Below are 72089 nucleotides of genomic sequence, written 5' to 3'. Positions count from 1 at the left end.
TCATACTGATGTTTAGTACATGTATAGTATAGTAGTACAGTACAGTGTAGTATAGTATGGTTAAGCAATAAGCCACAAGTGCTGTATCATGAATACAGTCATAGGTAAATGGTGTTGTTCCGCCCGACGCGATAGCGGGGGGCCAGTCAACCCATTTACCTGTGACTGTATTCATGATACAGCACTGCCTCGCGTGCCTTATTGCATTTTTTATACAACAGGTGGGTCTAATCCTGAATGCTGATTTGATTTGTTAAAACCGCATTCCAACCGGTGTCTATTCAACAAGTTACCACCAGCTGAATCTATGACGTTAAAATGCCTATTTACTCTGTTCCATCTGCCTGCGCAATCCACTGTCTCATCAGGCCAGCCAGGCAATTTATAAACTTGATCTCCACTATAAAAAGCATCTAGACATTATCTCACATTTCTTTTAGACTAACATTTATTTTTCAACAGCGAAGATTTGTATAAACCTTGCTGTCTGTCTCTCCGACATTTGCAACATTTGTTCAATATTCAAATTCGATCTCCAGCGGTCCCATAGTAATGAACGTGTCAGGAGTCGGGACGAGACAGACAGGCAGGCAGCGTTTCTCAGCCAATCGAAATCATAAATCAGCTGGCATCATTTTTATGGAGATATACAAAGAAATGTAATTTGAAAAAAGGTCAAACGAAACGAAGTGCAGCTAGTTTGCGGTCTTACCAGCTTCAGTTTGATGTGATTGTGTTAGCTGTGTTGTTGGCTAGCTCCTCTGAACAAGTGTCCTGACGAGTGAGCACATTTTCTATGCCAGGCGAAATCGCGCCTCATTAGCTCATTGTTATGGATGGATCCAAATAAATGTCACTAGAAAACAGCTTAAACAAATGCAAATGCAGCTACTTTGCTGTTATTCTGGCTGCAATTTTTGATGTGACTGTAAGTTAGCCATAGTTGGCTAGCTAGCAAGCAAGGGATAAGAACGTTGCCAGCCAGTATGGCAATGGAACATTTAGAACGAACGACTGGGTCGCGCCCATAGATACAGAACAACTGGGTCGTGTCTCTGGCAACCGAACCGATAGAACGAACGACCAGCTGGCTTGGGTAGCAACTATAGATTTGTGTTGGGACTATATATTGTGGAAGGATGAAATAGTATGAATAAATTAATCAAAATAATGTTTTTAATGAAAATATGTCAATCATTATTTGAATATGTTGGTAACCCGTTTTATAAAAGTGATAATGCCTTCGAAGACGGTGTTTGGAGGATATATATTGGCAACACCAGTACCAATATATCCTCCAAACATCGGCTTCTCTGGCATTATCACTTAAATAAAACTGCTACCAATTAAAATAACAATGTATTACATATTTTCAAGTCAATTCATACATTTCATTCTTCCACCAGAAGATATAGTCCGGACAAAAATCTGGTTGTTAGTTATTTTGGTAATGTTGCTACAGACGCGACCCAGTCGTTAATTATTTTTGCATAGTTGCTATGCCTATGCAAAAGGACTGGTCGTCCGTTCTAAACAAAATGGTTGCTATGCAGGCTGGATATATAACGTTCTTGTCACTTGCTAGCTAGCTAGCCAACTTCAGCTAACTCAGTCACGTCAAACATTGAACCTGGAATGACAGTACACTAGCTGCATTTTTTTCTATTGGTATTTACTTGGATATGTCCATCATAATGACGTCGATACGCGATTTCGACTGGCTCAGAAAAAGTTGTCTCGACTGGGCACCGTTCACTCTATGTATGGTACTACAGAGATCAACATTCAAAAGTAAAACATTGTTTCCGAGGTCGGACAGGCAGACAGCGAGGCTTAAATTAACCCATGCTGTACCAAACTAAATGCTAGGCTGGAAGCAAGGGGAAATTATGTGTGAGTTGAGATAAATACAAGAGATGATTTGGACAGCAACAGATGGAACTATTAGCAGGCATACACTACCAGTCAAAATTTTGTACACACCTACTCATTCAAGGGTTTTTCTTTATTTTTACTATTTTTTTTACATTGTAGAATAATAGTGAAGACATCAAAACTATGAAATAACAAATGTAATTTTATTTAATTTTCATTTAACCTTTATTTAACTAGGCAAGTCAGTTAAGAACAAATTCTTATTTACAATGACGGCCAAACCCGGACGTCGCTGGGCCAATTGTGCGCCGCCCTATGGGACTCCCAATCACGGCCGGTTGTGATACAGTCTGGAATCTAACCAGGGGGTCTGTAGTGACGCCTCAAGCACTAAGATGCAGTGCCTTAGACCGCTGCGCCACTCGGGAGCCCATTATGGAATCATGTAGTAAACAAAAAAGTGTTAAACAAATCAAAGTATATTTTACATTTGAGAATCTTCAAATAGCCACCCTTTGCCTTGATGACAGCTTTGCACACCATTGGCATTCTCTCAACCAGCTTCACCTGGAATGCTTTTCCAACTGTCTTGAAGGAGTTCCCACATATGCCGAGCACTTGTTGGCTGGTTTTCCTTCACTCTGCGGTCCGACTCATCCCAAACCATCTCAATTGGGTTGAGGTCGGGGGATTTTGGAGGCCAGGTCATCTGATGCAGCACTCCATCACTCTCCTTCTTGGTAAAATAGCCCTTACACAGCCTGGAGGTGTGTTTTGGGTCATTGTCCTGTTGAAAAACAAATGATGGTCCCACTAAGCCCAATCCAGATGGGATTGCGTATCACTGTATAATGCTGTGGTAGCAATGCTGGTTAAGTGTGCCTTGAATTCTAAATAAATCACAGACAGTGTCACCAGCAAAGCACCCCCACAACATAACACCTCCTCCTCCATGCTTTACGGTGGGAAATCCACATGTGGAGATCATCCGTTCACCCACACTGCGTCTCACAAAGACACAGGGGTTGGAAACAAAAATCTCAAATTTGGACTCCAGACCAAATGACAAATTTCCACCGGTCTAATGTACATTGCTCGTGTTTCTTGGCCCAAGCAGGTCTCTTCTTCTTATTGGTGTCCTTTAGTGGTTTCTTTGCAGCAATTCGACCATGAAGGCCTGGTTCACACAGTCCTCTCTGAACAGTTGATGTTGAGATGTGTCTGTTACTTGAACTCTGTGAAGCATTTATTTGGGCTGGAATGTCTGAGGCTGGTAACACTAATGAACATCTGCAGCAGAGGTAACTCTGGGTCTTCCATTCCTGTCGCGGTCCTCATGAGACAGTTTCATCATAGCGTTTGATGGTTTTTGCGACTGCACTTGAAGAAAAAAAGTTATTGAAATATTCCGAATTGACTGACCTTCATGTCTTAAAGTAAGGATGGACTGTCATTTCTCTTTGCTTATTTGAGCTGTTCTTGCCATAATATGGACTTTGTATTTGACCAAATAGGGATATACTGTATACCCCCCTACCTTTTCACAACACAACTGATTGGCTCAAACGCATTAAGAAGGAAAGAAATTCCACAAATTAACATTTAAGAAGGCACACCTGTTAATTGAAATGCATTCCAGGTGACTACCTCATGAAGCTGGTTGAGAGAATGCCAAGAGTGTGCAAAGCTGTCATCAAGGCAAAGGGTGGCTAGTTGAAGAATCTCAAATATAAAATATATTTTGATTTGTTTAACACTTTTTTGGTTACCACATGATTCCATATGTGTTATTTATTAGTTCTGATGTCTTCACTATTATTCTACAATGTAGAAAATCGTAAAAATAAAGAAAAACCCTTGAATGAGTAGGTGTTCTAAAACTTTTGACCGGTAGTGTATGTGTTATTTCATAGTTTAGATGTCTTCACTATTATTATACAATGTAGAAAATAGTAAAAAATAAAGAAAAACCCTGGAATGAGTAGGTGTCCAAACTTTTGACTGGTACTGTAGGTGTGGCTGTGACGGCCAATACAGCACGGTTTGGAACGCTGCTCATCCAATCAGCATCCAGGATCCAAACAACCAGTTTTATAATATTCAATAATACACAGTGAAAGAGACATTGTGCACTATGCTATCTATCTATACATCAACGAATTACAGTCAACATTAGCAATAGGCCTGTCACATTGGCTTCTCTCACCAAAGCTATCACCCTGACAGTACCCATTCAATGTTGACGAGTACATGCCTCAAGGCCATTAAGTCACTAATATATCACCACAGCTTTGCTCCTGGAAAAATATGAATGCATCAATACTTCAATACCAAGACTGCTGAATAGGCTACTGTATATTGTTCCACCATATCAATCATGCAATGAGCCATAAAATAATGCAATTGCTATGGGCCAAATCCACAATGAAAATGTAAAACGTCATAAATCTGTATATGTCTGGCTTGACCCTGAAATAGTAATTTATCCCAGGACGCCCCACCATCACTCCTGTGAAAAAAGGAAAGATAATGAGAATATATTGTAGATTAAATAGGAGTGCGTTCAATCAAACCATGGCAGAGCCTCAATAACTTCCTATCGGCATGTAAAGTAGGAAAGATGTCTAGCTCGTGTCTCGTATTTCACTGCGATAAATAAGCAGTGGAAAGGTTATACATCTGCCTTCTTAGTTTCTCTCTAGGTAGATAAAGAGCTTGGCCTATAAAGAGGAATCAGCATCGGGGTGGATACTTCATTTAGTTTCCCAGCCTAATTTATCCAGCCTTTGCCACCAAATAAATACAGTATATAAAGCCCAGGGGCGCCTCTGCCTCATTTCTGCTCATGTTTCATTCAGATACGCTGAAGACAGAAAATAGCCAATACCAGATTAAATCCTCTCAATTCGATGCCGATGAGTTCCCGGTGTATCTAAAGGAGTCCCGACTTTATTTGAAATAATTAAAGGGGGATACATACAAACAACCTTGACTAATTTTGACAGAGACTCTGACTAGTTGTGTTCTTGCAATGACTAAAGAAGACCTTTGAGTAGAAACACTGTGCATTCCTCCCTATTTGAACATTGCTCGCCTATTTCACTATATACCAAGGGGGATGTATTATACTGTATCAGCCATGCCATAACAGGTTTTTTTCTGGATCAAAAAGGGGCTGAGGTGGTAGGCGTGGCCGGGGGCTGTGGCAGGGGGCGTGGCAATGGGCGAGGTCGGCCCGTCGGCGCGGCTGTATTTTAGAGAACATTTTAGAGGCCCCATCTTGGCGGTGTAGAGAATGTTTGCATTTTTAAGCCAATTTCCTGCAATTCTACACATTTTTGTCATGTAGCTGAGAGAAACTGTTACAGTTTTAATGCTACTTTTCTGTGATTCTACATATACTGACATGGATAATGCTGTGTTCTTTTGGAATTTTAAATTCTCCCTGACTGTGTAGCTATTATTTTGGTGATTTTTAGTTCTCAAAGATTATAGTAAAAATGTGGTTACACCCATCTAGTACCGGGTCGGACCCCCCTGAAATCTTCGGGTCATTCTACAAGGTGTCGGAAGCGGTCCACAGGGATGTTGGTCCATGCTGACACGATGGCATCACGCAGTTGCTGCAGATTGGACGGCGGTACATTCATGCTGCGAACAGCCCGTTTCATCTCATCCCAAAGATGCTCTATTGGGTTGAGGTCTGGGGACTGCGCAGGTCACTCAAGTAAACTGAATTTGCTGTCATGTTCCAGGCAATGTTTTTACACTTCTCAATTGTCCAGTGTTGGTGATCTCGTGTCCAATGGAGCCGCTTCTTCTTGTTTTTAGCTGATAGGAGTGGAACCCGGTGTGGTCGTCTGCTTCAAAAGCCCATCCGTGACAAGAATCGACGAGTTCCGAGATATTGTTCTGCACACCACTGTTGTACTGCGTCATTATTTGTCTGTTTGTGGCCCGCCTGTTAGCTTGCACAATACTTGCCATTCTCCTTCGACCTCTCTCATCAACTAGCCGTTTTCGCCCACAGGACTGCCGCTGACTGGATGTTTTTAGTTTGTCGCACCATTCTTGATGAACCCTAGACACTCGTGCGTGAAAAGCACAGGAGGGCAGCCGTTTCTGAGATACTGGATCCGGTGCCACTGGCACCGACATTTATACTGCGCGCAAAGTCGTGTAGATCACTCGTTTTGCACATTCTAACGTTCAATCGAACAGTAACTGAATGCCTCGATGCCCGTCTGCCTGCTTTATATAGCAAGCCACGGCCACGTGACTCACTGTGAGTGTATATAGGTCCATTATTTTTTCATAAACTTTATATGTGGTTTTAGTTGTTTAAGTTAAAAGTTTTTCCATCCCATTATTTATTTTGGATTTAGGCAACCCGAAGAAAAAAAACTTAGGCGGCCCGGCCAAGGATTAAAATGGCCTGCATAAACATTCCATAAAGTATCGTAGCAGGGACCTTTGCTGGTTGATCTGGGATCATCTCCTCTTAGACACCCCTGAAACTGAAAATGTATTCTCACAACTAATGTGCTTCTGGTGGAAAGCTCAGATTATCCCATAACTCTGTCTATAGCCGAAGTCTATACTGTTGGAGTAAGTCTCTCCTGTAGGGTCACTCCGCTGCCCTCAACAACATACTATTTTCCTCATGAAAGTAGAAAAGGAAATTATCAGTATTGTCACAGGCCGGCTCATAGCCTGTGGCAAAATGAGGGGACATGAACAACAGGTATAGGCCAATCAAAAGGTTCTTTATTGTAAACCAAAAACGATTAACTTTAAACAAAGAAAAAGGAATGAGGTGTGGAAATGTCATAATGTAGGGTGTAGGGAAGGTGCATGGCTGCATGAATCTGTGTGTGTGTGAACATGACTGAGTGGAAACTAAGTAAACCTACAAAGGAACAAACAAAACAGGATCATACCTGGAGGAGCAGGGAGAGAGAGAGAGAGAGTGGTTAGTGAAGCAGTTTTAAATACCCTGAGCCCAGGTGGCTCCAATCACACCAACTCCAATCACTAACGACCCTCCTCTGCCTGCAGGAGGAACCGCCCCTGCACTGCAGAGGAGGGGCCGTGACAGTATCAAAACCTCTCTCTGGGCACAATGTGTGAATTGCGACGATATACTGTCAGTGGTGTATTACTCCATCTCTGGAAAATCTCTATGGGAAATATAGGTGTGAAAGCATTCTCCACCATATGAGAGGGAGTTAGTACTTACAGTGATCAATCGATCTCTCTCTCTCTCATCTGATACTAATCAATGCACAGGAGGATTGATCATATTGCTTGCAGCCCTCACAGACACATTCTCAAAAGTTTCTCTATGAGATTTTCTCTAAGGCCAATTACATTTTCAGTTGATGCCGCCATCCATCTAAACATTGTTCACAAAAGAGGCAATTGAGTTCTATGTTTTTACTGATGCAGCCATCAATGTTCCCACCAAGGGGGTGTGTTTCATTTATTCTTCTTTGACAGAATCTGTGAAGAGTACATAATTACAGCCTACGTGCCATGATCCATGTTCCATTTGGAACAAAGAGAACAGTAATAGAATGACATGTATATTGTCATGCATATGTCCAAAAATGCAATTAGTGAGTTTGAGTTTCACAGAAACATTAACATTTATTTTCTCACACCGAGAGCAGTATTGAAAAGTAACAAGTATAGAAACATCAGAAACATTTACATTTACATTTTAGTCATTTAGCAGACGCTCTTATCCAGAGCGACTTACAGTAATTCTTTTTCAAACAAAATGGAACCCTAATTCTATATCAGATAATAAGTGTGGTACCTGTTCATTTGACAGATATTAGAATAGAATGCTTTGAAAAAACATGAGGTTGACGAATGAAGAAAATAAATAGCATTTTGGTCTTGAGACACACATAGCGGCACTAGCGCCTATCCTTTACGCAGCCTCCGTTTTCTCTCCCAATTATGGTCAAATGCCCAACCAGGTTTTTTGTTCTGTCTATATATATAGTTCTATTATGATCAATGTGGCAGGTAGCTTAGTGGTTAAGAGCTTAGTGCCAGCAACCGAAAGGTCGCTGGTTCTAATCCCCGAGCCGACTAGGTGAAAAATCTGTCGATGTGCCCTTGAGCAAGGCACTTAACCCTAATTGCTCCTGTAAGTCGCTCTGGATAAGAGCGTCTGCTAAATGACTAAAATGTAAATGTAATGTGTTTTTGATGAAGAATTATCTTTTAAATGTGTATATGTTTTACAGTGTTCGCAAGAGGCTGTAAGAGAATGGTAGATAACATTTGATATTTCAACTGTCAACTTTCCATTGTTGGACTAACATTAGTCCAACACCAAATTAGCCTTTCATTTACATAGGAACTTTCTGTTTACAATATGAACAGTGTTATTCTATGTACAGTTGAAGTCGGAAGTTTACATACACTTAGGTTGGAGTCATTAAAACTCATTTTTCAACCACTCCACAAATTTCTTGTTAACATTTTACATTTTAGTCATTTAGCAGACGCTCTTATCCAGAGCGACTTACAGTTAGTGAGTGCATACATACTTTTTTATTTTTCATACTGGCCCCCCGTGGGAATCAAAACCACAACCCTGGCGTTGCAAACGCCATGCTCTACCAACTGAGCTACATCCCTGACGGCCATTCCCTCCCCTACCCTGGACGACGCTGGACGACGCTGGACCAATTGTGCGCCACCCCATGGGTCTCCCGGTCGCGGCCGGCTCCGACAGAGCCTGGAGCCGAACCAGGATCTCTAATGGCACAGCTAGCACTGCGATGCAGTGCCTTAGATCAATGCGCCACTCGGGAGACAAGTTTACAAACTATAGTTTTGGCAAGTCGGTTAGGACATCTACTTTGTGCATGACACAAGTAATACAGACAGATTATTTCACTTGTAATTCACTGTATCACAATTCCAGTGGGTCAGAAGTTTACATACACTAAGTTAACTGTGCCTTTAAACAGCTTGGAAAATTCCAGGAAATGATGTCATGGCTTTAGAAGCTTCTGATAGGCTAATTGACATAATTTGAGTCAATTGGAGATGTACCTGTGGATGTATTTCAAGGCCTACCTTCAAACTCAGTGCCTCTTTGCTTGACATCATGGGAAAATCAAAAGAAATCAGCCAAGACCTTAGAAAGAAAATTGTAGACCTCCACAAGTCTGGTTCATCCTTGGGAGCAATTTCCAAACGCCTGAAGATACCACGTTAATCTGTACAAACAATAGTATGCAAGTATAAACACCATGGGACCACGCAGCCGTCATACCGCTCAGGAAGGAGACGCGTTCTGTCTCCTAGAGTTCAATGTACTTTAGTGTGTAAAGTGCAAAACAATCCCAGAACAACAGCAAAATACTTTGTGAAGATGCTGGAGGAAACAGGTACAAAAGTATCTATATCCACAGTAAAACGAGTCCTATATCGACATAACCTGAAAAGCCGCTCAGCAAGGAAGAAGCCACTGCTCCAAAACCGCCATAAAAAAGCCAGACTACAGTTTGCAACTGCACATGGGGACAAAGATCGTACTTTTTGGAGAAATATCCTCTGGTCTGATGAAACAGAAATAGAACTGTTATGCCATAATGACCATCGTTATGTTTGGAGGAAAAAGGGGGGACTTGCAAGCCGAAGAACACCATCCCAACCGTGAAGCACGGGGGTGGCAGCATCATGCTGTGGGGGTGCTTTGATGCAGGAGGGACTGGTGCACTTCACAAAATAGATGGCATCATGAGGAAGGAAAATTATGTGGATATATTGAAGCAACATCTCAAGACATCAGTCAGGAAGTTAAAGCTTGGTCGCAAATGGGTCTTCCAAATGGACAATGACCCCAAGCATACTTCCAAAGTTGTGGCAAAATGGCTTAAGGACAACAAAGTCAAGGTATTGGAGTTGTCATCACAAAGTCCTGAACTTCAATCCTATAGAACATTTGTGGGACTGAAAAAGCATGTGCGAGCAAGGAGGCCTACAAACCTGACTCAGTTACACCAGCTCTGTCAGGAGGAATGGGCCAAAATTCACCCAACTTATTGTGGGAAGCTTGTGGAAGGCTACCCGAAACGTTTGTCCCAAGTTAAACAATTTAAAGGCAATGCTACCAAATACTAATTGAGTGTATGTAAACTTCTGACCCACTGGGAATGTGATGAAAGAAATAAAAGCTGAAAGAAATCATTCTCTGTACTATTATTCTGACATTTCACATTCTTAAAATAAAGTGGCGATCCTAACTGACCTAAGACAGGGAATTCTTACTAGGATTAAATGTCAGGAATTGTGAAAAACTGAGTTTAAATGTATTTGGCTAAGGTGTATGTAAACTTCCGACTGTACGATGCAGGGTACTTTATGTCTTTTAATGACAGCATGGGTAGTAGAACTCATTCTGTTGTTCCTTCCTCACCATGAGAGTTCATTCGCCCACATAGTTGTGATAAGCAGTGAAAAGCGAGACGGGCAGGGCTCAAAGACACCCCCTTCTCACCTTTCTGACGCTTGTTTTGTCTCTGGATTACCTCCTGACTGCAGAGGCACAGGAATCTAAATTGGCTCTCAGTGACCCTTTAACTCAAGGCACAGTGATTTCCTTTTAATCTAGACATGCTTTGTGTTGCTGGGGCCTGGTGCCCAATCCCCTGCTCTATCAGGTGGTTTTAGGGAATACTTTCTATTAACAGGGAGCACTGACTATTAACAATAGAAAGATTATTAGAATGGGTGAAGCATTGATTTTTGACGTGTTGTAAATGGTTAATTAAAAATACACCAATATATTCCAGTAAACAGACACAGCTGCTCTGTGCCGTTACAGGTTTCTCATTGTTCTGGATCCCAATTCAAAGTTGTGGACTTAAGGACTAATCAGAGGATTGCTTTCTGGACCTTCGGGAGAGGTGGAGAGATGCTGAGGTGAATAGGCTTTGACCTGTGTCAATAGAGGAGAGAGGGTTTCACCTGTGTTGAGTGCACAGTCTCACAATCCTTTTTCAGGAACAAAGAATATGTCTCAAAGCACACTTCAACTAATCAGCACCTCATAGCCAATTGGAATGTCTTCCTCTGTCAGTCTCTATAGAATCAGAACAGTGGCTGGGTGAAACAGCAGGTATTCTGAACACAGTGCAAGCCCAGGCTCATACACTCACAGATACCAGGGCTCACATGGATGAGAAGGGGAGGAGAGGAGGAGTGGAGGAATGGAGTGCTTTTGGCAAAGTGCACTTCTTAGTTACTGTGCAAACATATGTAGGTCTAGAAGCTCTTTTTACAAATATAGAATAACTATTAATCTATGCACAGCACAGAGTTTCAGTATTCAACAGAGGTCGATTAGCTCATATGTTATGTGTTTCCTCTTCAACTGCATACTGCATATTCATAAGCCAAATGGCAGAAAAGGGAGAAAGAACCTTGGTCTGGTATCTTTGTCTGTGTCTTCCACTATGGTTGCACTAACAAGTAATGTTCTAATGTTCTGATTAGGCCCAGAGTGTCTGAGGGAGAAAAGTGCATCCCATTATGACCTGCTGTTATGCCATCTCTCCTCTGCTATTACTGAGAGTTCCATTACACCACGTCAGGGAGAAGAGACAGATAAACACAGGTTTCTAACAGCCCCCCTGCCAGACAGCCCAACATGACTCACTATACCAAACCCTCTTAGGAGAATAATTTTGGCCTGAAAGTTTTGATACCCTTTCCGTGCTATTTTGAAAGTTTGTCAATAGAATAGGGCATTCATTTCTATCTTGGTAACTACTCAACTGTGAATAATGTACTTTGCAGTCATAGTCATTTTCCCATCAGTATTTTCCCATCAGTATGAGGACAAGAAAGTGAAAGGCAAGCTTAAACAAACATTTAAGAGGACTTTAGACTACAGTACATAATCTGCATGATATTCAATGTGTGTTTTCTAAAGTAAACTTGCAATTGGTTTGTGATTGTGGTCTCTGCTCTACAAAATATAAAATTGACCTTTTTGCATTAATATCCCAGCTTGCCAACAACATCTAACAAGGACTGATAACAAGGAAACCACACAGTCTCTCTCCACACACACACACACACACACACACACACACACACACACACACACAAATCATACTCACTGAGGCCGGGTGACCCTCATTTCCCCAGGAAGAGACAGCCCATTTGTATTCCAGCCACCGCATCTTGAAATCTGCATCCAAATGGGGAGTGAAATATTTATGCTGTAAAATGATGGCACTCTTCATTGTCAATTTACTTGGACATTAAAGTGCATTAGATGGATGGTGCATTCCTGTTCGGGCGAGTCAGAACAGACTCACTCAATGAGGCATCAGATTCCCATCAGTAGCTGGGAGAAAGAGAGGGGGGAGAGAGAGGGGAGAGAAGGGGGGAAATGAGGGGCGCGAGAAAGAAGGGAGAAAGATTGGAGAGAGAGGGGATAGAGATGAGGAGAGAGATTGGGGAGAATGCAGCAGCAGGGGTCCAGGCTGAAGACTGCCTACAGGCAGCCTAAAGGGCAGTGCCCCCATTACCCCAGCCCTAAAACAAATCTAAACACCATTATAAACCCCAAACCTAAAACTAAATGTCAAATGACTCCAAACCAAATACCATGCTTAGACACAGCCAGGCAGGCCTCTATGATGTTACTAATTATTCCTGATTGGACTTGTCTAATGATGACGGTGTGGTTTTGGATTAGGTCTTCACTATTCAAGCCTGACATAAAGGAAGACTTGTTTGAATATTCAGATATCATGTATTGTCCTTTCATGAGAAAGATTGTTGTCACAGCCTCTGTAGCTCAATTGGTAGAGCATGGCGCTTGTAACGCCAGGGTAGTGGGTTCGATCCCCGGGACCACCCATACGTAAAAATGTATGCACACATGACTGTAAGTCGCTTTGGATAAAAGCGTCTGCTAAATGGCATATTATTATATTATTATTATGCAGGGCAAGCTCAAATTGTTTTAAAAAACATTAAACTACAGCAAATCACTGATTGCATAACTATCATGTTGGTATGCATTCTTAAGTATCTAAAAGAGCTAGACACATTTTTGACACAGTGCAGTTTAAGATATCAGCATGTTGATTTGGCTTCAGTGTGAGAGGCTTTACATAAGCCAATCTCAGTCACTGCCTGAAGGGCTCTGCTGACATTCCTTCCTGACTGTGGCATGTTCAGACACCGCCTTTACTTAGGAGCGAGCTGCCTTCAGGGAGGGAGCATGGCAGTGCTGAAATCCACCATCTCATCTCTCACATCTGTTTCTCGCTCTGTCTTTCTGTCTCTCACACAAACAAACACACCTCTCGGTCTCTGACTCTCTCTCTATCTTTGTCTCTCTCTCACTCTCTGTGGGTCAGTGCTCTCCCCAAAACAACTGAATCCTGGTTGTTCCTTGAAGAGATAGATACAAGCCACCCAAACACTGAACACCGTTGCTAAGACACTTCAGGGTACGGTCACACACCGGCATGTATCACTATTACTAAAGACACTTCAGGGCATGGTCACACCCATGTTCTATTGACCAAGATGTCAACTAGTTCTGAATCATTACTCAGAAACAACGTGTCCTCCTCACCACCCTTCTCCAGGTGCTATCAATGGCTGTGTTCCTTTCCCATTGACCTTGCTGTTCTATGGAAATTGAGAGGCTTTAAAAAGAGGCTTTAAAAAGTAAAGGAGAGGCTTTAAAAAGTAAACAACTCCCTATATAAAACAGATTTTCTCTGGGAACACTGATGGACGTAGGAGTTTATAGAGGGTTGGACCTATGTGATCGATACTCAATTTGGTCTATTCTGTGGTACTTGGAGTCAAAGGTTAATAAAAGAACAAAGAGCTGATGACACCTTGGGTTTAACTCTTGACCCGTATGTCACTTCAGTCTGTGGTAGGATATTTACCTAAGCATGGAGTAATGTCTATCTACTGTTATTAGCCTCACAGCTCACAAACAGGAGTGGGTTCAACCCAATGGGATTGTTTAAACAGCCAAACCATCTCAATCTAAACACCGACCTTCTACTTTAGGTGACTATGCAGCACAACTTAATGTGTGATGTTACACGCCACATTATTCGCCATGGGGTTGATCTGAAAGCAGGATTTGAACTTTTACTCATATTTTTTGCTTATCCATAATATGCAGATCATGAAAATGTCAAATCCTTTAGCACACATTGCAATATGTTATGCAACCCTTCTTTTCAAAATTCTCTGTTCCTGCTATAGGCAACACTGTTCTGCTGACATTTCTAAATACAGATGTGGTATTTTTATTTGACCAGTTTCTCAAGGCAGGAAAATAATCCTGCATTTTTGTAGGTGTTAAAAACATTTTGGGTTAGGGCAGTGGAAATTACAAACTTTAGAAGCTTTTTTAAACCTTGAATACACTACAAGTATGCATTTCCTGCTGTGTAATGTCTCCACAACTACTGTTACTCACCTTAGCCTGCCTCCACCCCCTCTCCCTTTTGTTAAATGTCTATAGTAACACCTGATTTCATCTGAGGGGTGACTCCCCAAAGTTATGCCCTGGGGCTATCTGAAGAGAGGGACAGCAAAGCCCCACCCCAGTGTCCACTGAGCAATGGCTTCTCTACAGCATGCAGGTCGGTTGTGCTGTGAACTCTTTGTTCCTGTGGTAAAAAGCGAGACCGAGCCATCTCTAATCTAAGAGCTTTTACAGGCTCGTTTTTCACCTGTCACTTCCCCCTCGCTCCTCAAGATTACCCTGAAGAAACCCCAGTATACTGTACGTCCCAAATGGCACCTTATTCCCTACACAGTGCACTACTTTTGACCAGGCCCTCAGGGTTCTGGTCAAAAGTAGTGCACTACATAGGGAATAGGGTGTGATTTGGGACGCAGAGCCCCAGTGTATGTCCAGGGCTATCAGGCCCACACACAACCCAGAGTAAAATACAATATGTCTGTCTGAGGAGCACAACAGCAGCTCATAACTCAAAGATGTTGGTGTCCTTGTCAATAAAATCACATAAAAATAAGATTGGTCTCAAATGAATGTGCTCTCTCAAGAGAAATATATTGTCAGGTGAGGCTAGGTGCATATAGACCTCAGGAATGTCTTAGAAATGTCCCCCTCCTCCTCTTCCCTCCTTCCTGTCCCATCGCCCTGTTCCCTCCATTGTCTGGGGGTGAAATTCCTTTCAGGGAGCCACAGCCCTTTCAGAGTGAGGGACATCGGGTGTTGCCCCTTTTCAATAAAGTTGAGAGGAGTCTATACATTAAGTTACGGAGCTGTGAAGTTTGAAATGTCACAGTGAAGTGACCAGAATGCTATATTTCTATCAAGTTGGTTGCTGCTGAAATTAAAAAGCTATAATACTGTACATTACAATAAAGACTGCATGAAAAATAACTATTGTTGAATTATTATGTTAATATCTAATTTCCATGTGGATTATAGTAATTCTAGGGGATAAATGGCACTAAGCGCTTGAACATTCATGGTTGTCGCTAATTACGACGACACAAATTATTCCTTTTCACAAACTCTATGCAATTATCGCGGCAATATTTCTTTTAGAATTGATACAAGAGCAGAGAGGCTCTGGATTACAACACAAATGAACCAGTTTAATGAGGAGAGTGATATCCTCTGATGGGAAGGAGCAGGATGAGCAGTGCCTTCAGCAGCACATTACTACGATGAACAGAGCTCTATGTTACTACGATGAACAGAGCTCTATGTTACTACGATGTACAGAGCTCTATGTTACTACGATGAACAGAGCTCTATGTTACTACGATGAACAGAGCTCTATGTTACTACGATGAACAGAGCTCTACATTACTACGATGAACAGAGCTCTACATTACTACGATGAGCAGAGCTCTACATTACTAAGATGAACAGAGCTCTACATTACTACGATGAACAGAGCTCTACGTTACTACGATGAACAGAGCTCTACGTTACTACGATGAACAGAGCTCTACATTACTACGATGAACAGAGCTCTACGTTACTACGATGAACAGAGCTCTATGTTACTACGATGAACAGAGCTCTACGTTACTACGATGAGCAGAGCTCTACATTACTACGATGAGCAGAGCTCTACATTACTAAGATGAACAGAGCTCTACATTAGTACGATGAGTAGAGCTCTACATTAGTACGATGAGTAGAGCTCTACATTACTACGATGAGTAGAGCTCTACATTACTACGATGAGTAGAGCTCTACATTACTACGATGAGTAGAGCTCTACATTACTACGATGAGCAGAGCTCTACATTAGTACGATGAGTAGAGCTCTACATTAGTACGATGAGTAGAGCTCTACATTAGTACGATGAGTAGAGCTCTACATTACTACGATGAGTAGAGCTCTACATTACTACGATGAGTAGAGCTCTACATTACTACGATGAGTAGAGCTCTACATTAGTACGATGAGTAGAGCTCTACATTAGTACGATGAGTAGAGCTCTACATTACTACGATGAGTAGAGCTCTACATTACTACGATGAGTAGAGCTCTACATTACTACGATGAGCAGAGCTCTACATTACTACGATGAGTAGAGCTCTACATTACTACGATGAGCAGAGCTCTACATTACTAAGATGAACAGAGCTCTACATTACTACGATGAGTAGAGCTCTACATTACTACGATGAACAGAGCTCTACGTTACTACGATGAACAGAACTCTACATTACTACGATGAACAGAGCTCTACGTTACTACGATGAACAGAGCTCTATGTTACTACGATGAACAGAGCTCTACGTTACTACGATGAGCAGAGCTCTACATTACTACGATGAGCAGAGCTCTACATTACTAAGATGAACAGAGCTCTACATTAGTACGATGAGTAGAGCTCTACATTAGTACGATGAGTAGAGCTCTACATTACTATGATGAGTAGAGCTCTACATTACTACGATGAGTAGAGCTCTACATTACTACGATGAGTAGAGCTCTACATTACTACGATGAGCAGAGCTCTACATTAGTACGATGAGCAGAGCTCTACATTAGTACGATGAACAAACCAAACTGATCAAATATATGGCCCCCAGGCCCGAAGCAAAGGTACTATTCGTTAAACGTTAGTCTCACGTTTCCCATTTTCAGTTAAAGATTCCTAAAATCCAGAGGTGTAGCTAATGTTCAGAGTTTAGGCTGTAAAACAACACCACATAGACGGGTGTGGCTCCTGTATACCATGGAGAGGGGGGTAGAGAGGTAGGCCTTTTTTGGGTGGCTCCCATTGGTCGACGCTGGGCCTCTAAAATAGCATTACCTGAGTCAGGTAGAAAAGTAAAGTCAGTCTGAAGAAAGTTAGGATCGTGTTCTGTTGGTAACGTCAGTCTGCAAGGTACAACATTTTCTATTTGCATCTGTTTGTGAGAAGACATTTGGCAGTTCTGTTTTTCACATCTGCATTTCTCTTCAGAAGGTGGAGAACTAAAAGGCCAACAAGGTGAGTGAGGTGAGTAAAATATCTATATTAATTAGCAATGCCGAAAGTGATGTCTTAAAAGTTCCTCCATGCTTTGGTATTTTCAATTTTGAAATGTTTTTTGGGCGCTGAGTTGGAAAGTAATTTGTTTGCAGAGATCTTCATCATAGCAGGATCATGGACTTCATGCAATTCAATTCTGTGGAGAAAAAACTTGGCGCCAACAACATATTTTAAAGGAATAATAGCTAATTAGAAAACAGAAAGGAGGCAACTGAAAACAGAATAAGAACCTAATAAAAATGAGGAACTATTTTAAAAATCCCCATGTAACCAACAACGATACAGTACAACCTGGGGAGGAGTTGTTCATCATGTAAGTGTGTGTGTGTCTGTGTCTGGGTCTGGGTCAGTATCAAAGCTCCTAAGCAGGTTTGTGGAGCAGTAGAGTGACGGTGTTGAGGGGTGTTTGGTTTCTTCAGGAGGGGGCTCTGAGGCAGCAGTGGAGAAGTAGAGGGGAGTGCCATGGAGGTGGCAAGGCTTTGTGAGTGAAGACAGAGCCAGCCAGAGCAAGCACTCAGGCAGGCCTGTGATTGTGTCCCAGAGAGAGGCCAAGTTCTCCTACCTGCCTGGAGCTATGGAGTAGTTATAGGGCAGCACAGGCTGAGAGGGAGAGGCCAAGTTACACTCCCTGCTCTGCTCCACACCCTGTCCCTGCCACCCCCTCACCCTCCCTCACCTACTAACTGGAGTCATAAATTACATAGAGCAGTGTAGAAGCTCCCAGTTGCCAGGCCAACTTCTCCTTCCCTCTATACTCAGGTCGAAACTGTTAAAAGCACTTAGTAGTTCTTCATAAACACCATACAGCGAGAAAGGGTGTGTTGCTGCCTAAAACAGACACTCAGCCATTTTGTTCTCCACGGAGGGAGAAAAGGAGGCATACATTTCATTATTTAACTAAAGTTCCATAATCATGTTTGCTTATTTGACCCAACTTTTGTTTCAGATAGAAGATGGTCTGCTGGAGCCCTGCTGTATCGGCCAGAACTTTCTATGGATTCTATCCTTCATTCCACCGGAGTCTGTGTCTTTATCCAACCAGATTTCTGTGAAGTGAAGTGTAAGAGACATGGAGCTCGAGCTTTGCAACCTAACTGAGCAATGGAGTCCATTTCCAAAGTGTTGTTGCAAGCAATGCTTAGTAATTTGTCTAATAATTTACACCAAACAATATCAATAGAAAATCTGTATTCTGTATAGTTGATATTGCCCTGGAAGGAATGTCATCACACTTTACAACTGCTGATGTAAAAGAGGCTTTATAAATACATTTGATTGATTGATTGCTAATTTCAAATTCATCATAAAATCAAATGTGAAAATGTAAATGTTTTGTAATCTGATTAAAATTCTTATTTAATCTCTGCGTTTGCTTGCACTGTGCCTGTAGATCAATGCTACTCTAGTCTAGATAACTATATGCTGAATTACCTAAATACAGTTGAAGTCAGAAGTTTACATACACTTAGGTTGGAGTCATTAACATTTGTTTTTCAACCACACCACAAATTTCTTGTTAACAAACTATAGTTTTGGCAAGTCGGTTAGGACATCTACTTTGTGCATGACACAAGTAATCTTTCCAACAATTGTTTAGAGACAGATTATTTCACTTATAATTCACTGTATCACAATTCCAGTGGGTCAGAAGTTTACATACACTAAGTTGACGGTGCCTTTAAAGAGCTTGGAAAATTCCAGAAAATTATGTCATGGCTTTAGAAGCTTCTGATAGGCTAATTGACATCATTTGAGTCAATTGGAGGTGTACCTGTGGATGTATTTCAAGGCCTACCTTCAAACTCAGTGCCTCTTTGCTTGATATCATGGGAAAATCAAAAGAAATCAGCCAAGACCTCAGAAAAAATATTGTAGACCTCCACAAGTATGGTTCATCCTTCGGAGCAATTTCCAAACGCCTGAAGGTACCACGTTCATCTGTACAAACAATAGTACGCAAGTATAAACACCTTGTGAAGATGCTGGAGGAAACAGGTACAAAAGTATCTATATCCACAGTAAAACAAGTACTATATCGACATAACCTGAAAGGCCGCTCAGCAAGGAAGAAGCCACTGCTCCAAAACCGCCATAATTAAAGCCAGACTACGGTTTGCAACTGCACATGGGGACAAAGATCGTACTTTTTGGAGAAATGTCTTCTGGTCTGATGAAACAAAAATAGAACTCTTTGGCCATAATGACTATCGTTATGTTTGGAGGAAAAAGGGGGACTTGCAAGCCGAAGAACCCCATCCCAACCGTGAAGCACGGGGGTGGCAGCATCATGCTGTGGGGGTGCTTTGCTGCAGGAGGGACTGGTGCACTTCACAAAATAGATGGCATTATGAGGAAGGAAAATGATGTGGATATATTGAAGCAACATCTCAAGACATCAGTCAGGAAGTTAAAGTTTGGTAGCAAATGGGTCTTCCAAATGGACAATGACCCCAAGCATACTTCCAAAGTTGTGGCAAAATGGCTTAAGGACAACAAAGTCAAGGTATTGGATTGGCCATCACAAAGCCCTGACCTCAATCCAATAGAACATTTGTGGGCAGAACTGAAAAAGCGTGTGCGAGCAAGGAGGCCTACAAACCTGACTCAGTTACACCAGCTCTGTCAGGAGGAATGGCCCAAAATTCACCCAACTTATTGTGGGAAGCTTGTGGAAGGCTACCCGAAACGTTTGACCCAAGTTAAACAATTTAAAGGCAATGCTACCAAATACTATTGAGTGTATGTAAACTTCTGACCCACTGGGAATGTGATGAAAGAAATAAAAGCTGAAATAAATCATTCTATCTACAATTATTCTGACATTTCACATTCTTAAAATAAAGTGCTGATCCTAACGGACCTAAGACAGGGAATTTTTACTTGGATTAAATGTCAGGAATTGTGAAAAACTGAGTTTAAATGGATTTGGCTAAGGTGTATGTAAACTTCCGATTTCTACTGTATATTCTGTCTCTGACCCTGTCCTTTGTGCAAGAGCTATCCTTGTCCTATCTTTTGTGCAAGAGCTGTTCAAAAACTAAACAACATTTCCACAAATTTACATTCAGCGATTTACAGCAACCACACCCTTTGGTGTAACTCGGGCTGGCACAATTACCGTATAACCGTGTTACGGATGAAGACGGTCATGAAAATAAAATCCCCTTAACCGTTTAAAAAATATATATTAATTTTTTTCCTTTGGTCAAACGAATAGCTGATGGAATGATCACAATGCAACAGCAACACACATAGAAATAGAATGAATAGAACAGGCTTGGAATCTCTAACCCTGGCAATTTGACTGGTAAACTCATTGGTACACTCGCAATGGCTGCCTGGTATTGTGATGCAATACTTTCCATGGTAATGTAGAATGTTCATTCAAATGATGTTAACTTATGTGGCTCATGCAATGGAATGTATTTTTTGTGATGTCAGTTGAGTTTAATAAACAAATCACAGCACATATTTTACTTCCTGCTTTGCATTGACTTGAATGGGGACGCCCATTCCGTTCTATTCATTCTATTTCTATTGCGGCACATGCAGTCAGGAGCAGAGGAGAGGAGAAAATGTGCGTCATTTCAGAATGTGCCCCCACACTAACCTCCCCGTAAAACAATGATTACAAATGTAGCGCTACTTCAAATCAAATCAAATGTTATTGGTCGCATACACATATTTAGAAAATGTTATTGCGGGTGTAACGAAATGCTTGTGAGTCAGGTGCATCTCTGGTGCATGCTTGGCCTGGGCGGCACATCTCTTACCAGTAATACATTATAGAGTGTGTGTCCCAAATGGCACCCTATGCCTTACATAGTGCACTATATAGGGGATAGGGTGCCATTTGGGACATACCCAGAGAATTTAAGTAGAACACAACCGTTTAACATCCTATGACCCCCTGGTGTATTGTGGGTAGCAGCATCTCTCCCTGTTGCTGTTTGTCTTTTGATTATTCTATTTCAAACCCAATCAAAATGTGTCTTTATATACTGAACTAGAGAGGAACAAGTTTAATATGTCACCTTTTGTCTTTCAAAGAGTAATGTGTTCTCTAACATCGAGGCTCAACGTCACTGCTGCAGGTTTTACCAGGCCTGGTCAGGTTAAAGCTTTTATGTTCAATAGTATTCTGGATGAAGCAAAGCAAAGCATTACAATCTTTTTTTTTTTTTCCCCTGTGCACTTTGCTAGTGGCATTTGCTTGTTTTGGTTGCCCTTTAACCAATTCCCCTTTGGAGAGGTTTTAAAAGGTCCAATGCAGCCGTTTTTTAAAATCTCAATATCAAGTCATTTCTGGGTCACAATTAAATACCTTACTGTGATTGTTTTCAATTAAAATGGTCAAAAAGAAACCAAAATTGCTTCTTAGCAAAGAGCAATTTCTCATGCAATAATTTTGCTAGGACTGTCTGGGAGTGGTCTGAGTGGGGAGGGGGGAACTGAAAACTAGCTGTTATTGGCAGAGAGGTTTGAAACTCTTTCTTATTGGTCTATTAACTAATTCATTTAACTTCAGGCGGTCTTTTGAAACAGCTCTTACACTAAAAGGGCATTATCATCATTTTCACAATTTCACAGTATTTTTCAACCTCATATTGTGGAAATATATATAAAACACAGGAAAATCACATTTTTGACTGCACTGGGCCTTTAAAGTAAAAAATGAAACAACGAATCCAAAAAGCAAAGGGTTATGCCTGTGGCTCCTCTTATATGCAGTGCATTCAGAAACTCCTTGACTTATTCCACATTTTGTTACGTTACAGCCTTATTCAAAAATGGATTAAATTGTGTTTTTTTCCTCATCAATCTACACACAATACCCCATAATTACAAAGCAAAACCAGGTATTTAGAAATGTGTGCAAATGTTTTACAATATATAAAATATCGGAAGTATCACATTTACATAAGTATTCAGACCCTTTACTCAGTACTTTGTTGAAGCACCTTTGGCAGCGATTACAGCCTCGAGTCTTCTTAGGTATGATGCTACAAGCTTGGCACACCTGTATTTGGGGAGTTTCTCCCATTCTTCTCTGCAGATCCTCTCAAGCTCTGTCAGGTTGGATGGGGAGCGTCGCTGCACAGCTATTTTCAGGTCTCTCCAGAGATGTTCGATCGGGTTCAAGTCCGGGTTCTGGCTGGGCCACTCAAGGACATTCAGAGACCTTTCCTAAAGCCACTCTGCGTTGTCTTGGCTATGTGCTTAGGGTCATTATCCTGTTGGAAGGTGAACCTTTGCCCCAGTCAGAGGTCCTGAGCGCTCTGGAGCAGGTTTTCATCAAGGATCTCTGTGTACTTTGCTCCGCTCATCTTTCCCTCGATCATGACTAGTCTCCCAGTACCTGCCGCTGAAATACATCCCCACAGCATGATGCTGCCACCACCACGCTTCACCGTAGGGATGGTGCCAGGTTTCCTCCAGACGTGACGCTTGGCATTCAGACCAAAGAGTTAAATATTGGTTTCATCAGACCAGATAATCTTTAGGTGCCTTTTGGCAAACTCCAAGCAGGCTGTTAGGTGCCTTTTACTGAGGAGTGACTTCCGTCTGGCCACTACCATAAAGGCCTGATTGGTAGAGTGCTGCAGAGATGGTTGTCCTTCTGGAAGGTTCTACAATCTCCACAGAGGAACTCTGGAGCTCTTTCAGAGTGACCATCGGGTTCTTGGTCACCTCCCTGACCAAGGCCCTTCTCCCCCGATTGTTCAGTTTGATCGGGCGGCCAGCTCTAGGAAGAGTCTTGGTGGTTCCACTGTGTTCTTGGGGACCTTCAATGCTGCAGACATTTTTTGGTACCCTTCCCCAGATCTGTGATGCGACACAATCCTGTCTCGGAGCTCTACGGACAATTCCTTCGACCTCATGGCTTGGTTTTTGCTCTAACATGTACTGTCAACTGTGGGAACTTAAATAGACAGGTGTGTGCCTTTCCAAATTATGTCCAATCAATTGAATTTACCACAGGTGGACTCCAATCAAGTTGTAGAAACATCTCAAGGATGATCCATGGAAACAGGATGCACCTGAGCTCAATTTCGAGTCTCATTACAAAGGGTCTGAATTCTTATGTAAATAAGGTATTTCTGTTCTTTATTTGTAATACATTCGCAAAACCTGTGTAGATTGATGAGGGAAAAAATCTTCCATTTTTGAATAAGGCTGTAACGTAAGAAAGTGTGGAAAAAGTCAAGGGGTCTGGATTCTTTCTGAATGCACTGTACAACCATAAATGCACCCTCCTGCTTCCATTAGCATGGAAGCATTTTCTGCAGGCCTCAAACAGTGTTTAAGCAACAAAACGACGACAGGTTTTCATGTACAATGTTATTGTACACAGAGATAGCAACGCTAGGCTGTCAAACACACAAAAACCCACAGAAGAGGAGGAGAGTCCTGGCATTGCTGAAGCAGGGAGGGATATGATTGGTAAAGTAATCTACTGCCTGTCTTCCTGTCTAACGCGGAGGTGGACACCAAACCACAACAAAACATGAATAGCCTAATTGTCAGTGTTGTAAACCAAATGCCAATAACCACTGACATACTTAAAGACATCTTTCTCTCATACAGTGTTGAACAGTTCCAACATAGAACAGAGAATGTTACTCACTGTTCCGTTGTCTTATGACTCTATTTGTTCCGGAGCACTGCAGTGTTTTGAAAAATTACTTCTACTGTAGCCAGGGAGCACCTCCTGCAGAGTGGACTGGACACTGGTACTGCTACAGTAGTCATGCCAGTCATGGGAGCTCCCTCACTTCTGTTTCTGCTCCTCCTGAGCCCGAGCCTGGGGGAAGACACAGGTGAGAACCTAAATGTTCCACACAGCTGATACCGTGCTAATCTGTTGGAAAACTCATCTTCACGTATAATGAATCTGGGGTTTGCAGGTTTCTCCACCTGTTGTGTGAAATGAGTTATTTGAGTTTATTGTCAAAGAAAGGAAAATGGTTCTCATCACACATACAGTACTTACTAATAACTAGATCATGTGATACCCCTTCCTGGGATGCTTTAGCACTAGTCACCTTACTCATACCTCTTCCTGTAATGACAGCCATAAGCTTTGCCACAGTGATTACAATCATAGCATAGCGTATTAATGCTAACACTGTGCCCTCCTATCCACTCCTATGCACCTCCACAGTGGCGGAGGACATGGGTGTTCACCAGCTAGGTCGTCTGGTGGAGCTGCTGACCTCCAGGGAGTGTGAGGACCTCCTCTCTGCCCTGTCCCACCCAGAGGAGAACATCTTCCAGCAGCTGGACCATCTCTCACTGGAGAACAACCAACTGGACCTCCAGAAGAGAGTCAAGAGAGACACTGGTACTGCAACGCTGACAGTACATCACGACCAATAGCTCATTCATTACACTGTGCAAACTCAGCTGGGTCTGCACCATACATTTACTGTACTTCTACACATATGTTGATGTATAGAGAGCAATGCAACAATCAATCAAAAGGGCCTAGCTAGCTGTCCTAGCTATCTGAATATACAAAATGCTCTGCTTTAACTAAACACTATATAATGGATATATTATAGTGAGGCATTCAATGTGATTGTTTATTATCCCAGTCTGTGAGGACTCAGAGGAGAGTGAGCGGTCTGTTCCCACATGTCATGTTCTGTTTGCCTCTCCCTAGTTAGCTGCAGCAGCGTGGCTGGGCCTGCTGTCTGAGGGCCATATGCTGTATGTTTATCAGACAGGAACAGCGAGGCTCAGTGCCGGACAGCTCTGACAGACTGGCTGCTGAAGCATGGAGAACAGACATACTACGACAGGCTGTCTCGCGCCCTGCAACACATCGGAAGGACAGACATTGCCATAGGTCAGACAGAGAGATACAGTGCATACATACACACACACTCACACACACACATACTCCCGCAAACACGCACGCTCGCACACACACAGCACTGGTGACGTCTCATTGAACGTAGTCATCAAAAATATGGGATTCAGCTGCCAGGGAACAACACGATAAGTTAACTTGAACACATTTTATTTTGACATTATTTCAGTGCACAAGGCTACTACACAAGGCTTCAATAGCATTGTCTACATAATTACCTCATTACAACAAGATCCATTTTAATTGGAATTTCAAAAATGGCATATTTTGCGCAATGCCTGTCTCTGGCATGTGGTGGGGTCTAGTGTAGAAGAGACTCCACAGTTGAGTGGCGATGGATCTGAGGTGTAAATGATCTGACAGAGGACTCAGTGGAGCTCACACCACATTCACTACAAACCATCTGGTCCTTTCATCATCAGAGATGGAGAAAAGGGGGGGGGGGGTAGAGAGAGTGGGGGTAGAGAGAGAGAGAGAGATATGGGTAGAGAGACAGAGATAGAGAGGGGGGGTAGAGAGAGAAAGAGTGAGAGAGGGGGGCAGGAAGAGACAGACAGAGAGAAATGACAAAAGAGTGACAACACAAGAACATCCCTTCAGTCAATACTGTGTATGAAAGCTATTTATTTTTCGATCAGAATGAATGTGTGGAATATGTGGATACAAAACACCAATTATTCAGGACCTGATTGCAATTAGGAATAAATCCACTTTTACACAACAACTTAGTCTGTTTACTTTATTTTTGTAAGTAAAAGTGAGAGCAGTTGCTGTACTGCTTAGTTCAAGTCCATTAACTTATGGAGGGTACCCAACACGTTATCCAGTGTCTCTCGGTCTCTCTTTCCCAATGCATAGTTAGGTGAAATCAAAAGCTTTTTTTGACCAAGTTACACTTCTGAAAAGGAAGTGGTGGAACGACCCAGATAGTCCTATAGGTATAGACCATTTTGAGTAGCCATTCACAGTACCAATGTTCTGATGTTCTTCCAGAGGTGGGGAAAAATATCAACCAGGACAAAACCCTGAGTATGAAGAAGTATGTGGAGGAGTACCACCAGAGAGTCAGCTCCATAGAGTCTCCACTGGTCCAGTCAGAGACAGAGGAACATCATGTAGATAGAAAGCCCCAAGCAAGACATGGTAAAGTATAGAGCCCCAGGCTAGATAATGGACACATAATTAAGCAATAAGGCCTGAGGGGGTGTGGTATATGGCCAATATACCAATTACATTGGTAACCAGTTTCTAATAGCAGTAAGGCACCTCGTGGGTTTGTGGTGTATGGCCAATATATCACAGCTAAGGGCTGTTCTCCGCAATGCGGAGTGCCTGGATACAGCCCTAAGCCGTGGTATATTGGCCATATACCACAAACCTACAAGGTGCCTTATTGCTATTAGAAACTGGTTACCAACGTAATTAGAGCAGTAAAAATAAATGTTTTATCATACCCGTGTTATGATAAAACATATATACCACGGCTGTCAGCCAATCAGAATTCAGTGCTCGAACCACCCAGTTTATAATGTATTATAAAGATAATGTGATGGTGCACGTAATCTCTACACTGTACTGTGAAGGAAAGCCATTGAAATAAAGATTTGGTTGCACTAGCTGGGCAGTGAGCCATCGAATGTATTACTAACCATCAGCATCAACTCGTCACTTTGAGGAACTATTTTTCCCAGGACAACTGAAAATTCAAAGATGCAATTATCACCTGTCAAAAAGCCACGTTTTCTCATGGGCACGGAGACCAAGTAAAAAAAAAAAGAAAACAGGTGTCTGATTCTCCTCTGATTTGGCTGGACTCTCCTTCTGTCCTTTTGTTGAGTGGTTGTTTGTCTCTGTCAGTAAAGGAATCTGTTGTTGTGCTTTTGTTGAATGTTGGCAGTAAGAGATCTGCTGTTGTGCTGTTGTTAATTGGTTGACAGTAAGGAATATACCAGTGAAGGAGCTGATATGGAGTGACCTGGAGCTTGTGGTGGAGAGAGATCCTGTCCAGCCGTACCAACGACGCCTACTGGACGGGGCGTGGCCCCTGGTCTACGGAGTCATGCTAGGCTTTGCCGGGACCTTCCTCATGGGGGTGCCCATCCTCCTCTTCCTCCTGTACATCTCCCGGGGCGACCAGAAGAAGCTACTCCGCCGCTCCTACAAAACCAGGGGTCCGTCATCATCATCACATGGTCGCTACCGTCGCTCCAGACAGAAACCCATTGCTGGGGCTGGAGATGTGGCATCAGCAGAAATGGCTCCTCAAAACCCATTACGTCACATGGAAAGGTCAAGGGATTCAAGCCTGGGGCTGTATTCCCTCTCTCCAAGTCAAGACAGTGATCCACTGGGGGTACACATAAAGAACAAATGAGAATATGTGAAAAATACTCACACTAGATTCCTAAAGATAGTCTACAACATTTTGTCCCCTCTGTGCTCTGATGGCTTCATTTCTCATCTATACACTATGCTGCATATTCAATTAACAGGCTCAATGTTCAGGTTAATGCTGTAGGGCCACAGTGTTTATTAAAGCAACTCTGACTCAACAGCAATGACATTTCATTATTTCATTACGCCATTGACAATAAGTAATGTAATCCAAGCACTGCTATCCCCTGTATCCAGCCAGCCCCTCGCCCTCCAACCTTCCCAATGCAGCTGGACAATGGGCTTTGTAATAGACCACTCCTAATTATGATACAAGACGATAGTAATAATACCCTTTCTGATAAACTAATAATAATCCATGCTGTGTTTGGTGGGGTAATAAGCATTACCATTTTGCCAGTGGCTAGATGAGATGAGTGGTGTGACTGTGACAGATGCGTTGGAACCGTTGGAACCCAGCCCTCACACCAAAGGTTGTTCCAGTGTTCCTATGACAGACACGCCACTTCCCATCTCCCTCCCGATGACTGCACTGTGCCCGTCTCTACCTCCCGGTGGTGGTGACGGCGGTGTGCCCGTCTGGCGATGAGGAGCAACTAATTACCCAGCCTGCCGCCTGCTCCCTGGAGCCTGGAGCCTGTCTGCATGCCCATACCTCCACAGGCAGTCCCATCCCACACTAATAACAATGCTGCTAGTAGACAATGAGACACAGGCTTGGCAGTGACAACGGCATGTCATCCTCAGACAGAGAGACAGAGTCCAAATGGAAAATAAGAAACTAGCCACTAGGCCAACAGAAAGAACAATTGTATGTGTAGGTGTCTAAACTGTACAGTAGCTGGGACCTAGATGTTGCAAAGCTGAGCATGACATGGACTATTTCATAGAAATGTCTCGTAAAGTAGTGATGACATAAACTCATACTCCATGGCAGTATGCTATTATCTTGAAGCAACAATTCTAATTCATTACATGCAATGTAACATGCTTGCACCTTTCACATACAGAACATTGATGAGACAAACACTATCAAATAGCCCAGCAGGACCCTCGCAGCACTGAAGTACTTTAGTGCTCTCCATCTTTCTTTACTCTCCTTTCCCTCTTATCCCTACTTTCTAGTTCTTCTATAATTTAGCTAATTACTTCAATATACAAATGTGTCCTAATGTGCTTCAGGAAGCACGCAGCTCAGATTAATACTGCTGCTAAGCAGCAATTAGAGTCAATTAGATTATAAATCAACATCTAAACAAATTATAGACCAAGCTACAGTGGGAGTTGCGTGTGTGTGCAGAGAGAGGCCAAGAGGGTATGAAAGTTGAACATATTGCAGAAGTCAAAGGGAGAACGTTGAAGTCTGACAACAGTTATCACAAGTAGTTTAACTGTACGTGAGGAGACTCCATTTTAAACACGTTTTCGTATTTTGGGAATCGAAATAATAATCAAGTTCTTTTGATTAACTAAAAAGGAATTGCATTTTCCACATATTTCCAAACATTTGTACACTAACTTTACTTTCAAACAAAAAGATGGAACACTAGACCCCTAGGAGGCAAAATTCCTGACAAAAGTAGGCTACACTTCTTCTTCTCTCTATTCCCCTGAAGAATGGTTAGACCCTGGTACTGTTGACTATGACAGGCTCAGTGCCCGCTGTGGGCTCACCTGTGTTGCAGTAACCATGGGAGAGGAGAGCTGGTGTTCTCTATGCCTGAGTGACCCACACATAAAAGACAACATCCCACCTGGGGCCTGTCTCTCACAGTAAAAGACACCCAGACAGTACAGACAGTGTGTTGTTGTCACACCAGGGTACAATAGCTCTCAGGTGGTGGCGGAGCTGTGTGATATGAAAACCATGGCTGGGCCCGCTGACACATGCCAAATGGCCTGAGAGATGGAGATTTGAAGATTGTTCAATGCATTTTACCATGACATTTCAGCAAGCTCAAATGTTTCGATTGCAGTTCGGTCAATTGTACAGTATAGATTGGTATTTGGACATTTGGCTGCATTCCCTCTCTCCAAGTTCAGGCCTTGTTCCATGATGAAGTAGGCCTTACCTACATTTCTAAGTTCTCTCATTCAAAGAAGCCATAACAGAAGTCACAGTTGAAAAGAAAGGAAAATCTGACATCAAATTGACATTTACTGCTCAAGCACAGCAAAATGAGCAAGACAACGCTTTTCAGGCACATCCATCCATTCTTATGTAGATCAAATGTATTTAACAATGGTTTCTTGTGGTTATTTAACAGTCTGCAGAGCAGAGGGCTTATCAAACAGAATCCTCTATTCTCTGAGGAGAGCACATCTGTCTTCTGTCATCGGCTCTGCTCAGCAGAAGGAGTCAGAAGTGCTTGTCTGGAATAAAACTAAAGCTCGACGGGATGTGTGGCATGCGAGAGGATGCTCAGGCTGGGGCTCAGACAGAGGAGGCTGGGGTGCCCTTGATATGCTGAGTGTGGAGAGCGCCGGGTGTAGCTAGGCCTCTGGGGTGTGCTTAGTGTCATTAAAAGCTTTATCTTCCTCTCCCTTCATTTGCATCTCCAGTCATCCGCAGGCCAATGAGGTGATGCAGCACCCACTGGCCCAATCCCCCTGCTCAGCCATCAGCTTTCTGTCACTTGGCGAGTCCTCCCCCACCCCTACTACCTCCCTCCCCCTGGCTCAATACATATGGATCACAGGAAAGAAAGATCACATCTCTATGCTGTTTTAAATCGCCTCAACCTCCACTTCTGTGATTTTCTCTCTATATCGCTTACTGGTTTCCTTTGGGGGAATGAGACACTTCATCAAAGTTTCTATCCCTGATCAGACCAGCTGGTTGAGTTTACAGATAAAGCCACAGTGCCCTCCTGTGGTGATGTTTAGTCACTGCAACAGCTGAGAGAGGAGCGAAAGTTACACTGAAGCTGCGTCCTTTCTGATTCTGGAGCCATCAACAAAATATCCCATATATATCCCCTCATATTTTGATTAATCCTGAACAACAGTAAAACTCCCCAGACTAGTGTGTTGTTATCAACAACAGAGAGGTGTAAACAGAGGGAGCGGAGTGTTGGGCATTGATGAACACACACCAGTCTTGGCACTGTCTGCATGGTGCTGACTGAGCTTTGGGCCAGTAACCAAAAGGTTGCTGGCTCACAGTGGCGTGTATTCATGTCTCTGTATGTGTAGGCCATCTATCCGATGCTGTCTGGTCAAAAGGAGTATGACATTGTTGCCGCCCGTAGAATCGAATGCAAGGGAAGCAAGCAGCGAGCACTTCACCTCCCTTGATTTAAAAAAAAAGTGTAAAATAATAGCCAATCAGCGTTGAGCTAAACTGAGTGAGCTCAACTGTCTGTGAATGGTCCTGGCACACAAAAAAAAAAAAAATGTAAAGGGAAGCCAGTTTGGATTTGGCTTCACTCCTATCATATTGAGAGCATACGTCATTGACATAAATAACTTTAATTGTTGCATCTCGTTGTGTTATCTTCGGTGGCTAGCTAGCTAGCTAAAACTGTCCCTTTCCTAAATTAGCCATGGATAGAGATAGGGATTTGGACTTGTGGTTTTACTTAATTCTCCGTACTGGCCAATGACTATAATGGTGATTCTGATCCAACCATAAATGTATACATTGTGCCCTTCAACATGTAGCTAGATGTAGAAGGCTAATGTTCTTAGGCCCTGTATGAAAATGTATGCACTCACTAACTGAAAGTCGCTCTGGATAAGAGTGTCTGCTAAATGAAAAATAAAATAATAATAATATATTTTTTTTTATATCACGGTCGCAAGGCATGTGAACTAAAAGGTTATAGAACAAACAATGCAATTATCACAACACATAGGTTGTAATATGGCATTTTCTTCTGGCTTGGCTTCCCCAGTGATTTTACCCACGCACCTCTACTGGTGGTTCAAATACCCAAGCCGACAAGGTAAAAAATCTGTTGATGTGCCCTTGAGCAAGGCACGTAAACCTAGGGGCGCCGTACTACTATGGCTGACCCTGTAAAACACATTTCCCTGCACCTATCTGGTGTATGTGACAATAAAACAGAAAAAATATATACACAAATCTGAGTACACAGGGGATGCAGGGGACAATTACCAATCTAGCCCCATATACAAGCTGAAACTCAAGAGGAATGTAGGACTGAGGCACTCAGTCTCTCACATGTCAGTCCAGACATACTGAAGATGAAGAACCAGGCCATGATTTATGATAGAGATCAGACTGATGTTATAGATCTATAGACTCCTAATATGTTATCATTAAACAGAAACAGAACAAGCTTCAATTAATGCCAGAGTATAAGTTCAGTGAAGCAGTCAAATATAATGCTTTCGGAGAGTTTTCAGACCCCTTGACTTTTTCCACATTTTGATACGTAACAGCCTTATTCTAAAATGGATTAAATAAAATACAATCCTCATCAATCTACACACAATACCCTATAATTACAAACAAAAACAGGTTTATAGAAATTTTTGCAAATGTATTAAATAAAAAACAGAAATACCTAATTTACATAAGTATTCAGACCCTTTGCTATGAGACTCGAAATTGAGCTCCGGTGCATCCTGTTTCCATTGATCATCCTTGAGATGTTTCTACAACTTGATTGGAGTCCACCTGTGGTAAATTCAATTGATTGGATATCATCACATTTCTACCAGCATGTTAAATGTGCAACCAGAGGAAAGAAAACTCTAGGCCACCTTTACTCCACACAGAGACGCATACAAAGTTCCACCTCGCCCTCCATTTGGCAAATCTGACCATAATTCTATCCTCCTGATTCCTGCTTATAAGCAAAAACTAAAGCTGCCGCTTTCAAGGAGCGGGACTCTAACCCGGACGCTTATAAGAAATCCCGCTATGCCCTCCGACGAACCATCAAACAGGCAAAGAGTCAATACAGGACTAAGATTGAATCGTATTACACCGGCTCCAACGATCGTCGGATGTGGCAGGGCTTGCAAACTATTACAGACTACAAAGGAAAGCACAGCCACGAGCTGCCCAGCTAAATCACTTCTATGCTCGCTTCGAGGCAAGCAACACTGAAGCATGCATTAGAGCATCAGCTGTTCCGGATGACTATGTGATCACGCTCTCCGTAGCCGATGTGAGTAAGACTTTTAAGCAGGTCAACATTCACAAGGCCGCAGGGCCAGACGGATTACCAGGACGTGTACTCCAAGCATGCGCTGACCAACTGGCAAGTGTCTTCACTGACATTTTCAACCTGTCACTGACTGAGTCTGTAATACCAACAGGTTTCAAGCAGACCACCGTAGTCCCTGTGCCCAAAAACACAAAGATAACTTGCCTAAATGACTACCAACCCGTAGCACACGTCTGTAGCCATGAAGTGCTTTGAAAGGCTGGTCATGGCTCACATCAACACCATTATCCCAGAAACCCTAGACCCACTCCAATTTGCATACCGCCCCAACAGATCCACAGATGATGCAATCTCCATTGCACTCCACACTGCCCTTTCCCACCTGGACAAGAGGAACACCTACGTGAGAATGCTATTCATTGACTACAGCTCAGCATTCAACACCATAGTGCCCTCAAAGCTCATCACTAAGCTAAGGACCCTGGGTCAAAACACCTCCCTCTGCAACTGAATCCTGGACTTCCTGACGGGCCGCCCCCAGGTGGTAAGGGTAGGTAACAACACATCCGCCACGCTGATCCTCAACACTGGGGCCCCTCAAGGGTGCGTGCTCAGTCCACTCCTGTACTCCCTGTTCACCCATGACTGCATGGCCAGGCACGACTCCAACACCATCATTAAGTTTGCCGACGACACAACAGTGGTAGGCCTGATCACCAACAACGATGAGACAGCCTATAGGGAGGAGGTCAGAGACCTGACCATGTGGTGCCAGGATAACAACCTCTCCCTCAACGTGATCAAAACAAAGGAGATGATTGTGGACTACTGAGGGGAAAAAAGAGGACTGAGCACACCCCCATTCTCATCGACGGGGCTGTAGTGGGACAGGTTGAGAGCTTCAAGTTCCTTGGTGTCCACATCACCAACAAACTATCATGGTCCAAACACACCAAGAAAGTCGTGAAGAGGGCACGACAAAGCCTATTCCCCCTCAGGAGACTGAAAACATTTGGCATGGGTCCTCAGATCCTCAAAAAGTTATACAGCTGCCCCATCGAGAGCATCCTGACTGGTTGCATCACCGCCTGGTATGCCAACTGCTCGGCCTCCGACCGCAAGGCACTACAGAGGGTAGTGCGTACGGCCCAGTACATCACTGGGGCCAAGCTTCCTGCCATCCAGGACCTCTATACCAGGCGGTGTCAGAGGAAGGCCAAACAAATTGTCAAAGACTCCAGTCACCCTAGTCATAGACTGTTCTCTCTGCTACCGCACGGCAAGCGGTACCGGAGCGCCAAGTCTAGGTCCAAAAGGCTTCTTAACAGCTTCTACCCCCAAGCCATAAGACTCATGAACAGCTAATCATGGCTACCTGGACTATTTGCATTCGGGACAAGTCTCAATGTCCTTGAGTGGCCCAGCCTGAGCCCGGACTTGAACCCGATCGAACATCTCTGGAGAGACCTGAAAATAGCTGTGCAGCGACGCTCCCCATCCAACCTGACAGAGCTTCTTAGGATCTGCAGAGAAGAATGGGAGAAACTCCCAACATACAGGTGTGCAAAGCTTGTAGCGTCATACCCAAGAAGACTCGAGGCTGTAAGCTGCTACCAAAGCTGCTTCAACAACGTACTGAGTAAAGGGTCTGAATACTTATGTAAATGTATATTTCAGTTATTTATTTTTTATACATTTGCAAAAAAATCAAAAAATGTGTTTTTGCTTTGCCATTATGGGGTATTGTGTGTAGATTGATGACGAAAAAAAACATTTGAATCCATTTTAGAATAAGGCTGTAACAAAATGTGGAAAAGGTGACCAGCATGACACACCAACACGAGCTCCTGAGTGGCGCAGTGGTCTAAGGCACTGCATCGCAGTGCAAACTGTGCCACTAGAGATCCTGGTTCGAATCCAGTCGCAGCCGGCCGCGACCGGGAGACCCATGGGGCGGCGCACAATTGGCCCAGCGTCGTCCAGGGTAGGGGAGGGAATGGCCGGCAGGGATGTAGCTCAGTTGATAGAGCATGGCGTTTGCAACGCCAGGGTTGTGGGTTCGTTTCCCACGGGGGGGCAAGTATAAAAAAATATATATATATGTATTCACTAACTGTAAGTCGCTCTGGATAAGAGCGTCTGCTAAATGACTAAAATGTAAATGTAACACATCTTCTCTCCCTATTACTATTCACCCTACAGAAATAATTGTCATGCATGATTTAAAACATGAATGAAGTAATTGTGCACAAGTTATTGGATTATCGCTGTGCATTAAACATACATAGCCAATGATGACATGCTGTCGCAACACATTATGTGGTTTCCTGTTTTACTGTAGGTTCTAATGAGGTCCCTTGACGTTCCACCACACAGCACAGCTTTACATTGTCGAATCTCATTCCCCTGCTGTTCAATACTGAACAACCCAATAAGGAGCCACAATCTGGATCTGTTTTAATCAGGCTGAGCTTTATCTAATGAGCAGACTGGAGAACCCACCTGCCAGTCACTGTAATGAGTTGATAAAAAATTTAAAAAAGTATGTTTTATTGTCACATACACCATATAGGTGCAGTGAAATACACTGTTTTATTGGGTCAGCCATAGTAGTACGGTGGACCTGGAGCAAATTAGGGTTAACTGCCTTGCTCAAGGACACAACACATTTTTTAATTTTTCTGCTCCGGTATTTGAACCAGCGACCTTTTGGTTACTGGCCCAACGCTAGGCTACCTGCTGCCCAAGACGTTGCAATGATCACTCACATCAGATATCAATCCCTCACATATCTGCCCATACTCTATTATCAGCCATTTATCTTTTGAATGTCAATGTTTCATTATGTCATCATGGTTCTCAGTAAACATGTAATAAAGTATTTAAAGCGATTTAGATTTAATCCAAACATAAATCCAGATTATTATTTATACTTTCATGATTTTCCTACCTCTGGTTTTAGCAAGGTTTCATATCTAAAGGATTATGATTCATATATATTGAAAAATGAGAGAAATTTCAGATCATATTTAGATTTATCTGAGAACCAGAAGCATGTGATAAATGTAATTTAAACAACAGGTGTAGACAACAGGTGTAGACTAACAGTGAAATGCTTACTTACGGGCCCTTCCCAACAATGCAGAGAGAACAAGAGAAATATAATAGAAAAATCCTCAACTTCAAACTATCCTCTTTATATCCAAATATTTTTGCAGAAAGGTCAATGTAATGTGGAAAAATAACCTTCTACACATAGGAAAGGTTGTAGCAAGGCAGTTATGGTTATGCAAGAGCTCTATCTATGTACATTTACAGAATATTGCCATTTTATATAGCCATTTATGCATTTATAACATGATAAGTAAAACTGTTAAAGGGTGTGCCACATTTTTTATTTTGAGGATCAAGGAAGAATTGCATCATAATATTCTTTATCCAGAATCGTATTCAGTCTTATTGATTTGTGTTATGCTTGTTGTTGATAGGGATGAATTAAATCCTTTTGTTAACAGTAAAAGTATTTATATCACAATGTGTCCAATCCCAAGATAACCAGCTAGTGTCCATAATTCACATCTCATTACAGAGATTGCATCTTAAATAAAACACTGTTCCAAGCTAGAATGTGATACTACAGTGGGGAGAACAAGTATTTGATACACTGCCGATTTTGCAGGTTTTCCTACTTACAAAGCATGTAGAGGTCTGTAATTTGTATCATAGGTACACTTCAACTGTGAGAGACGGAACCTAAAACAAAAATCCAGAAAATCACATTGTATGATTTTTAAGTAATTAATTTGCATTTTATTGCATGACATAAGTATTTGATACATCAGAAAAGCAGAAGTTAATATTTGGTACAGAAACCTTTGTTTAAATTACAGAGATCATACGTTTCCTGTAGGTCTTGATCAGGTTTGCACACACTGCAGCAGGGATTTTGGCCCACTCCTCCATACAGACCTTCTCCCGATCCTTCAGGTTTCGGGCTGTCGCTGGGCAATACGGACTTTCAGCTCCCTCCAAAGATTTTCTATTGGGTTCAGGTCTGGAGACTGGCTAGGCCACTCCAGGACCTTGAGATGCTTCTTACGGAGCCACTCCTTAGTTGCCCTGGCTGTGTGTTTCGGGTCGTTGTCATGCTGGAAGACCCAGCCACGACCCATCTTCAATGCTCTTACTGAGGGAAGGAGGTTGTTGGCCAAGATCTCGCGATACATGGCCCCATCCATCCTCCCGTCAATACGGTGCAGTCGTCCTGTCCCCTTTGCAGAAAAACACCCCCAAAGCATAATGTTTCCACCTCCATCTTTGACAGTGGGGATGGTGTTCTTGGGGTCATAGGCAGCATTCCTCCTCCTCCAAACACGGCGAGTTGAGTTGATGCCAAAGAGCTCGATTTTGGTCTCATCTGACCACAACACTTTCACCCAGTTCTCCTCTGAATCATTCAGATGTTCATTGGTAAACCTCAGACGGCCCTGTATACGTGCTTTCTTGAGCAGGGGGACCTTGCGGGCGCTGCAGAATTTCAGTCCTTCACGGCGTAGTGTGTTACCAATTGTTTTCTTGGTGACTATGGTCCCAGCTGCCTTGAGATCATTGACAAGATCCTCCCGTGTAGTTCTGGGCTGATTCCTCACCCTTCTCATGATCATTGCAACTCCACGAGGGGAGATCTTGCATGGAGCCCCAAGCCGAGGGAGATTGACAGTTCTTTTGTGTTTTTTCCATTTGCGAATAATCGCACCAACTCTTGTCACCTTCTCACCAAGCTGCTTGGCGATTGTCTTGTAGCCCATTCCAGCCTTGTGTAGGTCTACAATCTTGTCCCTGACATCCTTGGAGAGCTCTTTGGTCTTGGCCATGGTGGAGAGTTTGGAATCTGATTGATTGATTGCTTCTGTGGACAGGTGTCTTTTATACAGGTAACAAACTGAGATTAGGAGCACTCCCTTTAAGAGTGTGCTCCTAATCTCAGCTCGTTACCTGTATAAAAGACACCTGGGAGCCAGAAATCTTTCTGATTGAGAGGGGGTCAAATACTTATTTCCCTCATTAAAATGCAAATCAATTTATAACATTTTTGACATGCGTTTTTCTGGATTTTTGTTGTTGTTATTCTGTCTCTCACTGTTCAAATAAACCTACCATTAAAATTAGACTGATCATTTCTTTGTCAATGGGCAAACGTACAAAATCAGCAGGGGATCAAATACTTTTTTCCCCTCACTGTAAGTCAATAAAACAAATCATCAAAGGTGACCAATGCTTTACATTTGAACATAATGAATCAGCAACAATATAAGTCGCGAATCAGAGTTACAGTAAACAAGTTTGATTTGACAGGCTCTAACATTGAAATACTCTCAGAGAACAACAGACTAGGCACTGGGCCCTTCTTCACTTGTTTTGGAGGCCAAATGGAAAACAGTATTTTACATTGCGCTGTGGGCCAGTGGTGTGATCGTATAATTGGACGTTAAATAATTAACTGTCCTCTTACCAGAAGCAGCCAATGTAATTTTAGACCTTAATTAATCACCCGGGAAACGCTCCATTCTTGGAACCATTTAATTGCCAACAGACTAGTGGAGAGGGACAATAGACATTCATTAATATTAGATATCAGTGGTCAGATGTGCCCCCAGCCAAGACTCTAAACAAACCCTGTCCAAAATGCGAGGCATGCGACAGCGTTTTGCTGAAATGGCACGATTAGGATTTATGATGCCCTTAGCTGTAAAACTTGCTTGTTAACAAAGCTCCATAATGTAGATCTCCCTCTCACACATAGGCCTGCTATCCCAGACCCACGCATATGCATAAGATGAATCATGGTCTGTTGGTCAATGTCAAACTACCATTACTTCAATTTCGCAAGTCTTTTAAAATGCTACGTCATTCTTAGGCGGCGTAGAGAAGTTGGGATAACTTTCTGGTTCTATTTCAAGGCAGGCTGATACCCAGATTGCCCATATCCTATTTGGGCAGCAGTGGCCTCTAATGCGATTTCTCCTCCCTCCCAGCTTGTTATTGAAGTGCTGCAAATGTCAATCTCAATTCTAATGCAAAGGTCAAACCCAACATTTTGCTGGGGACGGCAGCTCCAAAAAAACTCTGCCTAACAGTCTACGGAAACAGTCTCTCAAGTACCAACAATAATATTTTAGTCAACAATTCCAGAGCCATTACAATACAATGTAAATATATGGCATTCCACATATACAATTAGTCTAATAGCCCTAAAGCATCTTGAACAGTTTGTGTAAACAGAATTTGTGGTTCACTCTATCTGCCTCCATTTTGTGAGGAAAATCTTTGTTAATCAAACTACCCTGTCCCTGGTCAATGAATGTGCAGTCCTTATTTATCACACTAATCTACTGGCTACTACCGATCTAATGCAGTGTCTGAATGTGGTCCAGAGGCATACATCCCTCATGGAGTCATATACACTCAGGGAGCACAATGTTTGGAAGAGACATTCATGGTGGGACAGCTGTATGAGGGGTAGATTTGTTATGAAAGTACACTATACAGTTGCTATATTACAGCAGTGTGCAGATCACTTTTGGTTACCTATGAGTAGTGTAATGACCTGCACTCATGGGCTGAGGATAATAATAATAATATAATATGCCATTTAGCAGACGCTTTTATCCAAAGCGACTTAGTCATGTGCGCATACATTTTTGTGTATGGGTGGTCCTGGGGATCGAACCCACTACCTTGGCGTTACAAGCGCCATGCTCTACCAGCTGAGCTACAGAGGACCACTAGGCAAAGGTTTGAACACCCCCTCTCCTGGGGGCCAGTATTATGACAGGTCCTTGCAGAAACTTTCTTTTCCGTGCCATGCAGTATCGGGAGAGGGAATTTCCTTGTAAGACAAAGGAAGTCTTCCCGCCAAGACTCCAACATCCAAAAGTGGATAATGAAACAATATTCCTACTTAAAACTACAACTCCATTACCAAAGGAAGACCAAGCAGTTTACGGTATAAGCCGGATGTTGCAAATGGTTGAATTTCTACCAGACCAGGAAGCGTGAAGCTGAAGCTACACGTTACAAAATGGTTAGACCAGAAAGACCAGAAAACATGAGACGTTAGTCCACACGTTTGAAATGGAGAAACTCTGAAACTCTCAACCTCTACACGAGGTGAAGAAGAAGACAATGCACTAGACCTTATCATCTGTCTGCAGCTGGCGTATAAAGTTGAAATCGGAGGTTTACATACACCTTAGCCAAATACATTTAAACTCAGTTTTTCACAATTCCTGACATTTAATCCTAGTAAAAATTCCCTGTCTTAGGTCAGTTAGGATCACCACTTTATTTTAAGAATGTGAAATGTCAGAATAATAGTACAGAGAATGATTTCTTTCAGCTTTTATTTCTTTCATCACATTCCCAGTGGGTCAGAAGTTTACATACACTCAATTAGTATTTGGTAGCATTGCCTTTAAATTGTTTAACTTGGGTCAAACGTTTCGGGTAGCCTTCCACAAGCTTCCCACAATAAGTTGGGTGATTTCTGGCCCATTCCTCCTGACAGAGCTGGTGTAACTGAGTCAGGTTTGTAGGCCTCCTTGCTCGCACACGCTTTTTCAGTTCTGCCCACACATTTTCTATAGGATTGAGGTCAGGGCTTTGCGATGGCCACTCCAATACCTTGACTTTGTTGTCCTTAAGCCATTTTGCCACAACTTTGGAAGTATGCTTGGGGTGTCGTAGAAATATTTGACTCAAATGTAGTCAACTCAAAATATCTCTCAAGAGACTGGAGCTTGTGAATCCAAAAATTTGACTTTTATTATTTGCATAACAAAGCAGAGCTTGCTCCATGGAGCAACTGCTTGCCCTGAACCGGAGCTGTCCTTTTATACAGACACAAATGAATAGTCAACATACATAGTTACTCCTCTCTATGTGAATGAATAACATCTTTTCATTATCACATGTTGGCTACTCACAGGGGCTACTTGCGCTTCTCTAAATGGGGCCTCTGTATCTTATTAGTGGCGTGACTCAAAAAATTATGTACATACGTACATTAAAGAACAATCACACTCTGTATTGACTATATTCACTATCCAGACATATACAGTGGGGAGAACAAGTATTTGATACACTGCCGATTTTGCAGGTTCTCCTACTTACAAAGCATGTAGAGGTCTGTAATTTTTATCATAGGTACACTTCAACTGTCAGAGATGGAATCTAAAACAAAAATCCAGAAAATCACATTGTATGATTTTTAAGTAATTCATTTGCATTTTATTGCATGACATAAGTATTTGATCACCTACCAACCAGTAAGAATTCCGGCTCTCACAGACCTGTTAGTTTTTCTTTAAGAAACCCTCCTGTTCTCCACTCATTACCTGTATTAACTGCACCTGTCCACACACTCAATCAAACAGACTCCAACCTCTCCACAATGGCCAAGACCAGAGAGCTGGGTAAGGACATCAGGGATAAAATTGTAGACCTGCACAAGGCTGGGATGGGCTACAGGACAATAGGCAAGCAGCTTGGTGAGAAGGCAACAACTGTTGGAAGCAATTATTAAAAAATAGAAGAAGTTCAAGATGACGGTCAATCACCCTCGGTCTGGGGCTCCATGCAAGATCTCACCTCGTGGGGCATCAATGATCATAAGGAAGGTGAGGGATCAGCCCAGAACTACACGGCAGGACCTGGTCAATGACCTGAAGAGAGCTGGGACCACAGTCTCAAGGAAAACCATTAGTAACACACTACGCCGTCATGGATTAAAATCCTGCAGCGCACGCAAGGTCCCCCTGCTCAAGCCAGCACATGTCCAGGCCCGTCTGAAGTTTGCCAATTACCATCTGTATGATCCAGAGGATGAATGGGAGAAGGTCATGTGGTCTGATGAGACAAAAATAGAGCTTTTTGGTCTAAACTCCACTCGCCGTGTTTGGAGGAAGAAGAAGGATGAGTACAACCCCAAGAACACCATCCCAACCTTGAAGCATGGAGGTGGAAACATCATTCTTTGGGGATGCTTTTCTGCAAAGGGGACAGGACGACTGCACCGTATTGAGGGGAGGATGGAGGGGGCCATGTATCGCGAGATCTTGGCCAACAACCTCCTTCCCTCAGTAAGATCATTGAAGATGGGTCGTGGCTGGGTCTTCCAGCATGACAACGACCCGAAACACACAGCCAGGGCAACTAAGGAGTGGCTCCGTAAGAAGCATCTCAAGGTCCTGGAGTGGCCTAGCCAGTGTCCAGACCTGAACCCAATAGAAAATCTTTGGAGGGAGCTGAAAGTCCGTATTGCCCAGCGACAGCCCCGAAACCTGAAGGATCTGGAGAAGGTCTGTATGGAGGAGTGGGCCAAAATCCTTGCTGCAGTGTGTGCAAACCTGGTCAAGACCTACAGGAAACGTATGATCTCTGTATTTGCAAACAAAGGTTTCTGTACCAAATATTAAGTTCTGCTTTTCTGATGTATCAAATACTTATGTCATGCAATAAAATGCAAATTAATTACTTAAAAATCATACAATGTGATTTTCTGGATTTTTGTTTTAGATTCCGTCTCTCACAGTTGAAGTGTACCTATGATAAAAATGTCAGACCTCTACATGCTTTGTAAGTAGGAAAACCTGCAAAATCGGCAGTGTATCAAATACTTGTTCTCCCCACTGTATCTGAAGTACAAAGTATCAATCATGTTCATTCTGTTTTACCTTTATCATTTCATAACACATTATAAAACATATCAATTAATACTTAAACATGGTTTAAACATGTCATCCATAACCCATTCTCAACCACATACATTTAACCATTTATCATTTACCATCCTCCCTGGCCCTTGAGATTATGTGCATGTGGCTATGTGTCAGGTCATAAGCACAAACAAATGATAACACTAGTTCCATTGTTACTCCAATCTCCACACAGCCACCACGAGGAGTTGTATCTCCATCACATGTCATTGACATACCCAGACCAGCTGCAGGGAGTTATGAAAAACACATAAATGTCTCTGCTCTGTATTAACCCTTCAACTGGTTCTCAATCCATAAACATTTTAAGGCATATAGGTGTTTAATTCTACAACATATGTACTTGAAAATCATCTATATACAGTGGGGGAAAAAAGTATTTAGTCAGCCACCAATTGTGCAGGTTCTCCCACTTAAAAAGATGAGAGAGGCCTGTAATTTTCATCATAGGTACACGTCAACTATGACAGACAAAATGAGAAAAGAAAATCCAGAAAATCACATTGGAGGATTTTTAATGAATTTATTTGCAAATTATGGTGGAAAATAAGTATTTGGTCAATAACAAAAGTTTCTCAATACTTTTTTATATACCCTTTGTTGGCAATGACACAGGTCAAACGTTTTATGTAAGTCTTCACAAGGTTTTCACACACTGTTGCTGGTATTTTGGCCCATTCCTCCATGCAGAACTCCTCTAGAGCAGTGATGTTTTGGGGCTGTCGCTGGGCAACACAGACTTTCCACTCCCTCCAAAGATTTTCTATGGGGTTGAGATCTGGAGACTGGCTAGGCCACTCCAGGACCTTGAAATGCTTCTTACGAAGCCACTCCTTCGTTGCCCGGGCGGTGTGTTTGGGATCATTGTCATGCTGAAAGACCCAGCCACGTTTCATCTTCAATGCCCTTGCTGATGGAAGGTTTTCACTCAAAATCTCACGATACATGGCCCCATTCATTCTTTCCTTTACACGGATCAGTCGTCCTGGTCCCGTCGCAGAAAAACAGCCCCAAAGCATGATGTTTCCACCCCCATGCTTCACAGTAGGTATGGTGTTCTTTGGATGCAACTCAGCATTCTTTGTCCTCCAAACACGACGAGTTGAGTTTTTACCAAAAAGTTCTATTTTGGTTTCATCTGACCATATGACATTCTCCCAATCCTCTTCTGGATCATCCAAATGCACTCTAGCAAACTTCAGACGGGCCTGGACATGTACTGGCTTAAGCAGGGGGACACGTCTTGCACTGCAGGATTTGAGTCCCTGGCGGCGTAGTGTGTTACTGATGGTAGGCTTTGTTACTTTGGTCCCAGCTCTCTGCAGGTCATTCACTAGGTCCCCCCGTGTGGTTCTGGGATTTTTGCTCACCGTTCTTGTGATCATTTTGACCCCACGGAGTGAGATCTTGCGTGGAGCCCCAGATCGAGGGAGATTATCAGTGGTCTTGTATGTCTTCCATTTCCTAATAATTGCTCCCACAGTTGATTTCTTCAAACCAAGCTGCTTACCTATTGCAGATTCAGTCTTCCCAGCCTGGTGCAGGTCTACAATTTCGTTTCTGGTGTCCTTTGACAGCTCTTTGGTCTTGGCAATAGTGGAGTTTGGAGTGTGACTGTTTGAGGTTGTGGACAGGTGTCTTTTATACTGATAACAAGTTCAAACAGGTACCATTAATACAGGTAACGAGTGGAGGACAGAGGAGCCTCTTAAAGAAGAAGTTACAGGTCTGTGAGAGCCAGAAATCTTGCTTGTTTGTAGGTGACCAAATACTTATTTTCCACCATAATTTGCAAATAAATTCATAAAAAATCCTACAATGTGATTCTACAAATGCTCAATTTGTCTGTCATAGTTGACGTGTACCTATGATGAAAATTACAGGCCTCTCTCATCATTTTAAGTGGGAGAACTTGCACAATTGGTGCCTGACTAAATACTTTTTTCCCCACTGTATGTCTGCCAGACATGCAGAGATGCGATTTGCCACCTGGTTATCAGAAGGGGGAAAGGAGAAGATTAGTTGTGTGTCATCTGCGTAGCAATGATAGGAGAGGCCATGTGAGGATATGACGGAGCCAAGTGACTTGGTGTATAGTGAGAATAGGAGAGGGCCTAGAACTGAGCCCTGGGGGACACCAGTGGTGAGAGCATGTGGTGCGGAGACAGATTCTCACCACGCCACTTGGTAGGAGCGCCGGTCAGGTAGGACGCAATCCAAGAGTGAGCCGCGCCGGAGATGCCCAACTCGGAGAGGGTGGAGAGGAGGATCTGATGGTTCACAGTATCAAAGGCAGCAGACAGGTCTAGAAGGACAAGAGCAGAGGAGAGAGAGTTAGCTTTAGCAGTGCGGAGAGCCTCCATGACACAGAGAAGAGCAGTCTCAGTTGAATGACCAGTCTTGAAACCTGACTGGTTTGGATCAAGAAGGTCATTCTGAGAGAGATAGCAAGAGAGTTGGCTAGAGACGGCACGCACAAGAGTTTGAGAGAAAAGAAAGAAGGGATACTGGTCTGTAGTTGTTGACATCAGAGGGATCGAGTGTTGGTTTTTTGAGAAGGGGTGCAACTCTCGCTCTCTTGAAGATGGAAGGGACATAGCCAGCAGTCAAGGATGAGTTGATGAGCGAAGTGAGGTAAGGGAGAAGGTCACCGGAGATGGTCTGGAGAAGAGAGGAGGGGATAGGGTCAAGCGGGCAGGTTGTTGGGCGGCCGGCCGTCACAAGTCGCAAGATTTCATCTGGAGAGAGAGGGGAGAAAGAGGTCAAAGCATAGGGTAGGGCAGTGTGAGCAGGACCAGCAGTGTCATTTGACTTAACAAACGAGGATCGGATGTCGTCAACCTTCTTTTCAAAATGGTTGACGAAGTCATCCACAGAGAGGGGGGGGGAGGGGGGGGGGGATTCAGCAGGGAGGAGAAGGTGGCAAAGAGCTTCCTAGGGTTAGAGGCAGATGCTTGGAATTTAGAGTGGTAAAAAGTGGCTTTAGCAGCAGAAACAGATGAAGAAAATGTAGAGAGGAGGGAGTGAAAAGATGCCAGGTCCGCAGGGAGTCTAGTTTTCCTCCATTTCCGCTCGGCTGCCCGGAGCCCTGTTCTGTGAGCTCGCAATGAGTCGTCAAACCACAGAGCAGGAGTGGAGGACCGAGCCGGCCGGGAGGATAGGGGACATAGAGAGTCAAAGGATGCAGAAAGGGAGGAGAGGAGGGTTGAGGAGGCAGAATCAGGAGATTGGAGGGAGAAGGATTGAGCAGAGGGAAGAGATGATAGGATGGAAGAGGAGAGAGTATCGGGAGAGAGAGAGCGAAGGTTGCGACGGCGCATTACCATCTGAGTAAGGGCAGAGTGAGTAGTGTTGGAGGAGAGCGAGAGAGAAAAGGATACAAAGTAGTGGTCGGAGACATGGAGGGGAGTTGCAGTGAGATTAGTAGAAGAACAGCATCTAGTAAAGATGAGGTCAAGCGTATTGCCTGCCTTGTGAGTAGGAGGGGACGGTGAGAGGGTGAGGTCAAAAGAGGAGAGGAGCGGAAAGAAGGAGGCAGAGAGAAATGAGTCAAAGGTAGACGTAGGGAGGTTGAAGTCACCGAGAACTGTGAGGGGTGAGCCATCCTCAGGAAAGGAACTTATCAAGGCGTCAAGCTCATTGATGAACTCTCCAAGGGAACCTGGAGGGCGATAAATGACAAGGATGTTAAGCTTCAATGGGCTAGTGACTGTGACAGCATGGAATTCAAATGAGGAGATAGACAGATGGGTCAGGGGAAAAAGAGAGAATGTCCACTTGGGAGAGATGAGGATTCCTGTGCCACCACCCCGCTGACCAGATGCTCTCGGGGTATGCGAGAACACATGGTCAGACGAGGAGAGAGCAGTAGGAGTAGCAGTGTTTTCAGTGGTAATCCATGTTTCCGTCAGCGCCAAGAAGTCGAGGGACTGGAGGGCAGCATAGGCTGAGATGAACTCTGCCTTGTTGGCCGCAGAACGGCAGTTCCAGAGGCTGCCGGAGACCTGGAACTCCACGTGGGTCGTGTGTACAGGGACCACCAGGTTAGAGAGGCAGCAGCCACGCGGTGTGAGGCGTTTGTATAGCCTGTGCGGAGAGGAGAGAACAGGGATAGACAGAGGCATAGTTGACAGGCTACAGAAAATGGCTACAATAATGCAAAGGAGATCGGAATGAAATGAACTAAACATCTGGGAAAGCGAGAGAGCGGGGCCTCCCTCACTTACGTTTCACTGAAACACCCAAATATAACTCTCCCAACTTCCACCTCAGAAACTATAATTGTTGTAAACTACAGCGGCTCAATGTTTTCTAGGAATAGACTAACATCGTTTATTCAGCTAGCTAACTTGGTACAGTATTCTTTCGTGAAAACCGTCCAGGGCACCTAGTCATATGACGCCACAGCCAACTAGCATGCCGGACTCCAACAACACGGTTTAGCACCAATACTCGGCCACAACAAACCACCAGTGTGTCAACACGCCAAGCAGATCATTCGTGTCCGTGTCTAATGTTGTTGGATAGTCCCGACAGCTTGAGCGAGTCCGTCGTCAACTTATTCAGCCAGTTAGTTTGCTAGAATAGTTAGCATACTAGCTAGCCATTGCTTTCTGCCAACGAAGAAACCCATCCTCCCACAGCACAAACACACAGAGAGAGCCAAGCTAACGTTAACTAGTCACCCATGTCCCAAATTCCCTTGAACGACTCTGGCTACCAGTATGTAAAAACAAAACACAAATGTAGGTTATAACTTACCCCTAGCAGCTACTGTTAGCTAGCCAAGTGCAAAGCTAGCCACTGAATTGACTCAGCCAGTTCACGTCTGTTCGCTAGGTCGTTCCAGCTATTGTTTAGTAGCTATCCAGGTAGCAACAAGCTAGCTACATTTCGAGCACAGTAGCTACTTACTACCTAACGTTAACGCTTCAGACAATGAGGTTAGAAAAACAGCTGAATGGTAGGCATTATTTTATGTAGTTATTGTATGCAGCTAGCTGGCGTAATTACAGGTACTCTCAGGCGTGAAACAACTATCCACAGTTGCTAATAGTTACCAGTAGCTACCCGCTAGCTAGTCCAGGTAGTGGGTTAGCTAGCTTCGTGCTTCACCGGGCTCAGCCGAATACAATACCTACAATAATTACATACAACAACCCACGATAACTACCTACAATCTAAATACATAATTTAAGCTTTACTCGACAAAGCTTAAACTATGTATATAAACCATATAAGCCAAGCTTACCTCCCGCCAGAGAGAGACACAACCTCACCCGACGAGGATTCGGGTGAGGTTGTGATTCACAATAAGAGCTCTCTAACCACAAAGCATCCACCTGCTATTCTCAGGACATCCCACCAGCTCTCACATGTACTGTAGCCTACCAGTGATGCCTGCTGGGTACAGGCCTGTCAGGTATTACCACAGAGGGGTTACAAAGGGAAAAGGCAGTGTGATAGAGAGAAAGCCATTAAAAAGTGGAGTGTCTTGGAGTGGCTCTCCCACAGCTCCTGATTAAAGCTGATGGCCGTAGGAGCTCTGTAATTACCTACGGTGCCAATTTGCTTCAGAGAGGAGGGAGGGAGGCTGCAGGACCAGGTGTAAAACAGAATATTTTAGGATTATTTCCTAATAGCTTCAAAAATATATTCATGCATCACTGGCATACCAACAGCCACTGACTGCCACTGGGACAGCAGGATTAGTGCACCTGCTACCAACATGATGCAAGGATTCAGTTGACCCGCACTAAATATTTGCATCTTTTCGTCACTCTAAAAGTATACCAGTGTCATACAGTGGTTACAGAAATTAAGGTATACCGCAGGCTTACCACTTCATACATCTTAAATCTAAATTAAAACTACATTCTACAGATTTTAAAATAAAATTGTAAAGATCGTGGCACAATAAGTCAAATGGAATTAAATTAGTTTAAAATGTCATTGGCTGTGACATCTAGTTGGATGCATATTGTGACAATGAATCAGAGGGAGGTCAGAGTAGACTAGCTGGGATAATGTGATTGGGGAATTATGTGTATCCCACAGCATGCACACACACACACACACAAACACAGGATGCCCTCCGGCATCATCCAGCTCTGCATAATTTAGACCATAATTTAAACTCAATCATGTCGCTCCACATCCAGCCCAAGTGCTAGGCCACTGGAGGTCTGGCCCTAAAGTGGGTTGGTGGCACAGTTGTCCCCTTGGACATGCACTTAATATGAGTGGGGATGCATCTATACTAATATATGAATACATAATGTAATCATATATTACTTACTGATTTCACATAAGACTGTTTTTGGCCATAGCAGCAAGCAAAATGGCTTAAAACTACTATCAAACTTAGAACATTTCTCTCAACAGTGCATTACACAAGCCAAGGGGTATTTTCTCCCAGTTTACAAGAGCATACACAAAAAGCAATGCGTTTGTGTTCTCCTCTCCTTATATTCAGTAATGACATCAGCAAATTATCCAGTTATGTTGATTTATACTCCAGAGCAAGCCTACACATTTAGGGATATACAGTGCATTCGGGAAGTATTCAGACCCCTTGACTTTTTCCACATTTTGTTACGTTACAGCCTTATTCTAAAATGGATTAAAACATTTGTTTTTTTTGTCATCAATCTACACACAATACCCCATAATGACAAAGCAAAAACAGGTTTTAGCAAATGTATTTTAAAAAAAACGGAAATATCACATTTACATAAGTATTCAAACCCTTTCCTCAGTATTTGACTGAAGCACCTTTGGCAGCGATGACAGCCTTGACTTGGGCATGACGCTGCAAGTTTGGCACACCTGTATGTTGGGAGTTTCTCCCATTCTTCTCTGCAGATCCTCTCAAGCTCGGTCAGGTTGGATGGGGAGCGTCGCTGCACAGCTATTTTCAGGTCTCTCCAGAGATGTTCGATCGGGTTCAAGTCCGGACCCTGGCTGGGCCACTCAAGGACATTCAGAGACTTGTCCTGAAGCCACTCCTGGAGCGCTGTCAAGAGTGACCATGGGGTTCTTGGTCACCTCCCTGACCAAGACCCTTCTCCCCGTTTACTCAGGTTGGCCGGGCGACCAGCTCTAGGAAGCGTCTTGGCGGTTCCAAACTTCTTCCATTTATTAATGATGGAGGCCACTGTGTTCTTGGGGACATTCAATGCTGCAGAAATGTTTTGGTACCCTTCCCCAGATCTGTGCCTCGACACAATCTTTTCTCGGAGTTCTACGGACAATTCCTTCAACCTCATGGCTTGGTTTTTGCTCTGACTTGCAATGTCAACTGTGGGACCTTATATAGACAGGTGTGTGCCTTTCCAAATCATGTCCAATCAATTGAATTTACCACAGGTGAGCTCCAATCAAGTTGTAGAAACATCTCAAGGATGATCAATGTAAACAGGATGCACGTGAGCTCAATTTCGAGTCTCATAGCAAAGGGTCTGAATACTTATATAAATAAGGTATCCGTTTTTTTTTTTTTTATAAATTTGCAAATATGTCTAAAAACCAGTTTTCGCTTTGTCATTATAGGGTATTGTGTGTAGATTGATGAGAACACATTAAAAAAAAAAAAAAATAGAATAAGGCTGTAATGTAACAAAGTGTGGAAAAGGGGAACGGGTCTGAATACTTTCTAAATGTATTATTGCACTATTAAACAGATGAGTCCAGGGAAACAAAAGCCATGTGAAACTGCTGATGCCAAGTTCCTCCCCTTGCTCTCCAGCCTGCATTGCCCTTCTATAGAGTCAGCTAGGTCTCCATGGGGACAAGGCAGAGCGGAGTGCTCTCTCCTCTCCACAGCTGCGTCCTTCAATGGCCACTCAGACTGGGTGTTAATTACAGAAAGACCACTGTCTCACCATGCAGCAGATGGGCTTAGTCAGCAACTTCACTAGACACTTTTTGGAGGCTAAATCTCCTTTGTGAGTTCCCCGGCCCATACGGTCTGATTTGTGTTCGCCTTACACTGTAGTATACTGCCCCCTGGCATCGGAGTACAGTACTGCTAAGGAAGATATTACACTTTTTCTCAACTATGGGGAGGCTACAGTGAAGAGTCAACTGCAAACAATCTGAAAACTATCTGTCATTTAATGGCATATCGAAACTTTATAGTCAGCCATGGAAATGGAGTCATTCATTTTTTCAATATTTTATTTGTAAAGCAATAAAATTGGTCATAAAAACAAACTATTAATGCATAGTATTCCACCAGAGGCCAGAGTACAAGTTATGAAGCTAAATCTAAAGCCACATCTCTGCCATACCATGCTTGAAATCACTAAACAGAGCCAAAAAACAGTCCAACCCAATCTACCATATAAAAAATAATGATAATAATCTAATATCTTCATGCAGGGATGGGATGTATGAGTCTTGCCAGTGTGTAGTGAGTTAGGTTACAGTCACACTCCACTGTGTGATTAAGTGTTGTGGCGGTCAAGGTGACGGTGACAATGGACATGGTAACCTGGGTGATGGCTGTCATGGGAAAGGAAACCCCCATGACGATGTGGATGGCGATGGTGATAATGGTGGCGTGAGCGGTGGTGTCGTTTATGATGTCGTGGCCCCTTATCCCTGAGAAGAGATGCTTTGAGCAGCCTGGTGAACGGGAAGCTACCTTTGCCACACAGCGTCCCTGTGAAGTCGTCAAGATCCAGAGACCACACCATGGCTCCACCCAGCTCCTGACGCTGCAGCGCTCTCATCTGCAGAGGAGCAGGGGAAGGAAGGAGTTTTACACATAGCTATGATAGTTATTGGATCAAAATTAGTCAGCTGGCTAAACCTGGCATAATAACAAAAGTGTTGATTAATGTGCATTGTCCCTGTCAAATAAAGTAACAATGTAATAGAACTGTATCGGCTTGCTTGACATATAAAGATGATATATTTACATTTTATTTATATTTACATGTCATTTAGCAGACGCTCTTATCCAGAGCGACTTACATTTTTTTTTCTTCATATGTTGCACAGATGCTGTATTGACCTAAACATTTACCTTCTCCCTCAGGATATGTATATATTCAAAGTTAAGCCAGTGATCGTATTCATGTGCCTGGATCAGCTTCTCCCTCTTATCAAACTTCACCACCGCCCCAATTCTGAGGAACTGACACACCTATAGAGTGGGCAATAGAAACAGAACCTGGCAGAAATGTCAGCAAAGTTGGAACAAACCATAACATTTAATCAATGACAAGCCTATTGCACCAGGTATGCTATTTACCTCATAGTAAGCCATAACACGTACAGCGGTATCAGTCTCAGTATATTCCGCTGCATCCTCTTGTAGCTCTGTATCTTCCTTGTCATAATTTATCTCGTTCCCCAGGATCTGGGTTACAGGTGAGTAAGCAGGGAACCCCAGAGTCAGCTTCTGGGAAACCACTCCCTGAGAGAGCCAGTACTGCACTTGGTTCTGGGAAAACAGTACTGCATAAAGGTTAAATAGAAGGGACTAACAAACATAACATGTTCTTTGGAAATCATGAGTAGTAAAACCAGCAGACACAAACTTGATGTCCACTTAATTTCAACCAGCTCTGCCTATCAGGAATACAATTAAGTCCTTTATTTGTACTGAATAGTAGAAGTAGCGAGTGTACTTCTCTCTGAGATGTGTCCATAGCTGGATGCTTCAGGCTGAACAATGGACTGATGTGACCTGACATTCCCTCCAGTGGCCCATGGAGGTCAGCGGTCAACAAGGAGATGAAGTCAACATACCTACAGGGACAAAAGTCAGGATTACTTTCTTAGGACCATTTTTCATTACATGGAATACCAGTAAAATAATATGTGGTATGGTCTATCAACAAGTACTTCAATGAACGAAAATGTTACAAGATCATGCCGTTTGTAATGTCCCTTTGACTGTATCAGACATCAATCTAAAACTGTGAGAGGTGAGTTTCTCTCCACCATAGTCCCATACCACAGGGTGCTGTGTGTGGACTCACTGGGGAAAGGACTGTGCATCGTAGGCCTCTCTGGCATAGTCCACCAGGCCCGACACTGCTGTGGTGAGGAGCAGGGTCTCAATCCCTGAGACACGAGCCTCCTCCTGAATTCCTCCACGCAGCTCCTACGCACGCACACACTTCTCACTTTGACAACATCAAATTAAAATGCAAACATGAAGATGTCATCGTAGGTCTTACCTTGAGCAGATGAGTAAATAGATGTTTTCCCCTCTGTGCTCCATTAGAAGCAGAGGGAGGTTGCCACACCACATCCAGTCCATCAAAGCCCTCCTGCCTCAGGTGTTTCAGAGCAGACTGGACAAACGTCTTCCTCCTGGTGTTGTCAGAGGACATCTTTAGGAGCCTATGGTGGAGGGATAGTTGGACGTTACTGCTTGGGTGAAAACCTTTCAATTCCAAAAGCACCTAATTATTACTGTAAGTGCGAGTGGGGTACTGACCTGGTGTCAGTAAAGTTCCATCCCCCAACAGAAAGCAGAGTTTTCAGATCTGGGTTCCTGGTGGAGGGCAGAGAAGAGATGGAATTATACAACCTGATGGTTGTGGTAGAAACACTGATCCTGACACACCTCTCTTTGAGCATGTTGATGGAGCTGCAGAGGGTCCTGTCCTCCTGTGTGAAGGGTGTGATGTGATAGTCCTGGTCCAGGTTCATGTAGGCCATGATGATATGGGTGCAGAGGAACGGGTCAGCCATGTCCAGGCTGAAAGCAGGCACGTCAGGATGGTGCTGGGTCCTGCTGTTCACATAGCACACCAGTCGGTATTCTTCCCGAGTACAAATGGCTTTAGTGACCACCAGGCCGAACCAAACAAAAACTAAATGAAAGAGAGCAATATTTCAGCAATGTGCAACTACTATCCTCTCTACAGTACAATATCTAATGTGAAGGCAAGGCTACCATTTATACCAAGGAGATTATATTTGAATAGTAGGCCTACAATGTTCCTTACCTGCTGCCACATTCATGTTGGGCCGACGACGTCCAGGGGGGAAACGTATGTCTGACAGGGCAAGAAAGTAGGGTGGATCTAGGAAGATGATCGCTCAGGTTGTTTTGAAAAGCTGTGCCAAGAAAGACCACATTCTGTTTTTGTTACACTGATTTATATTTTACAGCTTCTAAAACCGAGCAGGAAAACACCACAACTGTACAATAAGATGGGTGTCATTTGATTATACATTGTATGCTTTAGCAACACGTTTAGTAATTGAATATTATTAATTCAATAAAAAAAAATAAGTTCTAAACATTTGATTCTCTTTCAGTGTTGTGTTACATCATATTCCACTAGTGGGAGATATTATTCCATGTTGACAACCATCCGTTATGATCATACAATTTAGAAAACTTGATATAAACATGTTGCAAAAATATTTTTTATTATAACGGAATTTGTTAGATAAAATATATATATATATATGTATATATATATATATATATATTAAGTTCATGTTGAGCACTCTATATTGTAGTAGTTTGTTCAAATCTAGAGAAAAACGGACATTCCACAGGTGACCTAATTAGCCTAGATACCGACAGTATTGCTGTTTATTTGCGCGCGACTTTACACAACTGTCCTCCCTTGTATGGATAACACCGGTGAAGGTCTCACTTCAAATTAGGAAAATCATTACTACATATTCACCTCAAGAAAAAAAAAAATAGGCTGTGATAGTCCTAATAACCACAACATGGGCCTATTGACCGACGACTTCTTCAAAACGTCGCACCTTCTTCTGTGGATTTTATATGGCGGTTGGCAACCAACTTTAAGGCGCATTACCGCCACCAACTGGACTGGAGTGTGGACCAGAAACGGTTAAGGTCTGTGGGCTATAAATGCGCTCTCACAGCCCGCAATCGGCGCCCTACTGGCTAAAGCGCACGTGCCATTACCAGAGTGGGTACACTCGCTATATAACGCAACATGTTTTGTGAGAAAACCATCAGTAGAATTGAAAATGCGATGGAAACCTATTTTATTTTGTATTCGGTAGCCTACATGGGAATTTAACTGCAAAATGTATTTTTATGTGCACTATGTCATCACGCAAATACTTTTATCTGTCGCCAATTGGATGGAAACCTAGCTATTGAGGTGAGGACATGGCCAATTTGGCCATCATAATCACCTTTCCCAATAGTATACAAATACGCCTGTATATTTAGAGAACTAAAAAAATTAAGAAAGGATTACACGTTAAACGAATTTGATTGGATAAAATGCTAGTGTCATGAAAGGTGCAACGGTTAGGTGTGATCATTGTCTGGAGGAGATGGAGACAGTTGAACATGTTCTATTTCAGTGCCAGAAATATGGGAGGGAAAGGGATTGTTAATAATTTGAGGAGTAATAGGGTTGAAGAGCCAGGATTAAGTGAACTGCTGTGGAAATCTTCAAGGGATGTAGTATTTAGGTATTTAAGTATGTATTTCGTTTCCTTAGGGAGACGAGAATATTGGGTAGGATTTACATGATGAGATTATTATTGGCGAAAGAGCAAGATTATTATGTCACCAGAATAAGACCCTCAATATTTATTGGAAAGGAGCATCAAGCTCATCACATTGCACTTTCCCCACCCAGTGAAGTTCATCATAATGTATTTCATCTGTAGCCTAATAAACTGCATGCTTTCCCGACAAGTCATAGTGGGAGGACCACACAACATGTCATCGTGTGACTCCAAGTTTACTTTCATATGATGGTTGTTATATAAATATTTGCGCATAAAAGCGTTTCCACCGACATTTCTAGCATAATTCATTTTATCGACACAAAAATATGCCAACTTGTCTAGGGTATTTTATTTTGTCGATATGTTCTGTTTCCATTGGGCCTGTCATGACATGTTTTTATCTGACATGCACTTTACTCGCATAAAAAGGTTGGACTGAAAGCTGAATAGTGAGACCAGTTGTTCAGTCACTACAGATATTTTACAGTATAGCCTATCACATGTTTATTATCATGATTTAGAGATCATCTAAGAACTATTTGTACAATACACAATAATTGAGATACAGAAATTGACTGTTTAGGCAACAACACTTTTTATTTGAAGAGTTTATTATCAACCTAAATGAATTTCAGTAACCGCTGACATATTACATTTTCCACGATCTTCATTTATTTAATACATTCTTCATACATTCAGTAGTAAAAATCCCATGTTCAAAACAGTTCCTGTGGAGAGAAAAGGATGATTAACAATTACTGTGGGTTGATACAGTTGAAGTCAGAAGTTTACATACACCATAGCCAAATATATTTAAACTCAGTTTTTCATAATCCCTGACATTTAATCCTTGTATAAATTCCCTGTCTTAGGTCAGTTTGGATCACCACTTTATTTTAAGAATGTGAAATGTCAGAATAATAGTAGAGAGAATGATTTATTTAAGCTTTTTAGTTCTTTCATTTTACATTTACATTTAAGTCATTTAGCAGACGCTCTTATCCAGAGCGACTTACAGTTAGTGAGTGCATACATTATTTGATTTTTTTATACTGGCCCCCATGGGAATCAAACCCACAACCCTGGCGTTGCAAACGCCATGCTCTACCAACTGAGCGACAACCCTGCCGGCCATTCCCTCCCCTACCCTGGACGACGCTGGGCCAATTGTGCGCCGCCCCATGGGTCTCCCGGTCGCGGCCGGCTACGACAGAGCCTGGATTCGAACCAGGATCTCTAGTGGCACAGCCTTAGACCACTGCGCCACTCGGGAGGCTTTCATCACATTCCCAGTGGGTCAGAAGTTTACATACACTCAATTAGTATTTGGTAGCATTGCCTTTAAATTGTTTAACTTGGGTCAAATGTTTCGGGTAGCCTTCCACAAGCTTCCCACAATAAGTTGGGTGAATTTTGGCCCATTCCTCCTGACAGAGCTGGTGTAACTGAGTCAGGTTTGAAGGGCTCCTTGCTCGCACACGCTTTTTCAGTTCTGCTCACACATTTTCTATAGGATTGAGGTCAGGGCTTTGTGATGGCCACTCCAATACCTTGACTTTGTTGTCCTTAAGCCATTTTGCCACAACTTTGGAAGGATGCTTGGGGTCATTGTCCATTTGGAAGACCCATTTGCGACCAAGCTTTAACTTCCTGACTGATGTCTTAAGATGTTGCTTCAATATATCCACATACTTTTCCTTCCTCATGATGCCATCTATTTTGTGAAGTCCACCAGTCCCTCCTGCAGCAAAGCACCCCCACAGCATGATGCTGCCACCCCCGTGCTTCACGGTTGGGATGGTGTTCATCGGCTTGCAAGCAATCCCCTTTTTCCTCCAGATATAACGATGGTCATTACGGCCAAACAGTTCTATTTTTGTTTCATCAGACCAGAGGACACTTTTCCAAAAAGTACGATCTTTGTTCCCATGTGCAGTTGCAAACCGTAGTCTGTCTTTTTTAAGGCGGTTTTGGAGTAGTGGCTTCTTCCTTGCTGAGCGGCCTTTCAGGTTATGTCGATATAGGACTCGATTTACTGTGGATATAGATACTTTTGTACCTGTTTCCTCCAGCATCTTCACAAGGTCCTTTGCTGTTGTTCTGGGATTGATTTGCACTTTTGGCACTGAGTTTGAAGGTAGGCCTTGAAATACATCCACAGAAGCTTCTAAAGCAATGACATCATTTTCTGGAATTTTCCAAGCTGTTTAAAAAGCACAGTCAACTTAGTGTATGTAAACTTCTGACCCACTGGAATTGTGATACAGTGAATTATAAGTGAAATAATCTGTCTGTAAACAATTGTTGGAAAAATTACTTGTGTCATGCACAAAGTAGATGTCCTAACCGACTTGCCAAAACTATAGTTTGTTAACAAGACATTTGTGGAGTGGTTGAAAAACAAGTTTTAATGACTCCAACCTAAGTGTATGTAAACTTCCGACTTCAACTGTAGGTAACCTAACGATTAGTAAACGGGAACCATCTGTTTTACAAGTTGCTTCATCAAGATAGATTATCTACAACAATGATAAATTGTTTATTTAGTCAGTGTACCTGCTCCAGATCCCTCTCCTCATCCTCCTGAATATTGAGGACCAGCTCCTGCCTCTCTTTCTCTGTCTGCAACCCCACAGAGAGACACACTTCAGTCAGGGAGCCTCTCCTTAACACCTAGCTAACTCAGGACTACACCCACATACGTTTATCATCTACACATTCATTTTATAATTGTATTGCTCTTTTGAACTCAACTTCTGGTTTGTAACATCATCTGAACAAGTGATTACCATGGTCATTCTGGTTCCAGGAGGCCATAGAGGTAATGGGAGTGAAAATAAAGGAGAAACAGACAGACAACTTGTCTTTCTCATGACCTCTGGCGACAATAGGTTTCAAAGGGAAGTTGAAAAGTTAATATTATAGGTAGTGGTGCCAAGTTTCCCTGGACTTGTGTTGTGTGATTAGCCTGTTTACCCTAACTGCCCCAGATAAGGTGGTGGAGGGTGAAAAGAAAGGAAGCAAGTGAATGTGCAGTGTGAGTACCAGGAACACAGCTAAGAAAATTCCCACCCTAACTTATCACACTGCTCCAAATTTCCCCTTCTCCCCATCAGACTTCAGAACAGTATCTACCTATCTCTTCCTTATTTTTGTTATAATAATATAATAATAATATGCCATTTAGCAGACGCTTTTATCCAAAGCGACTTACAGTCATACGTGCATACATTTTTTGTGTATGGGTGGTCCCGGGGATCGAACCCACTACCTTGGCGTTACAAGCGCCGTGCTCTACCAGCTGAGCTACAGAGGTTCTGTGAAGTGTTTGAGCTAGATTTTTTCCCATTGATTGGATAACTCAGAAGGAAGTGTTCCATCTTTGTCTTTGCCCAAATCGCAGACAAGACATAGTTCATGTGTACTGGGTGTAGATGATTTACATAGAAGAATCCCCTGCCTCTTGATTTACTTTGTCATTACTCAATGAGGATCTGTGAAGTGATTCATGGTCATAATGATAAGGTGTAGGAGTAGGTGGGACCTGCCTTTTCAGAGCCTCCATTGTTTCTCGACCTCTGTTGGGCACAGAGGATGGCGTCATGGACAGAGAGGAAGAGGTGACCTTGGGCAATACTGCCCTCCTCAAACACCCCTCCCTCCTCCAGCTCCTCGTACACCTGTGCTGTAAACACACACCAGAAATCAACAAAGTAATACAAGGAGCGAAACTAGGGAGTTCAGGGATTTTGCATGCCCTCTATGATACTAGGGTTTTTCTGTGAAAGACATTTAGGGACAGACATGGGCTTTTGTGGTAAGGGACTGAATTTTCCATCCAACGTGATGGAACTCAAATGACCTTAAACAACTTTTGGATCAAGAAACCCAAGGCATTGCATATATGATTCAGCAGAAGAACAGAGGCCACTTTGTAAATGAATGGTAAATTGATTGCCAACCTGCACTATTCCCTTTGATGAATCACCTCTTTATCTCAATAGGAAAAAGCGAAAAGGAGAAGGAAATGGAATATTCTAGATCCTATTATGGTCATGCTGAGATGGAATTTTAACCATTAACTATATTCTATTTAATCTTCTATGTGTCCTTAGTTTGCAGACAGTAACTCAGCTTTTTGCTCCTGCAAGTAAGATTCTGTTCCCATGACTACTATTGAAAGTCACCTGGCTGTTCGATAGGTAGCTACGTCATGAAAACTAGATCTTACCTTGAACATTGGCCAAGTAAAGCTTGATCCCCAGCAACTCATAGCTTGAGTTCATCTGTGAATGACAAACACATAACAGCACACATCAAGCCTCAACAAACTCTATGAGAGCTGCAGTGCATATCACTGTAAAAGTTCAAATGCATCCTGCACTTTCAGACTTACAGTAGTATCACTCATCATCTCACTATTCATATACTGCAGCTAGCATAATTGTAAACAAATGGCCAAGGCTTCAGCTAATGGGGATCCAAATAAAAGAAAAACAAAGAAAAACCAAATGGCTAGCTGTCTGACCTTGGTGAGTACTTTGATTCCCATGAGGTCTATGAAGCAGACCCCTGCCAGGTCCAGGATGAGGGTGTGGAAGGGCCTGGGTTGAGAGTCCAGGGTGACAGGGGAGGAACTGGGCTGTTCTGGGTCAGGAGGCTGCTCGCCCAGCTCAATGTCACTACAGTGGAAGTTGACATAGCTGGTGGGTGATGGTGGCGGGTAAGGATTGCCGTCGCAAATGCCAAAGTCATTCTGAAGCTCTAGCTGTGATATGGTCTAGACATGGGGGAGGACATAACCACAAAATAGTCAATTTAAGGTAGCTAGTTTAAACTGACTTTGGCCATTTTAATGCATGAATGCCCTTTGACCTGACGCCACTTGACCTCTGACCTCAGACTTCATGGTTACCAGAGAGCAGGGCTTCTTCTTCTTGGTCTTCTTGTTTTGCCCTTCTAACTCCTTCTGCTGCTTCTTCAGAAACTTCTTCCTGGCCAGGAGAAGTTTACCTGGGTCCAATCCAGTCTACACACAAACACACCAGATGGGAAATGATTCTAAACATAATTGACTTTGCATGGCTGAGAGAGGGATATGGCCATCCTATAGTCATTAAAGTACCTTTTTGATGACTTTCCGTCTGAATATCTCTGCATTTGCAAAATAGAGAGGGGAGCAGTAGTTCACTATTTTCACCCCCTCTACTGATTTCACCTATAGAAATAGAAAAATGTATGCATTCCATTAGATAGATTCACATTCATAAAACCTTGCTATGAAAGAAGACAAACAAAGTAAATGGTGGATACGATGTTTTACTACCTTGCTGTAGACCTTGGGATTTTTGTAGAGATCTGTGTCCATGATCTGAGCCATCTCTGAACCATTTCGACTGTGAAGAACAAAATATAACATGTATAATATATATTTTTAACAATTCAAAAACAGATGACTATAGCAAATATGCCAGTCTGTGACTTTTACTACGCAATCAGTGTTGTTTTACTTACAACTGGGTCTGGAAAATAACCACGAGGATGGAGAAGCTAACTCCAATAGCAACTCCATAAGGCAAACTCAGGAAGAACGTGGCTAAAAATGACACAACCCACACACACTGGACAAGATACAGGGTAATTAGAGCAGTATATTTGACAGTATTTGAGTATCGTCATCAGTGCTGACACTTAATCTGTGGGTCATTTGACTCACACAGTCCAGTTTGCTCTTCTTCCAGAGGTAATATGGGTCAGAGAGTTGCAGCAGGGTGTTCTTCAGGTTGACAGCTATCAGGGCTCCCAACACAGACTACAGGAATAAATGGTGATTAACACTCAATACCTTCAACATGTTATTTGTAGATCATGAACATGTATGATAAAAGATGAAACAAAGACGTCTTTTGATTTTCAACCTTCAGTGTTACTGTACGTCAGTGATTCTCAACCAGGGGGTCTAGGACTACTGGGGGGGGCCTCAGAGAGCTTTCAGGGGGTCCCTGATTTGAAAGCGCTTCAGTGGGCCCCGGAATGGAAAAGGTTGAGAACACCTGCTGTACGTCACTGTTTTTATCTTTTTTGAAAGCATTGAAATTAAGGTCCTCACCTTTGGTAGTGGTTTGAGGAAAGCCCCCAAGGCCAACATGGTGACCATGACCACCAGCATCACACACAGACTGGCAAACTGTGAAGGGGAAAGAAGAGGAGAGATTGTTTATTGAGACAAGATGACAATATTACATACTAACTGTTGTGTACTGAACAGAGCTCTGATGAAACTTGGTACATTATGTTAGTCAGTCAATCAACCAGAAAGTAAATTAACAAGTGAATGATTATTAAGTGAATTGTTAAGCATAAAAGTAAGAGGTATGTTCAATGAATACTGTGTTGTCTTGTGCCGTGCAAAGTTTCTACATGGCCCTGCTTCAACGCTCCCTGTGTCTGACCTGTGATTTTCCCCCAGCATTGTCTACTGCCAGGGTGACAGACAGAGCACAGCAGATCACATGGATCTTGAAGAAAGATCCCAGGAAATTACTGCAGCCCAGAGCCAACATCTCCTGCACAGAAACACACACTCCTATCAGTGTTTATAGTACACTATGATGAGTAATAGAGACTATATCAGAAAGCTTAGACATAGGGATTTGATGGCATTACATAAAAAATGGAACAACATGGGGTTTCCATCTCATATGTAAAAAAAGAAAAGAAAAAAAAGACAATAATGTAGATTTTCTTCCTTTCCCCTCATGCTTGTCCCCTATTCGTACCTGATTGGGATCCACATCGTAGCCATGCTTTGCTGCCAGTGTCCTGCCCATAGCCAGGTTGATCACATAGCCCACGATAGCCAGGGAGAAGGCTGTGCTCAGCATGTCATCCCACTGAATCACTGTTGGGAGGATCGGAGCAGGAAATCTAAAAGAAGAGGTTGGGATCACAGAACCTACTGTGTAAGGATAGACTGTAAAACAGCCATAATAGCAAACCATAACAGTAAACCTTTCTGGTAATGTTCTGTGTCCCTTACCCTAGGGGAATTTCCCCCACTATGTTCATGTGATACTTCTCAGGCAGGTCCAGGGGACCTGATATAGCTGTGGCCACCACCACCTGTGCAAAGGGAAGTTCTGGTTTAATCATTTATATTAGTCTTACAACTCCATAGCATAGCAAAGCATAGCATAGCATAAGAGGAACAGACTAGTCTCCTCCATTACTCACAACAATGATCTCCATGGGGATGGGGAAAGGCAGCTTGTGGCGGTAGCGTGCACTCAGCTCCTTCACTGTTATGAGAACCACACTACTGACCAGAGCAAAGACCAGCGAGGCTATGTTGGTGTCAGGCAGGCCATAAAAAATATCTTTAAGAGTCTGGGACAAAAAGGGACATAATTTTGCCAACCTTTAGAAACTTTAGAGAGGGGGATCATGGTTAGTGTAAGTAGTAATGTAGTTCTGCATGCAGATAAGAGACTTACATATATGGTGGCAAGTGGTCCACTGTAGGGAGGTACTTTAATACCAAAGATGTACTTCAGTACAGAGATGAGGATCTGTAGTCCTGCAGCCGTCATGAAGCCCCTGACGAACGACTCCGACAGGTAGATGGCCACGAAACCAAACTGCATTAGGCCCAGGCCCATCTGCTCAGATAGAATTTGTGTACCAGGTCATTTACATTTATTAAGACAGTATTATTTTCACGATACCACACTAAGGTAACATATTGTATTAACACTGTACAATGATGAACTAAGCCTCTACGTGGCCTTCAGGCCGTACCTGGATGATGGCAGTAAGGCAGGCCAGCGTTCCAGAGATGCCCATGCGAACCTCATTCATCCTGTCCTCATCCACTACTGTAGCATTGAGGGTGGCATTGAAGTGGCTGAAGTCAGACTCAGGGGCCAGACTCAGACACACCATTCCCACCATGATACTGAGCACGGCAAAAGTACCTGGACATAGAGATCACTCAATCACATCACAGTTTAAGGATCTAAAGTCTTTCATCTAAAGTCTTCAAATATCTTTGTAGATTTACAGTACATGTACAGTACCTGGGACCATTTGGTGAGCAGTGCCCATGAAGAAGTAGGGGATGAGGGGAAAGAAGGAGGAGTAGAGGCCATTGACAGGCGGTAGGTTAGCCAGCAGAGCAAACGCCATGCCTGCACAGAACATGACTCATGAATTGAATAAATCAACCATAATCAAGGGAAATATTAACTCTGATAATAAATTGTAATGTTAAAAACATCACTATGAAACTATTCTGCTTCCAACTCTCATCTGAGATTATATTTAGCAGGACAACAGCTCAAATGATGAAACAACAGAGGGAGGAGACTGACAAACCCTGAGGAACCTGAATGGTGCCTGCGCTGACCCCGCTAATGACATCACACAGCAGGTTCTCCTTCACCTTGTACTTGGGCAGCCAGCTCAGGATAGGCAGGTGTCTGAACAGCAAGGACTTGAGTCGAGACCCAGAGCACCTAATAATGTGCATCAGCATGCAAGTCTGGTTAGAACAGTCACCCTATGGCCTCATCGCTGTCTCCTCTTTATTTGGTATAGTACTAGCCCAGATCTCTCAAGGGGAACATCCTGGATTAAAATGTAAATGTCTTAATGAAAGTACTAAAGTTTTGTCAGATGAACTTCATTGACTCATGAAATGAGATAAACACTTGTGGGCTTTTGATAGTTAGCAGAATGTAAATACTGTACCTGAAGCATTTCTTCACTTTCTCTCCTATGGGGAAGGTCCGTTTCTTCTTGTCAAACTCCCCATCAAAGTCTGGGAGGGAGTAGGCTGGCCTGTTGATCACATAGCGTGGGCGCTCTTGTTGCATGGCTTCAGCCAATCAGAGGATAGTTAGACAGCCCAAGAATTGATGCTAGTATCCATGCAGCTGCATTGAGGTGTGAATGAGAGATTCAATTGCATTGATAAAATTACATTATAACATTGGTCAAAGGTTAGTCTGGTCCAGATCTGTTTGGGCTCTTGCCAACGCCATGGCTGTTATTGTCAAGCTAAACATGACTTTGGTGTGACAATTCCATAAGGAGTTGGCAAGATAGTTAGAAGAAACAGACTGGTACCCTTCCCTGGCTACTCAAATGACACTCACACAGCAGAAACTCGTTTCAGGTGGCTTAGTTGTTGGCATCCATATACAAGGGAGGTCTATGAATATCAAGCAACTATAATACATAGGAGGTGGTGGTTAGAAATGTGTACGGTTGAATTAAGCACCCTTATTTCCTGAGTATAAACCTCTCCTGTTCTGCTGGGTTCCTAATCTAACCTTGAGAGAAGTAGGCAGGTCCAGTGCCATTGTGTCGGAACAGAGCTAGATAACCAATCTTACAAACTAGAGGCACGTGGTCAGTCACACAACAGCCCCTCTCACACTACAAAGACCATGGTAATACTGAAATAATACTGTACTGAAACATTGGTTGAATAAATACATTTTACAGACCATAAAGATTAGATTTTTCAGTAATGCAAGTGAAAAGAATAGAGATAAAGAACTTATATTTTGAGATCAGAAAGATCTTATGTCATGCATGTGTGCCAGAGTCAGAATACAAATGTTATATCAGAGAGCCTACAGTAAGACAATAGACCACCAAGTGTCTTACATTTGACATGAGGTGACCTGCAACATACTAAGCATATTTCAAAATCAAACATAAGGCAGAGTAAAGTGACCAACAAATCGTAAACAAAGCAAGTATGCTGCACTGTACCGTACCGTCGGAGTGAACCATCTGATGGCACTGGTTTGAGTTCACATCCCAGAAAGGTTCATTATTTGTTTTATACTGCCGCTGTGCTGACACCTTCTCCATGGGAGGAGCCATACATGGCAAACCATGTCCTAGCTTAATTTAGAGGCAAAGTCATAGGCATCATGTTTAGTTGGAATAGTTAATTGTGGAAGTACAATATGATTATGGAAATTATTATTTAAATCAAGGATCTGTCTAAATAATAATATCATACAATCACAGTTCAACATTTATTAACAGACAATGTACAACCAAAATACATCTTGTGAATACAAAAACTCTTATCATGCAAATCGAAACAATTGTTTATTTAAAATATTGATCTCCCTCTCACCAACAGCCTCTCTCTCTCGCTCATACAAAAACACACCGTTCACACATTTGCAGACATTTCTATACAAATAGCGAAGGAGAACAGGTTTTAAATCAAGACCAACTTGTATAAGGTTGAAATTCTGTTTAAATACATTCAATATTTAATATGATAAAAACAAAGCAAAAAAAAGTGCTGATCAAAATGAATATAAGGAAGAAAACATATGAAGATAGAAACAGAGAAAAAGAGTTCCATACACCAGTGTATTAGTTTGCGTCATATCTATCCTCACGCTCTATGGCATTTTTTCTTTAAAAACAGATGGCAGCATTGGAAGTGCAAATCCAATGGAATTAATAACATAATTTAAAGTGCATTATTATGTATTACATCAAACATGTATGTGTGTTGTTTCCTAAAAGAGAATAACAAATATTCAAAAACATATGACAAGCCATCACCCAGACAGAGATAGCAATGACTGGCCAAATAAGCCTGCTCCCCCTAGTGGCGGAAGGAGAAACAGCAGATAGATCACGTAACACAATGACAACCTTTTTCCATGGGTGTATTTGATACTTCCTCATTAGACATGACATTGGATCAATACATTTCAACCTGAAACTTAAAATACAATTATTAAAAAACAGTGGCTTTTTAGAAAGCTTCGACCCAAATCCTCAGAGACAACCCCCACAGCCTATATGACCCAGTCTTGATCCCTAAGCCGCTCTACAAATAGCCTTGTGCAAATCCTTGCTTAGAAACATAAGCCACTGCTGCCTGCCATTACAGATAAGCAGTAGTTCCCCATCAGAAGGAGTTTTTCCAAGTGAATATAGGGCTACTCACTGGGGACCGAGTGGCGCAGCGGTCTTAGGCAGTGCTGGAGGTGTCACTACAGACCCGGGTTCGATCCCGGGCTGTATCACAATCGGCCGTGATTGGGAGTCCCATAGGGCGGCGCACAATTGGTCCAGCGTCGTCCGGGATAGGAGAGGGTTTGGCCGGGGTAGGCCATCATTGTAAATAAGAATTTGTTCTTAACTTGCCTGGTTAAATAAAGTTTTTTTTTTAAAGAGCTGTTACTGTATGTATAGTAGTGGGGGTTGACAACAATTTAGTGCTTGTCCGGAGTGTGTAACTATGTCGACCAAAAGTTCAAAGAACTCTTATGCAGCCATCCCAGCTTCTCCGAGCTCTCTTTCGTTGAAACCTATTTTTGAACAACTCTTCTGCAACTGGCTGGTTCCCCAAACCCTGCTCTGCAAAACTCCTACCCAGTGTATGGCGGGTAAAATGGAGGGTGATCAGAAGTCACTGAGGATACTGATGTCTGCAAACTCCTGGCGGTACCTGTGGGAGTACAGGGCCAGGAGGAAGGCCCATTTGAGAGTGAGGAAGCTCCAGACACAGGACAGGTACAGGCTCGTTGGGTCAGTGGGCGCTGCAGGACGGGAGAGAATATACAATTTGTCAAACGTTTTCAGAATATCTCTACAATGTTAATAAGCTGTTATTTATATATGGGGGATTGGAAGTGATGCAGACAATTACATTGATGGAAGTTACAATCTATCTGCAATATTAAAGCTGATCTACCCCCCAAAAATTAAAATAATGTAAGAAATAAAATACGTATTTACTAGTTGATATATAGTTTATAAATCTGTAATCAATAGTTATATATCAGATAAGAGAATATGAGACAGAAAGACTCACATTGCTTCTGTGTGATGGCAAGGGTGAGGAAAGTAGCGAAGGCCACCACAGCCAGTATGGAGAAGAGACCCCCAACGAAGATGAAGAACTTGAGTCCCTTCAGCCATGTGCGCCAGTAGTCCTGCAGGTACATAATGTGGGTGACAAGGGCCCAGAGCGCCAGCACTCCTGTTGGGTGACAGAAACATGTGGAATACTTGATCATACTCTCCAGAAAGGCAGGCATACTGTGAAACATCATGACTGAACTAGGACATAGTGACAGTGTGCTTAGTTAGGGAGCGTCACAGAAAAAGCCATTGGTGAACCAGATGTGAGGGGTCCTTGCGCTAATTAAAGGTTGTGATGCTAAATGTGATGCAAACAGTCAGCCTATTCAATTCACACCTCTAAGCATTAATTCAAAAGTTGTAAGTAATGGTCTCAGTTCATCAAGGTCTTAGGCTAGACCAGGGATGGGCAACTTTGATGGGGATGGGGGCCACAAAAAATCTGAACTCATCATGAGGGGCCGATCTACACCCCAAATTGCGAGCAAAACATTTGTGACCCCCTCGACAGCGGAGATTACAAAAATTACATTTTAGAGTTAATTTCGTACAATTCTACACATTTTGCCATGGGGTGTAGAGAAAATGTTGCCGTTTTAAAGAGTTTGCTTGCTATTCTATACATTTTGCCATGGGGCGGAGATGTACATGAGCTGTTTTACAGCTAATTTCCTGCAATTCTACACATTTTGCCATACGCTGAAGAGAAATGTTTGCAGTTTTTAATATTATATCTGAGTTAGACTGACTAACAAAATCAATGGGACTTACATAAGAAGAAAACTGCTGATGCACAACCAAATTTAGAAATCGCACCTTGTGTATTCTACTATTCTAACTCGAAACAGTAAGTTGAGACCCCGACTGAGTTCCTAATAAAAAATTAAATATATTTTTGTTAAAATTGATCCAAGGGCCTTCAAAAAAGTGCTATTTGTCCATCCCTGTGCTAGAGCTTTAAGCCTTTTTTTTGCTACAGTAACAACAAAGTATTACACAAAAACAACATTTCACAGAAACCATGAGAAATATCAAACAGGCTCTGAGTGATTTGCATGCACTGACATACTAGTGGAGGACATTGACAATTTTATTCAACATTGTGGTGAAATGCCCATTAAATGATGAAAAATGTATGCACTCACTAACTGTAAGTCGCTATGGATAAGAGCGTCTGCTAAATGACTAAAATGTAAATGTAAATTGTATCTAGGCCTAGGCCTACAAGTCTCTGGGTGGTCCTCTGTAGCTCAGCTGGTAAAGCACGGCGCTTGTAATGCCAGGGTAGTGGGTTCAATCCCAGGGACCACCCATACACAAAAATGTATGCATGCAAGACTGTAAGTCGCTTTGGATAAAAGCGTCTGCTAAATGGCATATAAATATTATTATAAGTCTGTCATGTGTGTGTTGTGAACAACATTAGCAACAACAGTGGAGATGTCGGCTCGACTTCAAATTAAAAGTCCCCAATTGAAACATGCAAACTGATAAAAACTGTGGGATCATGCCACAATTGGACTAGATAATGCTAAACAATGTTGGCATGTCGTTATATAAATTAAACAAATTAAAATAATTAGTTAATTTGACACGAAACAGTAAAGTCAGTTGAAATCGTACAGTGGATGTATTAGACTTCAGAATTGCATTGGGGGCATACTTATATGCACTGTACAGCCTTAACTATCTTGGGTCCATGAAATGGGGTATCAGCCTACTCAGTGACACCCACAGATCACAATTCTGAAGAGTTTACACAAATATTAGCGGCGTAGCTCTTATTGTGTAACTTTCGTAATCTGTGGGTTTTACAGAGTAGGCTGATACCTCATTTCATGGACCCATGATCCATAAGTAGCCCAAGGCTGTACAGAGCAGCTAACTAAGTATGCCCCCAATGCAATTCTGAAATCTAATATATCCACAGTGCAATTTCAACAGATGTATTTTTTCAAATTTAGTAATTTTTGTCTTTTGTTGAATTTCTATAACAACATTGTTTAGCATTATCTAGTCAAATTGTGGCTCATTCCACTATTCTTATCCGTTTGTATCAGTTTCAATCAATTACTTATATATATATATATATATACACTAGATGACTGTGTTGAAGCCACTGTTCCTCCATCTTGGCACTGCCCCACTGTTGTAAAATATATTTTGGAAGCTATAGAAATGCATTTATTAATGCCTACATTCATTTTTGCAATGTTTATTTTATTAGAGACACCTTAACGCATACTTTTACATTATATTATGTGTTACACATAAAAATAAATATAAAAACATTTTCCTTCAAGTATAATTTTTAGAGATTACTAATGTTACTATCTCCACTACAACAACAAAAATACTTAAAATACATGCAATTTTGTCCTTGAAACATTTAATTGAAATACTGCAGAATTTCATTCATTCCTGCATTTAATTGAAATACTGCAGAATTTCATTCATTCCTGCAGAGGACTTTTCCTAAGGCCCCTTCCTATTCGGGATCCTTGGGACGTCCCTACCCCATTGAAGTTTACATATAAAATGGCTATGTTAGGGTTTAGGGTAGGGACGTCCCAAGGATTCCAGATAGAAATATGGTTTCAATGGGAAACTTTTATTTTGGAGGCAAACCCCCGATTCCACTATTGTTGCTCAAGCTAATGTTGTTAACGACACACTGGTATGTCCGTCATGCTATGTTGATACTGTACCTGACAATCCGCCCATTGCCGCCGTCCACTGTTGTTTGTATGCTATGTTCCAGACCAAAAAAGCTGAAAATCCAACCAGCATACCAAAGGTAGCATATCCTATACTGATGTATGTTCTACTGTTCCCCATTAACACAGATAAAACGATATCTTTAGGTTGAAAAGTAAACAAATAAATAGACTATATAGACGGTCAATAAAAAGGCATAAAACGTAGCCTGACAGATTTAGACAAACACAGCTCACATAGTACAGTAATTACGCAACAGCAGTCCTGGCTGGCTGGCTGCTGTATCCTGAATTCACACGAACTGGCTATAAAACAACTGATTTCAACTACATCGAATGAACCATCGCGAATTGATACAATCGAATTGGTTATCGAGCGAATACAACACTCGCTACAAGTATGTAAATTACACTCCACCGACAACACAGTAGCCTACAGTGGCAACAAAATAACAATTTATCCCATCCGCCCAGGAAGCTTCATCTTCTTCGTTGGGGTTTTACAGCGGACTATCTCCAAAAAGTTGAATTGCTGCCACCTACTGTGCGGGATAAACATAAAAAGATGCCAAAAGACAAAATTATGTGGATAAGAACATACTCAGTGGTGGGAAAAGTACCCAATTGTTATACTTGAGTAAAAGTAAAGATACCTTAATAGAAAATGTCTCAATTAAAGAGTTGGTTTTAAATATACTTAAGTATCAAAAGTTAATGCAATTGCTAAAAGGCAGAACACACCCCCATTCACATTGACAGGGCTGTAGTTGAGCGGGTCGAGAGTTTCAAGTTCCTTGGTGTCCACATCACCAACAAACTAACATGGTCCAAACACACCAAGACAGTCGTGAAGAGGGCACGACAGCTCCTTTTCCCCCTCAGGAGACTGAAAAGATTTGGCATGGGTCCTCAGATCCTCAAAAAGTTATACAGCTGCACCATCGAGAGCATCCTGACCGGTTGCATCACCTCCTGGTATGTCAACTGCTCGGCATCCTACCGTAAGGCGCTACAGAGGGTAGTGCGTACGGCCCAGTACATCACTGGGACCAAGCTTCCTGCCATCCAGGACCTATATACCAGGCGGAGTCAGAGGAAGGCCAAACAAATTGTCAAAGACTCCAGTCACCCAAGTCATAGACTGTTTTCTCTGCTACCCGCACGGCAAGCAGTACCAGAGCGCCAAGATTAGGTCCAAAAGGCTCCTTAACAGCTTCTACCCCCAAGCCATAATACTGCTAAACAATTAATAAAATGGCCACCCGGACTATTTACATTGACCCCCCATACCTACATGTACAAATTACCTTGACTAACCTGTACCTCTGCTCATTGACTCGGTACCGGTACCCCCTGTATATAGCCTCGTTATTGTTAATTTATTGTGTTACTTTTTATTTAATTTTTTACTTTAGTTTATTTAGTAAATATTTTCTTAACTCCTTTTCTTGAACTGCATTGTTGGTTAAGGGCTTGTAAGTAAGCATTTCACGGTAAGGTCTACACCTGTTGTATTCGGCACATATGACAAATACAATTTGATTTGATTTGAAAGTATCAAAAGTAAATTCTATAAATAATTTCAAATTCCTTACATTCAGCAAACCAGACAGCGCGATTTTCTTGTTTTCATTTTTTTTATGGATAGCCAGGGGCACGTTCTAACACTCAGACATCATCTACAAACAAAGCCTTTGTGTTTGTGAGTCCGCCAGATCAGAGGCAGTAGGGGTGACCACATGTTCTCTTGGTAAGTGCGTGAATTTGACAATTTTCCTGTCCTGCTAAGCATTCAAAATGTAACGAGTACTTTTGGGGTATCATGGAAAATGATTGGGAGTAAAAAGTACATATTTTCTTTAGGAATGTAGTGAAGTAAAAGTAAAAGTTGTCCAAAAAAAATGTCATTCATATTTTTCAGAGGGTGCTGCACCCCTACTTCCCATGGCTATGCTCAGACACACAATTAATCAGAACAAGTCCACTCCTGGTCACTCTGATTGAACTTTTCCCAACATATGATTCACCCTCTTCGGGACCCCAAACGGATCTCTCAGATAAACATTCTTATCAAAAAAATCACAACCCAACAAGAAACAAATCCTTGTCTGATAAACACTTATCATCTCTTCAATTATCGACACTTTTTTTATTTTTCATTCCATTCTTCGACACTGCTGTTGTCCATTCATCTTCTCCAACTCCACTCGACACACTTCTTGTTTCAAACTCGGCATCCACTTCCGCCATGAATCCACCTTGGGCCCCAGGAATCTTCTTCTTCTTCTATGGTATTATGGCAGTCCGCAAACATTCGTCCGAGATGCATGCCTGTTAGGGTTGGGGTGAGGTGTGACCCAGG

The 72089-nt window shown here is 42.5% G+C and overlaps 4 protein-coding genes across 4 annotated transcripts; 1 reads left to right on the top strand and 3 right to left on the bottom strand.

Annotated features, from left to right (window-relative positions):
* Nucleotides 1–24184: 24184 nt before the first annotated feature.
* LOC311149921 (transmembrane and death domain protein 1-like) lies at nucleotides 24185–27683 on the top strand (the record flags this gene model as incomplete). Its single annotated transcript, XM_084187150.1, has 5 exons — nucleotides 24185–24254; nucleotides 24599–24778; nucleotides 25160–25285; nucleotides 26303–26452; nucleotides 27247–27683. The coding sequence occupies 5 exons, from the start codon at nucleotides 24185–24187 to the stop codon at nucleotides 27681–27683; spliced, it is 963 nt and encodes a 320-aa protein (XP_084043276.1).
* A 23384-nt stretch (nucleotides 27684–51067) lies between these two features.
* Nucleotides 51068–53606, bottom strand: LOC311149920 (chitinase-like protein 4; the record flags this gene model as incomplete). The annotated part of the gene is made up of 9 exons (XM_084187149.1): nucleotides 51068–51355; nucleotides 51652–51771; nucleotides 51880–52071; nucleotides 52259–52379; nucleotides 52613–52737; nucleotides 52814–52979; nucleotides 53077–53133; nucleotides 53206–53455; nucleotides 53591–53606. The coding sequence occupies 9 exons, from the start codon at nucleotides 53604–53606 to the stop codon at nucleotides 51068–51070; spliced, it is 1335 nt and encodes a 444-aa protein (XP_084043275.1).
* Nucleotides 53607–55747: 2141 nt separating this feature from the next.
* LOC311149737 (solute carrier family 26 member 9-like) lies at nucleotides 55748–64898 on the bottom strand. Its single transcript, XM_084186946.1, has 21 exons — nucleotides 64886–64898; nucleotides 63849–64033; nucleotides 63474–63613; nucleotides 63176–63286; nucleotides 62898–63073; nucleotides 62594–62758; nucleotides 62334–62486; nucleotides 62140–62222; nucleotides 61880–62027; nucleotides 61553–61666; nucleotides 61210–61287; nucleotides 60817–60912; nucleotides 60615–60721; nucleotides 60427–60496; nucleotides 60226–60318; nucleotides 59998–60129; nucleotides 59629–59880; nucleotides 59332–59386; nucleotides 58649–58785; nucleotides 57657–57722; nucleotides 55748–55828 (listed from the first exon to the last, which is right to left on the bottom strand). The coding sequence occupies exons 2-21, from the start codon at nucleotides 63971–63973 to the stop codon at nucleotides 55817–55819; spliced, it is 2313 nt and encodes a 770-aa protein (XP_084043072.1). The 5' UTR covers nucleotides 63974–64033; nucleotides 64886–64898; the 3' UTR covers nucleotides 55748–55816.
* A 240-nt stretch (nucleotides 64899–65138) lies between these two features.
* LOC311150014 (heme transporter hrg1-B-like) lies at nucleotides 65139–70218 on the bottom strand. Its single transcript, XM_084187255.1, has 3 exons — nucleotides 69719–70218; nucleotides 66961–67128; nucleotides 65139–66685 (listed from the first exon to the last, which is right to left on the bottom strand). Exons 1-3 carry the CDS (start codon nucleotides 69846–69848, stop codon nucleotides 66549–66551), a joined length of 435 nt encoding a protein of 144 aa, XP_084043381.1. The 5' UTR covers nucleotides 69849–70218; the 3' UTR covers nucleotides 65139–66548.
* Nucleotides 70219–72089: the final 1871 nt, after the last annotated feature.

The sequence above is a fragment of the Coregonus lavaretus genome, assembly GCF_964263955.1.
Source record: "Coregonus lavaretus genome assembly, chromosome: 22".
Classification (NCBI taxonomy): Eukaryota; Metazoa; Chordata; class Actinopteri; order Salmoniformes; family Salmonidae; genus Coregonus; species Coregonus lavaretus.
Note: the sequence above shows the minus strand (reverse complement) of the source record. Positions and strands in the feature narration are given on the sequence as shown.

What these genes read in the sequence shown, in the direction of transcription:
- LOC311149737 (XM_084186946.1), bottom strand. Translation starts at nt 63,973, where the DNA reads ATGCAACAAGAGCGCCCACGCTATGTGATCAACAGGCCAGCCTACTCC. An exon ending in GACCACTTGCCACCATATAT is followed by an intron (nt 62,487 to 62,593) that starts GTAAGTCTCTTA and finishes TTTTTGTCCCAG; the next exon opens with ACTCTTAAAGATATTTTTTA. An exon ending in ACGATGTGGATCCCAATCAG is followed by an intron (nt 61,667 to 61,879) that starts GTACGAATAGGG and finishes GTTTCTGTGCAG; the next exon opens with GAGATGTTGGCTCTGGGCTG.
- LOC311150014 (XM_084187255.1), bottom strand. Translation starts at nt 69,848, where the DNA reads ATGGGGAACAGTAGAACATACATCAGTATAGGATATGCTACCTTTGGT. An exon ending in GGCAATGGGCGGATTGTCAG is followed by an intron (nt 67,129 to 69,718) that starts GTACAGTATCAA and finishes GTCACCCAACAG; the next exon opens with GAGTGCTGGCGCTCTGGGCC. An exon ending in TGCCATCACACAGAAGCAAT is followed by an intron (nt 66,686 to 66,960) that starts GTGAGTCTTTCT and finishes CCCGTCCTGCAG; the next exon opens with CGCCCACTGACCCAACGAGC.